This window comes from Oncorhynchus keta, chromosome 28, assembly GCF_023373465.1.
Source record: "Oncorhynchus keta strain PuntledgeMale-10-30-2019 chromosome 28, Oket_V2, whole genome shotgun sequence".
Lineage (NCBI taxonomy): Eukaryota > Metazoa > Chordata > Actinopteri > Salmoniformes > Salmonidae > Oncorhynchus > Oncorhynchus keta.
In genome coordinates this window covers 41,732,199-41,804,287 of record NC_068448.1, presented here as the reverse complement: position 1 = coordinate 41,804,287, position 72,089 = coordinate 41,732,199, and the positions used below count along the sequence as shown (strand labels likewise).

Genomic DNA, 72,089 nt, shown 5'->3' with positions numbered 1-72,089 from the left:
AGGGCAGAGACAGACACCAACCCACACAAAACATATGTTAGCAACATCATCACCCTCTACAGAATACAGAATGCATTAAATCATTCATTTGACGTTGGGAGTGATTGTGGTTGATATCAACACTGGAGCCAACCCTGTGGCCCTTCACGATCATAGTTTGACACTTTGCAAAATACAAAACATAATTTTATAGTGTTTGTTGGATGTTGTGATGGGTACACTGTAATTGTGCTTTCTCTTTTTTCCATTTACCTGTGCAGATATTGCACTTGAGGTCAAACAGGTGAGCTCTGTGGTCGGCAGTTGTGTCTTTCAGCATGCAGTTGAGGATGTCTGGCACTGAGCTGCTCTGGCTCGACTGGCTAGGTCTGGCCTTAGGGGCAGCATGGAGAGTGGTCTTCTGTTCCTGAGAAAAGAGGATCATGTCACACTCTCATTTACTAAAATGTTACACACAGATTCACACGCACAAACACACACACGAATCTAATAAAACGTATGGCACATTTGAAGATGAAACAAAACATCTAGGAATCAGTTCATCAACATGACCAAACAATACATGTTAGGTAACGCGTAAAAAGCCATGCAAGATGTGGAGGTCATGGAATATTCCACGGTAACATAATGATGCTTTGTGCAGTGCCGTCATTCTGCTACCAAACATCTGTAAATTGAATGTGTTTTTGTAAAACATTTCTGTGCAAATTCTTAAAAGTTGTCTTTGTGCATAGAGTTTTGTTTAACTTTGCAATAATTGTTTTTTGTTTGGCATACATTTTAAAGTGAATACCTTCATATTTAGTTGCGCACCCCCAGCATACAACCCAGCAGCGTTGCAGTTCTTGACACACAGCGGTGCGCCTGGGAACTACCCTGTTCAAAGGCACTTCAATCTTGTCTTGCCCATTCACACTGAATGGCACAGATACACAATCCATGTCAACTGTCTCAATGCTTAAAAATCCTCCTTTAACCTGTCTCCTCCCCTTCATCTACACTGATTGAATTGGATTTAACAAGTGACATCAATATGGGATCATAGCGTTCACCTCGATTCACCTGGTCAGTCTGTCATGGATATCAAATCAAATGTTACCAACAAGCCCTTAACCAACAATGCTTTAAGAAGTTAAGAAAGAAATTGAAAAGAAAATAGAAAATAAAAGTAACAAATAATTAAACAGCAGCAATATAATAAGTGAGGCTATATACATAGGGGGTACTGGTATAGAGTCAATGTGCGGGGGCACCGGTTAGTTGACGTAATATGTACATGTAGGTAGAGTTAAAGTGACTATGCATAGATGATAAACATAGAGTAGCAGCAGCGTAAAAGAGGGGTGTGGCTAGCCTGTTGATTAGCTGTTCAGCAGTCTTATGGCTTGGGGGTAGAAGCTGTTAAGAAGCCTTTTGGACCTCGACTTGGCACCAGTGATGTATTGAGCCATACGCACTACCCTTTGTAGTGCCATGCTTGTCGGAGGCCGAGCAGTTGCCATACCAGGCAGTGATGCAACCAGTCAGGATGCTCTCGATGGTGCAGCTGTAGAACCTTTTGAGGATCTGAGGACCCATGCCAAATCTTTTCAAATCGTCTCCTTAGGGGGAATAGGCTTTGTCGTGCCCAACTGTCTTAGTGTGTTTGGACCGTGGTAGGGATGTTGGTGATGTGGACACCATGGAACGTGAAGCTCTCAACCTGTTCCACTACAGCCTTGTCAATGAGAATGAGTTGAGCACCCCCAGCATACAACCCGGCAGCATGGTCCTCCTTTTCCTGTAGTCAACAATCATCTCCTTTGTCTTGATCTTGATCTTGTTGAGGGAGAGGTTGTTGTCCTGATACCACATGACCAGGTCTCTGACCTCCCTATAGGCGGTCTCATTGTTGTCGTGATCAGGCCTACCGCTGTTGTGTCATCGGCAAACTTGATGGTGTTGGAGTCATTCCTGGCCATGCAGTCATGAGTGAACATGGAGTACAGGAGGGGACTGAGCACGCACCCCTGAGGGGTCCCCGTGTTGAGGATCAGCATGGCAGATGTGTTGTTCCCTACCCTTATCAACTGTGGATGGCCCGTCAGGAAGTCCAGGATCCAGTTGCAGAGGGAGGTGTTTAGTCCCAGGGTCCTTAGCTTAGTGATGAGCTTTGAGGGCACTATGGTGTTGAATGCTGAGCTGTAGTCAATAAACAGCATTCTCACATAGGTGTTCCTTTTGTCCAGGTGGAAAGGGCAGTGTTGTGGATCTGTTGGGGCGGAATGCAAATTGGAGTGGGTCTCGGGTTTCTGGGATAATTGTGTTGATGTGAGCCATGGCCAGCATTTCAAATCCCTTCATGGCTACAGACTTGAGTGCTATGGGTCGGTAGTCATTTAGGCAGGTTATTTTAGTGTTCTTGGGCACAGAGACTATGGTGGTCTGCTTGAAACATGTTGGTATTACAGACTGGTATTACAGGTTGAAAATGTCAGTGAAGACACTTGCCAGTTGGCCAGAGCAAGCTGGGAGTACACGTCCTGGTAATCCATCTGGCCCTGCGGCCTTGTGAATGTTGACCTGTTTAAAGGTCTTACTCACATCGGCTACGGAGAGCGTGATCACACAATCATCCGGAACGGCTGGTGCTCTCATGCATGTCTCAGTGTTACTTTCCTCAAAGCGAGCATAGAAGTAATTTAACTCGTCTGGTAGGTTCGTGTCACTGGGCAGCTCGTAGCTGTGCTTTCCTTTGTAGTCTGTAATAGTTTGCAAGCCCTGACACATCCGACGATTCATTCTTAGTCCTGTATTGACGCTTTACCTGTTTAATGGTTTGTCAGAGCCTAGCAGGATTTATTTTTATAATTTTTTTTTCGAATTTTACCCCCTTTTCTCCCTAATTTTGTGGTATCTAATTGTTAGTAGTTACTATCTTGTCTCATCGCTACAACTCCCGTATGGGCTCAGGAGAGACGAAGGTCCAAAGCCATGCGTCCTCCAAAACACAACCCAACCAAGCCGTCCTGCTTCTTAACCTAGCGCGTATCCAACCCGGAAGCCAGCCGCACCAATGTGTTGGAGGAAACACAGTGCACCTGGCGACCTGGTTAGCGTGCACTGCGCCCGGCCCGCCACAGGAGTCGCTAGTGTGCGATGAGACAAGGATATCCCTTACCGGCCAAACCCTCCCTAATCCCGGACGACGCTAGGCCAAATGGACCTCCTGGTCGCGGCCGACTGCGACAGAGCCTGGGCTCGAACCCAGAGTCTCTGGTGGCACAGCTAGCACTGCGATGCAGTGCCCTAGACTACTGTGCCACCCTTGAGGATAGCAGGCTTTCTTATTCGCTTCCGAGTTAGAGTCTCGATCCTTGAAAACGACAGCTGTACCCTTTAGCTCAGTGCGGATGTTGCCTGTAATCCATGGCTTCTGTTTGGGGTATGTACGTACGGTCATTGTGGAAATGACGTCATCGATGCACTTATTGATGAAGCCAGTGACTCATGTGGTGTACTCCTCAATGCCATTGGAGGAATCCCGGAACATTTTCCAGTCTGTGCTAGAAAAACAGTTCTGTAGTTTAGCATCTGCTTCAACTGACCACTTTCTTATTGACCGAGACACTGTTGTTTCCTGCTTTAGTTTTTGCTTGTAAGCAGGAATCAGAAGGATAGAATTATGGTCAGATTTTCCAAATGGAGGGCGAGGGAGAGCTTTGTATGCGTCTCTGTTTGTGTAGTAAAAGTGGTCTAGAGTGTTTTTTTCCCTCTGGTTGCACATTTAACATGCTGATAGAAATGAAGTAAAACTGATTTGAGTTTCCCTGCCCTAAAGTCCCCAGCCACGAGGAGCGCTGCCTCTGGATGAGTGTTTTCCTGTTTGCTTATGACCGTATACAGCTCATTGAGTGCAGTCTTAGTGTCAGCATCGGTCTGCGGTGGTAAATCGTGGTAAATATCTTGGTAAATAGTGTGATCTACAGCTTATCATAAGATACTCTACCTCAGGCGAGCAAAACCTCAAGACTCCCTTTGATCTCGTGCACCAGCTGTTGTGTACAAATATGCATAGGCCACCTCCCCTTGTCTTACCAGAGGCCACTGTTCTATCCTGCCAAAAAAGCTTAAAACCCGGCAGCGGTATGTTTTTAAACATTTTTTTTTTAAATGTACCCCTTTTTTCCCCCAATTTCGTGGTGTCCAATTGTTGTAGTAGCTACTATCTTGTCTCATCGCTACAACTCCCGTACGGGCTCGGGGGAGAGGAAGGTTGAAAGTCATGCGTCCTCCGATACACAACCCAACTAAGCCACACTGCTTCTTAACACAGCGCGCATCCAACCCGGAAGCCAGCCGCACCAATGTGTCGGAGGAAACACCGCGCACCTGGCAACCTTGGTTAGCGTGCACTGCGCACGGCCTGCCACAGGAGTCGCTGGTGCGCGATCAGACAAGGACATCCCTACCGACCAAGCCCTCCCTAACCCGGACGACGCTAGGCCAATTGTGCATCGCCCCATGGACCCCCCCTGTCGCGGCCGGTTACGACAGAGCCTGGGCGCGAACCCAGAGTCTCTGATGGCACAGCTGGCGCTGCAGTACAGCACCCTTAACCACTACGCCACCTGGGAGGCTCGGCAGCTGTATGTTAATCATGTCGTCATTCGGCCACGACTCGGTGACACATAATATATTACAGTTTTTATTGTCCCGTTGGTAGGATATACGTGCTCGTAGTTCATCTATTTTATTATCGATTGATTGTAAATTGGCTAATAGGACCGATGGTAAAGGTAGATTACCCTCTCGGCGACAGATCCTTACAAGGCACCTGGACCGTCGTCCACAATACCTCCGTCTTTTCCTCCTGCGAATGACGGGGATGAGGGCCTTGTCGGGTGTCTGGAGTAAATCCTTCCCATCCGACTCGTTGAAGAAGAAGAATTCCTATAGGTGAGTGATCGCTGGCCTGATGTCAAGAACCTCTTTTCGGTCATAAGACACGGTGGCAGAAACTTTATGTACAAAATAAGTTACAAATAACGAGAAAAAACATACACAATAGCACAACTGGTTACGGGATCGTAAAACGGCGGCCAACTCCTTCGGCGCCATTGTAACAGATCAGAGCATAATGTTCATATTCATAAACGTTTTGTATACATACCATGTGTCTACTTGTCCTGGGGGGAAGACTGGGTAGGTCAACCTTCACTGGCTCAGGCGCTGGGTTTGGAAGTACACATGGGGCTTTGGGACTAGACTCCTGGACCTGCAAGACACATCGACAACAATCAGGGAATTAGAACACAGTACCTCAATCAACTAGTCAAGTTATGGATGATCAATACCGTTCTCAATGAAGTATGATAATGGTCTTCTTTAGTCATTTGTTTGGGAACACTTCATTTGGATAGTCCCTAGTAGATGTGCAGTAGATTTTCAATAACTGTCAACAACATTTCAACTAACTATTTACTAACCCTAAACTAAACCCTCACCCAAACCTTTATTCTAAACCTAACCAAGCAGTTGCTTATAAACAGACAGTTTTGTTGATAGTTTGGTCATCTGTAGATCATCTACATGACATGACCAAAAGTATGTGGACATATGCTTGTCAAACATCTCATTCCAAAATCCTGGGCATGAATATGGAGTTGGTCCCCGCTTTGCTGCTATAACAGGCTCTACTCTTCCGGTTAGGGTTTCCACTAGATGTTGGAACATTTCTGCGGGGACTTGCTTCCATTCAGCCAGAAGAGCATTAGTGAGGCCGGCACTGATGTTTGGCGATAAGGCCTGGCTCGCAGTTGGCATTCCAATTCATCCCAAAGGCATTTAATGGGGTTGAGGTCAGGGCTCTGTGCAGGCAAGTCAAGTTCTTCCACACTGATCTTGACAAACCATTTCTGTACGGACCCCCATGCCTCCCGTGTTATGAATTCTCCCGCCTCCCCTATTCCGGAAAACTGCAAAACCAAGACACTGCATGGGGACATTGTCATGTTGAAACAGGAAAGGGCCTTAACTACACTGTTGCCACAAAGTTGGAAGTACAGAATTGTCTAAAATGTCTTTGTATGCTGTAGCATTCAACTTTCCCTTCACTGGAACTAAGGGGCCTGGCCCAAACCATGAAAAACTGCCCCAGACCATTATTCCTTCTCCACCAAACTTTACAGTTGGCACTATGCATTCAGGCTGGTAGCGTTCTCCTGGCATCTGCCAAACCCGGATTAATCTGTCGGATTGCCAGATGGTGAAGCGTGATTCATTACTCCAGAGAACGTGTTTCCACTGCTCCAGTGTCCAATGGCGGCCTAAGATCATCATCATCTTAGGCTTGTGCGCAGCCGCTCGGCCATGGTAACCCATTTCATGAAGCTCCCGAAAGAACAGTTATTGTGCTGACGTTGCTTCCAGAGGCAGTTTGGAACACTGTAGTGAGTGTTGCAACCGAGGACAGAGGATTTTTATACGGTTCAGCAGTAAGCGGTCCCGTTCTGTGAGTTTATATGTCCTTCCACTTTGCGGCTGAGCGGTTGTTGCTCCAAGACGTTTCCACTTCACAATAACAGCACTTACAGCAGCTCTAGCAGGGCAGAAATTTTATAGACTGACTTGTTGGAAAGGTGGCATCCTATGACAGTGCCACGTTGAAAGGTACTGAGCTCTTCAGTAACGCCATTCTACTGCAAATGTTTCACTATAGAGATTGCATGGATGTGTGTAGCAACGGGTGTGGCTGAAATAGCCAAATCCACTAACTTGAAGGGGTGTCCACATACTTTTGTATATATTGTATTTGGGACTGTCCAAATGTGGTGTACCTGACTGCCATACTAAAAAAGATAAAGCTATCATAATTATAATCTACCGCTAGAGAGTCCCTTTTGCTCGGCTTAGACACCTTTGTGGCCTGCATGTCCCGCTGGCTCATCCTGGCCAGTGTGAAGGGACTGACTTCACCACGGATGACACTGTGGAACAAACCCTGGAGACCCACCCCACCACAATCAGTAAAGCGTACAACCACATAGTGATCTAGATGTCTACTTTGTGAGAAAGGGGCACATTTGTTAAATTGAATAGTGGTTTTGACAACTTATTGAATTAAATGCACTAACTGTATAGCAGATCATTTTATTATGCAACTGGAGTTGAGATTGTATTCTTATGATAAGGCGTGTGTTTTTTCTGCCATCTGTAGACCAACCTTATTTTTGGGGTCTTTAAGGTTGAACATGATGGTTCGGTACTTGTTCATGTACTCGCCTCGATGTTGGTGACCAGCTTTCCCACTTCACTCTCAGACCTCTCCAAAAGAGCTTAAGCAATGCTGCTTTGTCAATCAATGTTATCCAGTGTGTGTGTGTGTGTGTGTGTGTGTGAGAGAGAGAGAAATGCTATCCACCATCTCTATATGCTTGCAGCTTTCTATATTCACCTCTTGAACAGGATGTAAGAGAGCGTTGGATGCTCTGCCTGACCTGGTTATTGGCTGGCGGGGGGGGGGTGACAGGCTGCTTGGTGAAGGAGGTTTTGACGATCCTCAGGGCCCCTGTCTGACAGGCTGAGGTGTTTGGGACCTCAGGGGACGTAGAGAAGCTTGATTTGGGGGGGTTGGGTTGTTTGACAGGGGGCGTATCCTCAGATGGTTTCTTGGAGACACTGCCGATGTTCGTTGGTCTCTTGGTTCTTCCTTGAGCACCTCACAGAGGAGGAGCGGGCTCAGTGACGTTGTCTGAAGGAGAGCTTTGTGGAGAATGTGTCTGAGGAGCCATGGGCTCAATCTCAACCTGCCCACTGGCCCTTTTTGCTGTTATAAAATAGAATAGCCGGGGAGCTGAATCAGTGCCGATAAGTAAATATGGCATCCGGTAGCTATGACTGGAATCAAGGAAGTCAGTGTAATAAGGTAAATTTGTAAGCGTATATATAAGCGTGTTTTGAAACCAGTTAAGCATGAATAGTGCATGCATGTGATTAACCACTACCATTAAGACAGCTTCACCACCATTGACTAAGACAGCTTCAGTATTGTATTTCTTGGCCTGAGCATTCCGTGTGAATGTGTACTCTCTCTAAAAGTGAATACTGCAAGGAGAAGCAGAAATATAATAAACCCTGAGAGAAAGATTTTAAAGCCACCGTCTGATATTAAGATTTAGAGTAATGTCAACTGCTTCAATACACCCCTCAATTTAGAAGAAATAACTCAATGGGATTAGGTTTGTTCTACCTGATAATTACCCCAAAAAAAGGTAGAATGGTAGACAAATGATGTAGAGCTTTAAATTATGTTTGTAAAAAGGTAAATGTGGCTCTCACGGAATGTTGTTGCTTGAATACATGTTATTTGCGTGGGGAAATGTGATGGGGTGTATTTGCACTATTGTTTATGTTTTTGTTGATGACCCACTTATTGATGGCATGTACAGTGTGGGTTAAATGAATTCCTCAATTCATTACTAGAAATGAACAGTCCCCCTTTGTAAGCATCACAGCTAGTAAAATCCCAGGGAAGGAAATGACGGGTTTTCTTTATCAGCTAAATGTAAGTATTTTGATTGAGTAAGGCAAGGGCAGAGGGCAAGGATCTGATAACGGGAAAACAAAAATATTTAATGCTGCTAACAATGTTTAAGAACGGACTGTTCATACATCGCCCACTTAGATTGTTGTTGTTACAAATACTATGCAACATGTGAATAACACATTTACATCAAATTAACGGGGTGGGGTGGGGGGGCAGGACAAGACAAGACACCCTTAACCCAATGCTCTGCGGCTGACTGTGTGATGCGTACAAACTCTCGTGTATGTGTGTGTATTTGCGTCGGCTGTCTCAGGCAGTTGGGTGCCGGTATTGTGACAGCAAAAATATAACCTATAACCAGATTTCCATCCAACCTGTTTATGCAAGTAAAATGTTGGATAAAAATGTCATGACAGGCCTGATGGAAACAGAACATTTTCCGGTTAACTTTCCAAATGTCGATTAAAAACTAAATATGCTTGACAAAGGTGGGATCTTTTTGTGTCGGTAAAAATAAGTGAAATGTCAGTGGAACGCTTTTACAGTGCATTCGGAAAGTAATTCAGACCCCTTAACTTTTTCCCCAGTTGGTTACGTTACAGCCTTATTCGAAAATGGTTTAAATAGCTTTTTTCCCCTCATCAATATACACAAAATACTCCATAATGACAAAGCATAAAGAGGTTTTTAGAAAATTTTGCAAATGTATTTAGAATAAAAAACAGAAATATCACAATTACATAAGTATTCAGACCCTTTGCTCAGTACTTTGTTGAAGCACCTTTGGCTGTGATTACAGCATCGAGTCTTCTTGGGTATGATACTACAAGCTTGGCGCACCTGTATTTGGGGAGTTTCTCCCATTCTTCTCTGCAGATTTCGTCAAGCTCTGTCAGGTTGGATGGGGAGCATCGCTGCACAGCTATTTGATTGATAAATGGAACGAGGGAGAGCTCAGTTTTGTTGTTTTGAAAGTGTATAGGAAAGTTCTTAATAGCTAGCTAACTTTTAGTTTGGATCCCGTGACTCAGTTGACATCAGTTGCAGGGACTGCTAGTGTCTGTCCAGTGATCCTGCCGACCAAGGATGTGTCTGAGGAGCTATTTGGCGTAGCAGCTAACTAGCCTACTGTTTGTTGTTTTCAATCTTCCCTGTGACCTGCGAGGAGTAACGGAGTAACCTACATTGCTAGCTACCATGACAAAGACCAAAGCCGGTGGAAGTACCATTGAGGACAGTGGTGCCTCTCTATCACACGTGAAGGATCTTTAAAAACAAACAAAAATAGTTATACAAGCAGTAGTTAAAACAACAAGACAATTACTTCTAATGTTGTGTGCAAATACTGGTTGATTCAACTAATAAAAGAATGGACGACCTGACCAGAGAGGTCCAGGAACTGAAGAACTGTTTGCAGTTCTCCCAGCGTCAGCTCGATGAGTTGAAAGAGGAGTACAGCAAGATCAATCTGTGAGTCATTGAGAAAGGACTTTCTGTATGTGAATCCATGATAACAATGATGGAGAAATCAGATTATCTCGAGGGACAATAAAGGCTGAGCAAAATGGTTGTGGGCAGAATTTCCACATGAGACCTGGATGGAGTCAGAGGACAAAGTTAGGGAAATGATCTCTGAGAAATTAAAGATGGACCACAGGAAGATTGAGGTGGAGCGCACCCACAGGACTGGAAAACCCACCACAGGCCCAGATGACAGGCCCAGGCCGATAGTGGTCAAGTTCCTGACATTCAAGGACAAGGTAGCTGTTCTGGAAAGAGCCAAGAACTTGAGAGGAATGTACAATACCAGGCAAAAGTTTGGACACACCTACTCATTCTTTTTTTTCTTTATTTTTACAATTTTCTACATAGTAGAATAATAGTGAAGACATCACAACTATGAAATACCACATAGGGAATAATTTTTTAACCTAAAAAGTGTTAAATAAATGTAAATGTTTTATATTTTAGATTCTTCAAAGTAGACACCCTTTACCTTGATGACAGCGTTGCACACTCATGGCATTCTCTCAACCAGCTTCATGAGGTAGTCACCTGGAATGCATTTCGATTAACAGGTGTGCCTTGTTAAAAGTTCATTTGTGGAAATTCTTGCCTTCTTAATGCATTTGAGCCAATCCGTTGTGACAAGGTAGGGGTGGTATACAGAAGATAATCCTATTTGGTAAAAGATCAAGTACATATTATGGCAAGAACAGCTCAAATAAGCAAAGAGAAATGACAGTCCATTATTACTTTAAGACATGAAGGTCAGTCAATCCGGAACATTTCAAGAACTTTGAAAGTTTCTTCAAATGCAGTCGCAAAAACCATCAAGAGCTATGATGAAACTGGCTCTCATGAGGACCGCCAAGGAAAGGAAGACTGAGTTCCCTCTGCTGCAGAGGATAATTTCATTAGAGTTACCAGCCTCAGAAATTGCAGCCCAAATAAAGGTTTCACAGAGTTCAAGTAACAGACACACCTCAACATCAACTGTTCAGAGGAGACTGTGTGAATCAGGCCTTTATGGTCGAATTGCTGCAAAGAAACCACTATTAAAAGGCCATCAATAAGAAGAAGAGCCAAAAAACACAAACAATGGATATTAGACCGGTGGAAATCTGTCCATTGGTCTGATAAGTCCAAATTTGAGATTTTTGGATCCAACCACCATGTCTTTGTGAGACGCAGAGTAGGTGAACGGATGATCTCTGCCTGTGTGGTTCCCACTGTGAAGCATGGAGGAGGAGGTGTGATGGTGCTTTGCTGGTGACTGTCTGCAATTAATTTAGAATTCAAGGCACAATTAACCAGCAATGCTACCACAGCATTCTGAAGCGATACGCCATCCCATCTGGTTTGCGCTTAGTGGGACTATCATTTGTTTTTCAACAGGACAATGACCCAACACACTTCCAGGATGTGTAAGGGCTATTTGATCAAGAAGGAAAGTGATGGAGTGCTGCATCAGATGACCCGGCCTCCACAATCACCCGACCTCAACCCAATTGAGATGGTTTTGGATGAGTTGGACTACAGAGTGAAGGAAAAGCAGCCAACAAGTGCTCATCATATGTGGAAACGCCTTCAAAACTGTTGGAAAAGCATTCCAGGTGAAGCTGGTTGAGAAAACGCCAAAAGTGTGCAAAGCTGTCATCAAGGCAAAGGGTGGCTACTTTGAACAATCTCAAATATAAAATTGAATTTTAATTTATTTAACACTTGTTTTGGTTATTACATAATTCCATATGTGTTATTTAATAGTTTTGATGTCTTCACTAATATTCTACAATGTAGAAAATAGTCAACATAAATAAAGACCCTTGAATGAGTAGGTGTGTCCAAACTCTTGACTGGTACTGTATGTCTTCCTCAACGAGGACTATCCTGAAGCTGTGCGCCAGAAGAGGAAACAACTTATCCCAGTCATGAAAGCTGCCAGAGTGAACAGGGACATAGCTTACATCCGCTATGACTGGCTCATTGTCCACCCTCCCTCCCAGAAGCCTGGAAGGGTTGAGAGAGCCATGCCTATGGTTTCGTAGCTTCAACCCCGCAGCACACACACAAATTGATTATGGACTGCTGAAGGTATATTTTTTCTCTTGCTTAGTTTGCTCTTTTCAGTATTATGTCTATCTCTGATAAGGTACCCAGAAAGGGACTGAAAATAGCCCATATTAATATACTGTATGTAGCCTTAGAAATACGGTTCATGAAATCAATAATTAGCTCAAATCTGATATCAGTCATATATTACTTGATGATACAGAAGTACCAATACAAGAATGTAACATCTATAGAAGAGACAGAAATGCTTCTGGGGGAGGTGTTGATATATATATATATATATATATACACTGCTCAAAAAAATAAAGGGAACACTTAAACAACACAATGTAACTCCAAGTCAATCACACTTCTGTGAAATCAAACTGTCCACTTAGGAAGCAACACTGATTGACAATACATTTCACATGTTGTTGTGCAAATGGAATAGACAACAGGTGGAAATTATAGGCAATTAGCAAGACACCCCCAATAAAGGAGTGGTTCTGCAGGTGGTGACCACAGACCACTTCTCAGTTCCTATGCTTCCTGGCTGATGTTTTGGTCACTTTTGAATGCTGGCGGTGCTTTCACACTAGTGGTAGCATGAGACGGAGTCTACAACCCACACAAGTGGCTCAGGTAGTGCAGCTCATCCAGGATGGAACATCAATGTGAGCTGTGGCAAGAAGGTTTGCTGTGTCTGTCAGCGTAGTGTCCAGAGCATGGCGGCGCTACCAGGAGACAGGCCAGTACATCAGGAGATGTGTAGGAGGCCGTAGGAGGGCAACAACCCAGCAGCAGGACCGCTACCTCCGCCTTTGTGCAATGAGGAGCAGGAGGAGCACTGCCAGAGCCCTGCAAAATGACCTCCAGCAGGCCACAAATGTGCATGTGTCTGCTCAAACGGTCAGAAACAGACTCCATGAGGGTGGTATGAGGGCCCGACGTCCACAGGTGGGGGTTGTGCTTACAGCCCAACACCGTGCAGGACGTTTGGCAATAGCCAGAGAACACCAAGATTGGCAAATTCGCCACTGGCGCCCTGAGCTCTTCACAGATGAAAGCAGGTTCACACTGAGCACATGTGACAGACGTGACAGAGTCTGGAGACGCCGTGGAGAACGTTCTGCTGCCTGCAACATCCTCCAGCATGACCGGTTTGGCGGTGGGTCAGTCATGGTGTGGGGTGGCATTTCTTTGGGGGGCCGCACAGCCCTCCATGTGCTCGCCAGAGGTAGCCTGACTGCCATTAGGTACCGAGATGAGATCCTCAGACCCCTTGTGAGACCATATGCTGGTGCGGTTGGCCCTGGGTTCCTCCTAATGCAAGACAATGCTAGACCTCATGTGGCTGGAGTGTGTCAGCAGTTCATGCAAGAGGAAGGCATTGATGCTATGGACTGGCCCGCCCATTCCCCAGACCTGAATCCAATTGAGCACATCTGGGACATCATGTCTCGCTCCATCCACCACAGACTGTCCAGGAGTTGGCGGATGCTTTAGTCCAGGTCTGGGAGGAGATCCCTCAGGAGACCATCCGCCACCTCATCAGGAGCATGCCCAGGCGTTGTAGAGAGGTCATACAGGCATGTGGAGTCCACACACACTACTGAGCCTCATTTTGACTTGTTTTTAAAGTTGCATCAGCCTGTAGTGTGGTTTTCCACTTTCATTTTGAGTGTGACTCCAAATCCAGACCTCCATGGGTTGACAGAACAGGGCTCCGGGCAGCTGAGCGGAAATGGAGGAAAACTCGCCTCCCTGCGGACCTGGCATCCTTTCACTCCCTCCTCTCTACATTTTCCTCCTCTGTCTCTGCGGACCTGGCATCCTTTCACTCCCTCCTCTGTCTCTGCTGCTAAAGCCACTTTCTACCACTCTAAATTCCAAGCATCTGCCTCTAACCCTAGGAAGATCTTTGCCACCTTCTCCTCCTTCCTGAATCCTCCTCCCCCCCCTCCTCCCTCTCTGCAGATGACTTCGTCAACCATTTTGAAAAGAAGGTCGACGACATCCGATCCTCATTTGCTAAGTCAAACGACACCGCTGGTTCTGCTCACACTGCCCTACCCTATGCTCTGACCTCTTTCTCCCCTCTCTCTCCAGATGAAATCTCGCGTCTTGTGACGGCCGGCCGCCCAACAACCTGCCCGCTTGACCCTATCCCCTCCTCTCTTCTCCAGACCATTTCCGGAGACCTTCTCCCTTACCTCACCTCGCTCATCAACTCATCCCTGACCGCTGGCTACGTCCTTTCCGTCTTCAAGAGAGCGAGAGTTGCACCCCTTCTGAAAAAACCTACACTCGATCCCTCCGATGTCAACAACTACAGACCAGTATCCCTTCTTTCTTTTCTCTCCAAAACTCTTGAACGTGCCGTCCTTGGCCAGCTCTCCCGCTATCTCTCTCAGAATGACCTTCTTGATCCAAATCAGTCAGGTTTCAAGACTAGTCATTCAACTGAGACTGCTCTTCTCTGTATCACGGAGGCGCTCCGCACTGCTAAAGCTAACTCTCTCTCCTCTGCTCTCATCCTTCTAGACCTATCGGCTGCCTTCGATACTGTGAACCATCAGATCCTCCTCTCCACCCTCTCCGAGTTGGGCATCTCCGGCGCGGCCCACGCTTGATTGCGTCCTACCTGACAGGTCGCTCCTACCAGGTGGCGTGGCGAGAATCTGTCTCCTCACCACGCGCTCTCACCACTGGTGTCCCCCAGGGCTCTGTTCTAGGCCCTCTCCTATTCTCGCTATACACCAAGTCACTTGGCTCTGTCATCTGTCATAACCTCTTGTTGGGGGGGGACATGGTATTCTTGAAGAGGTGGGGTTTCTCCTATCATTGCTATGCAGACGACACACAATTAATCTTCTCCTTTCCCCCTTCTGATGACCAGGTGGCGAATCGCATCTCTGCATGTCTGGCAGACATATCAGTGTGGATGACGGATCACCACCTCAAGCTGAACCTCGGCAAGACGGAGCTGCTCTTCCTCCCGGGGAAGGACTGCCCGTTCCATGATCTCGCCATCACGGTTGACAACTCCATTGTGTCCTCCTCCCAGAGCGCTAAGAACCTTGGCGTGATCCTGGACCACACCCTGTCGTTCTCAACTAACATCAAGGCGGTGGCCCGTTCCTGTAGGTTCTGATTACTGCAACTCGCAGATTACTGCAACTCGCTGTTGGCTGGGCTCCCTGCCTGTGCCATTAAACCCCTACAACTCATCCAGAACGCCGCAGCCCGTCTGGTGTTCAACCTTCCCAAGTTCTCTCACGTCACCCCGCTCCTCCGCTCTCTCCACTGGCTTCCAGTTGAAGCTCGCATCCGCTACAAGACCATGGTGCTTGCCTACGGAGCTGTGAGGGGAACGGCACCTCAGTACCTCCAGGCTCTGATCAGGCCCTACACCCAAACAAGGGCACTGTGTTCATCCACCTCTGGCCTGCTCGCCTCCCTACCACTGAGGAAGTACAGTTCCCGCTCAGCCCAGTCAAAACTGTTCGCTGCTCTGGCCCCCCAATGGTGGAACAAACTCCCTCACGACGCCAGGACAGCGGAGTCAATCACCACCTTCCGGAGACACCTGAAACCCCACCTCTTTAAGGAATACCTAGGATAGGATAAAGTAATCCTTCTCACCCCCCCCTTAAAAGATTTAGATGCACTATTGTAAAGTGGCTGTTCCACTGGATGTCATAAGGTGAATGCACCAATTTGTAAGTCGCTCTGGATAAGAGCGTCTGCTAAATGACTTAAATGTAAATGTTGATAAATTTGATTTCCATTGATAAGTTTTGCGTGATTTTGTTGTCAGCACATTCAAGTATGTAAAGAAACAAGTATTTAATAAGAATATTTCATTCATTCAGATCTAGGATGTGTTATTTTAGTGTTCCCTTTATTTTTTGGAGCAGTGTATATATAAACTCAGCATAAAAATAAATGTCCTCACTCTGTCAGCTGCGTTTATTTTCAGCAAACTTAATGTGTAAATATTTGTATGAACATAACAAGACTCAACAACTGAGACATAAACTGAACAAGTTCCACAGACTTATGACTAACAGAAATTAAATAATGTGTCCCTGAACAAACGGGGGGGTCAAAATCAGATGCATTAAGTACTGCAGTGCATCTCCTCCTCACAGACTGCACCAGATTTGCTAGTTCTTGCTGTGAGATGTTACCCCACTCTTCCACCAAGGCACCTGCAAGTTCCGGTACATTTCTGGGGGGAATGGCCCTAGCCCTCACCCTCCGAACCAATAAATGACCAATAAAAAACTCTTCTTTTGGTTGGTGATGTGAAAGGTGATATATGTATCATGTTAAGATGAGAACTTCATCTTAGAATGGCAAGTATGTACATAAATGGAGGACACCAAGGTAAAGAATTGACGCTTTCAAATTTGACAACAGCATTGAAGCAAATTTGACCAAAAATGTCAAAAAGGGCAACGGGAAAACAATATATTGGGCAATATTGGGATAATCCAGATATGCTCAATGGGATTGAGGTCCAGGCTCTTCGCTGGCCATGGCAGCACACTGACAACGAGCAGTATGGCTCGTGGCATTGTCATGCTGGAGAGTCATGTCAGGATGAGCCTGCAGGAAGGGTACCACATGAGGGGGGAGGATGTCTTCCCTGTAACGCACAGCATTGAGATTGCCTGCAATGTCAACAAGCTCATTCCGATGATGCTGTGACACACCGACCCAGACCGTACAGGCCTCGGTGTAACACTCATTCCTTCGATGATAAACGATAATCCGACCATCACCCCTGGTGAGAGAAAACCGCGACTTGAAGAGCACTTTTTGCCAGTCCCGTCTGGTCCAGCAAAGGTGGGTTTGTTCCCATAGGCGACGTTGTTGCCAGTGATGTCCGGTGAGGACCTGCCTTTACAACAGGCCTTCAAAGACCTCAGTCCAGCCTCTCTCAGCCAACTGGGGACAGTCTGTGCACTAATGGAGGGATTGTGCGTTCCTGATGTAACTCGGGCAGTTGTTGTTGCCATCCTGTACCTGTGTGTGGTGTGCTGTTCAGATGTACCGATCCTGTGCAGGTGTTGTTACACATAGGTCTGCCACTGCGAGGACGATCAGCTGTCCGTCCTGTCTCCCTGTAGCGCTGTCTTGGGGTCTCACAGTATGGACATTGCAATTTATTGCCCTGGCCACATCTGCAGTCCTCATGCCTCCTTGCAGCAGGCCTAAGGCACATTCACGCAGATGAGCAGGGACCCTGGGCATCTTTCTTTTGGTGTTTTTCAGAGTCTGTAGAAAGGCCCCTTTAGTGTCCTACGTTTTCATAACTTTACCTTAATTGCCTACCGTCTGTAAGCTGTTAGTGTCTTAACGACTGTTCCACAGGTGCACGTTCATTAATTGTTTATGGTTCATTGAACAAGCATAGGAAACCATTTACAATGAAGATCTGTGAAGTTATTTGTATTTTTATTAATTCTCTTTGAAAGGCAGGGTCCTGAAAAAGGGCAGCTTCTGGATAGATATATATATATATATATATATCCAGAACCATATCCCTGTAATGCTTGGAAAAGATCTTATGCCAAGTGTAATTATTTTGGGGCGTTGCTGAAGGCCACCAAGTGCTAACAGTCAGTATCGAAATAATGTGTGTGAAATGCTTGATAGCGTATGTGATGTAAATAGAGAGGTCTACTTTTTTGGGGACCTGAATATTGACTGATTTCCATCAAGCTGTCCGCTCAAGAGGAAGCTTCTTACTGTAACCAGCGTCTGTAATCTGGTTCAGGTTATTAATCAACCTACCAGGGTGTTTACAAACACTACAGGAACAAGATCATCCACATGTATGGATCACATTTTTACTAATACGTTAGAACTCTGTATCCTTACCAATTGTATACAGTGATCACAATATAGTGGCTAATCCAGGAGAGCCAAAGTTCCAAAAGCTGGGTGTAAAATAGTGTATAAGAGATCATACAAAAGATTTTGCTGTGACTCTTATGTAGATGATGTAAAAAAATATGTGTTGGTCTGATGTGATTAACAAGGAGCATCCAGACGCTGCACTTGATGAATTTATGAAATTGCTTTGTCCAATTATTGAGAAGCATGCACCTGTTAAGAAACGAACTGAAGACGTGAACTGTTAGAACTGTTAATGCTCCAAGGATTGATGAGGAATTGAACTATTATATGGTTGAAAGAGATGGCAAAAGGAATGGCTAATAAGTCTGGTTCCACATCTAACTAGCTGGCTTACTGGAAATTGAGACATTAATGGGACTAAACTCAACAAAAAGATGGAGAAACTGTATTATGAAGCCAAGATCAATGATATAAAGAATTATGGGGGAAAAATGGGGGGGGGGGTACTTTAAATGAAATTATGGGCAGAAAGACTAATTCAACTCTATTCAACCATTTGATGTTGCGAATCATTTGAATGAAATGGCAAAGTGGGCAAATTTAGGTAGGAAAAACTAATAATGAAAGAAAAGCATTGCAAATTAGAATTTTGTAAAGTAAGTGTGGGAGTGGTGGACAATTATTTTTATCGATCAATAATAACAAACCTCCTGGCATTGACAAGTTAGATGGAAAGCTCCTGAGGATGGTGGCAGACTCTACAGCCACTCCTATCTGTCATATCTTTAATCTGAGCCTAGAGGAAAGTCTTTGTCCTCAGGCCTGGATGGAAGCCAAAGTAATTCCGCTACCCAGGAGTGGTAAAGCAGCCTTTACTGGTTATAACAGCAGACCTACAAGCTTGCTGCCAGCTCTTAGCAAAATGTTGGAAAAAGTTGTGTAAACAAATGAACAACAGACTTTCAGCATGCTTATAGAGAAGGGCACTCAATATGTACTGCACTGACACAAATGTCTGATGATTGGTTGAAAGAAATTGATAATAAAAATATTGTGGGAGCTGTTCTGTTTGATTTCAGTGCAGCCTTTGATATTATTGATAACCTGTTGTTGTAAAAACTACCAGCTGAATCTGGTAATGAATGGTGTGAGATTTAACTAGTTGAGGAGACTAAATTACTTGGCGTTACCTTAGATTGTAAACTGTCATGGTCAAAATATATACAGTGCATTTGGAAAGTATTCAGATCCCTTGACTTTTTCCACATTTTGTTACGTTACAGCCTTATCCTAAAATTGATTCAATAGTTTCTCCCTCATCAATCTACACACAATACCCCATCATGACAAAGCAAAAACAGTTTTTTAGAAATGTTTGCAAATGAATTCAAATTTTAAAAATTTAATATCGCATTTACATAAGTATTCAGACCCTTTATTCAGTACTTTGTTGATGCACCTTTGGCAGCGATTACAGCCTCAAGTCTTCTTGGGTAGGACGCTACAAGTTTGGGACACCTGTATTTGGGGAGTTTCTCTCATTCTTCTCAGCAGATCCTCTCTAGCTCTGTCAGGTTGAATGAGGAGCGTTGCTGCAAAGCTATTATCAGGTCTCTCCAGAGATGTTCAATCGGGTTCAAGTCCAAGCTCTGGCTGGGCCACTCAAGGACATTCAGAGACTTGTCCAGAAGCCACTCCTGCGTTGTCTTGGCTGTGTGATTAGGGTCGTTGTCCTGTTGGAACTTTGCTCCTTTCATCTTTCCCTCGATCCTGACTAGTCTCCCAGTCCCTGCTGCTGAAAAACATCTCCCCGGCATGATGATGTCACCACCATGCTTCACCGTAGGGATGGTGCCAGGTTTCCTCCAGACATGACGCTTGGCATTCAGAGCATTGAATCTTGTTTGTCATGGTCTGAGAGTCTTTAGGTGTATTTTGGCCAACTCCAAGCAGGCCTTCATGTGCCTTTTACTGAGGAATCTTTCCTAAAAGTTCAAACATGGTTACATTTCATTTAAACGTGTGTAATGTTCTAGGAATGTCTTCCAACTGTTTTGAAATTGGGAATGTTCACAAATAGTTCAGAAAACATTAAGAAACAACGTTCTTCTGTAAAAATGTTAGTACTTCAGCATAACGTTTCCTACAAGTTGGTTCTATTTAAACTCATGTTCTCAAATTGTTCCAAGAACGTAAAGAAACAATGTGGGAACTTCAGCTCGAGATAATATTTCCTCATGGTTCTATTTCAAGTAGTTTTCTCAAATTGTTTATAGAACGTTAAGAAACCACGTTCTTCTGTGGGAATTTCAGTACTTTAGCATGATGTTTCCTCATTCAGAGAATGTTCTAAGAATTATATACCATGACGAGATCCTGAGGCTCATTGCCGTGCCATTTATCCGCTGCCATCATTGTGCATGTTTGGGATGCTTTGGATCGACGTGTATGACAGCATGTTCCAGTTCCCGCCAATATCCAGCAACTTTACACAGCCCTTTTGTCCATGTGCAATGTTGTCCCACTCCTCTTCAATCTACAGCCTGATCAACGTTATGCGAAGGAGATGCCGTGCTGCATGAGGAAAATGGTGCCGCGCTGCATGAGGAAAATGGTGCCAATTGACTGATTTCCGTATATGAACTGTAAAATCTTTGCATGTTGCGTTTATACATGTTGCGTTGTGTATGTATTGACCAATACATTCAAGTTCGTTAAATGTGCTGAACGTTCCAAAAGCCTGCACCATTCCCAGGATGTTGTGGGATGGTTGTATGCAAAATAACCATAGGACACCAAGCTCTACGAAACATATGGTTCTGAGAATATTTTGTGCTAGCTGGGTAATTTTTGTATGGTGGTCAATGAGTATAGAATTTGGTCAACAACAAAAAAGTTGCGAATTTGCTATGCGAGGCATATTTGATTGAATAGAAGTTTTGTAATATTTAGTTTGTTATACGAATGCACTGATATAAAATTGGGCGCACTTGGCATTTCGGCAACTTAAAAAAATAAAAAGCTTTGTATCAGAGGTGTGCCTGTTGTTCACACACATATTTGCCCTCTCGTTGTCTAGAATGGTCCCACCTGGTCTCATCCTGCCTGCTTCCATCATAGACAGTACAGTGCTTGCATCTTTGAGGACATGTATTTCCATTGCTAGAGCGGTTACTTGTCAATTATAATAGATCATCTTTGGTTACATGCATCATAAAAGAAAGGGCAAGGGATAGCAACGGGCGGCTCCAGGGAGGGGCTTGACAGTGCTGAAGCCTCCTCAAAAATAGGCCTGGCACCTCCAAGAGACATGCACACCATAGATTGGTGTTTGCGAAGGGGTGCTTTCAAACTGCCCCAGTGAAAAATTCCTAGTGACACCACTGGACATGACAGATTTGTTCCATACAGATAGTGTGTATTCCAACTTCCTAATTCATCTTCTGTCATTACAAAGCAGAGGTACACAAAACTAGTACTAGGGGCGGCAGCGTAGCCTAGTGGTTGCGAGTTCAAACCCCCGAGCTGACAAGGTACAAATCTGTCGTTCTGCCCCTGAACAGGCAGTTAACCCACTGTTCCCAGGCCATCATTGAAAATAAGAATGTGTTCCCTTATCATAAGAAACTGGAACTTGGATTTTCAGGTGTTTGGTGGCTAACCAATGACACAAATGGATCAATGAAGTGCCAAGGAGACACGACAAGTACGACCGCCAGCATGGTAGACCCCCGTCATGGAGGGACACGCGGTACATTCATTTCTCTTTCCCTCAGCCATGTAGCCCCCTTTTATGATCACTGATATTGAAGCCTGCCTGTATATACTGGAAAGTATATTATGGGTCCCGCCATGAGGTCTGGAACATTATGGCACAGGCACACTTGAATTGTCCTTCAACTACAGTGGTCGCTGGTTCAAGCGCCTCTTTAGCTGTTCTCGCTTCAATCTCTACATTGATGGAAAAATGTAAATGACCCCTGGATTCTTTGTTACTCCAGGGCTGTTGTTCAAATCAAATCAAATTTTATTTGTCACATACACATGGTTAGCAGATGTTAATGCGAGTGTAGCGAAATGCTTGTGCTTCTAGTTCCGACAATGCAGTAATAACCAACAAGTAATCTAGCTAACAAGTCCAAAACTACTACCTTATAGACACAAGTGTAAGGGGATAAAGAATATGTACATAAAGATATATGAATGAGTGATGGTACAGAGCGGCATAGGCAAGATACAGTAGATGGTATTGAGTTACAGTGTCCCCTTGTGTGTGTGTGTGTGTGTGTGTGTGTGTGTGTGTGTGTGTGTGTGTGTGTGTGTGTGTGTGTGTGTGTGTGTGTGTGTGTGTGTGTGTGTGTGTGTGTGTGTGTGTGTGTGTAGGATGCTCCTTAACAGAGGAAGAGCCTCCCTGTATGTTAGCACACAGTGACATCTGCTTGTTCGCCACAAGTTTCCCCAGAGGTTCAGAAGTCGATGCAAATTTGCGGCAACAGTCAGCCAAAAAACTAATTTGCGTGTGAAAATAGTGGTAGGTTATCCAAAAGATTTACCACAACTGCTTGCCAGAAGCCTGTTTTTTTCCGGTAAGGGTGTGTTGAGATTCTAAACGGATCCTGCCGTGACCCTACTATTTAGGATAATCTAGATAAGGTCACTTCCAATCCACCCAATGTTGATCAAGGCAAAAATGATGACATACAGATGAATCGTACAGATGACAATTTATGCACTTTATCAGACTTTCATATGATAATAAGTCAGATTGAGGTTAAAGTGTGTCTAGTGTGCATTTGGGAGAAGTAGGTCTTCCTTTAAGGCATCTGTTAAGATAGTTGCTTTTACAATCAGCTGTACGCTTAATTCTTAAAAAGTAACATTAGCAAGTGAATGAAACTGCAACCTTGCAGCAATCAAGTGACTTGGATATACAGGCCATAATGAACAATTAAACTAATTACGACCAGGGCATTAATTGTGTGTAGTTTTATCATCTCTTCTGGACTTTTACAGCATCTGTTATGTCTACGGCAGAAAAACACTATCCGAAAATGAAATGAGGACGTAATGTAACGAAATGAGGAATAAACATCTTCTCGTCACAGTCATTGAAGTATTAGTATTGGAGATATTTAGATGACACTTGCTCGGGGGTACGTGAATGTGCTAGATTCTCAGCATAGCAGAACACCAGACACACAAAGTAGGAGTGCACTGTTGAAAAGCTATTCTAATGTCTGGCCAGTAGAGGGTGCTTGTGTTTAACAATTTTAACAAGAAGAGAAGATAAAATGGCAGATATATATATATATATACACACACAAAAGTATGTGGAAAACCCTTCATATTTGTGGATTCGGGCTATTTCAGCCAGACCCGTTGCTGCCAGGTGTATAAAATCAAGCACACAGCCATGCAATCTCCATACACAAACATTGGCAGTAGTACCGCCTTACTGAAGAGCTCAGTGACTTTTCAATCGTTATAGGATGCCACCTTCTCAACTAGTCAGTTCTGAAAATGTCTACCTTTCGAGAGCTACAACGGTCAACTGTAAGTTTTTATTTCACCTTTATTTAACCAGGTAGGCTAGTTGAGAACAAGTTCTCATTTGCAACTGCGACCTGGCCAAGATAAAGCATAGCAGTGTGAACAGACAACACAGAGTTACACATGGAGTAAACAATTAACAAGTCAATAACACAGTAGAAAAAAAATACAAAAATAAAAGAGAGTCTATATACATTGTGTGCAAAAGGCATGAGGAGGTAGGCGAATAATTACAATTTTGCAGATTAACACTGGAGTGATAAATGATCAGATGGTCATGTACAGGTAGAGATATTGGTGTGCAAAAGAGCAGAAAAGTAAATAAATATAAACAGTATGGGGAACAGGTAGGTAAAATTGGGTGGGCTATTTACCGATAGACTATGTACAGCTGCAGCGATTGGTTGGCTGCTCAGATAGCAGATGTTTGAAGTTGGTGAGGGAGATAAAAGTCTCCAACTTCAGCGATTTTTGCAATTCGTTCCAGTCACAGGCAGCAGAGAACTGGAACGAAAGGGGGCCAAATGAGGTGTTGGCTTTAGGGATGATCAGTGAGATCCACCTGCTGGAGTGCGTGCTAAGTGCTGTTATTGTGAAGAAGAAATATCTAGGAGCAACAACTGCTCAGCCACGAAGTGGTAGGCCCACACAAACTCACAGAACGGGACCACCAAGTGCTGAAGCGTGTAGCACGTAAAAATCGTCTGTCCTCGGTTGCAACACTCACTAAAGAGTTCCAGACTGCCTCTGGAATCAACGTCAATACAAGAACTGTTAGTCGGGAGCTTCATGAAATTAGTTTCCATGGCCGAGCAGCCGCACACAAGCCTAAGATCACCATGTGCAATGCCAACGTGGAAACACCATGCGCAATGCCAACGTGGAAACATCTGGAGTGATGAATCACGCTTCACCATCTGGCAGTCCGACAGACTAATCTGGGTTTTGCAGATGCCAGGAGAACGCTGCCTATCCCAATGCATAGTGCCAACTGTAAAGTTTGGTGGTGGAGAAATAATGGTCTGGACATTTTTTTATGGTATGGGCTAGGCCCCTTAGTTCCAGTGAAAGGAAATCTTAATGCTACAGCATACAATAACATTCTAGATTATTCTCTGCATCCAACTTTGTGGCAACAGTTTGGGGAAGGCCCTTTCCTGTTTCAGCGTGACAATGCCCCTGTGCACAAAGCAAGGTCCATACAGAAATGTATTGTTGGGATTGGTGTGGAAGAACTTGACTGGCCTGCACAGAGCCCTGAACTCAAGCCCAAGGAACACCTTCGGGATGAATTGGAACGCCGACTGCGAGCCAGGCCTAATCGCCCAACATCTGTGCCTGACCTCACTAATGGGCTTGTGGCTGAATGGAAGAAAATCCCCGCAGCAATGTTCCAACATCTAATGGAAAACCTTCCCAGAAGAGTGGTGGCTGTTATAGCAGCAAAGGGGGGACCAACTTCATATTAATGCCCAAGATTTTGGAATGAGATGTTTGACTGATACCTTTGGTCATGTTTATTTATAACTGTGTAACAGAAAGCAGATTGTGGAAAAAAATACCCATAATGCCTAGCTACACCTATCCAGTTCCTTCAGATCTGCCAACAGATCACATTGAAAGGGTATTAGCAATGAGGTTGCTTTCCTCAGATGCAAGTGTCCGATGTGTTCAGGACTTTTAATTGCCAAAAATAAAAAAAACGTAACAACAGAAAAACTCAAAGGAAACTGAAATGAAATGCATGTCTGTTGTGTGGCAGATCCTTCGATGGTATAGAATAATGCTTGTGTACTTCACCAGGTTACTAAATGTGTAACTGGTAATTATCGTTGTTCCATGTGTGAACTGACACTAACTAAACAACTTACTGTACTCCACTCTCTCTCTCTCACACACACACACACACAACCATTGCATTTCACTGAAGCCCATGCATGTGCAGGATTCAAACAGATGTTCATTGATGCACGTTATCCCAGGTACCTATAAACTATAACCCAACGGGAAAGCAAAGGAGCAACTGTCATTTTGTGAGTGATAAGTGATTTCCAAAAAGGAATTATTGGAAGTATTTTACAACTCCTGCTGATCTGTCAGGCATTTCAGTATTGAGCACGTCAGTGGAATTGGCCAGCTAGGTACTTCAGTCTTCTTCATTGAAATGAATCAATGTGTCCTGTGGGAAATCCTTCCTGGCATCTGGTCATCCTCTCAGGGCCTCCATGCTGCAGCTGAAAAACTGCTCTGTAATCTCTCCCGTGTCCCTGTTTGCATGGACTCCTCTTTCCCTCTGGTTTGAGTGTCTTAAATGTAGAGTATGTCTGTGTCTGTGTGTGTGTGTGTGTGTGTGTGTGTGTGTGTGTGTGTGTGTGTGTGTGTGTGTGTGTGTGTGTGTGTGTGTGTGTGTGTGTGTGTGTGTGTGTGTGTTTTTGAATGACACTCCAGGTTGTTGAAGATCAAAATTATTCATTACAAAACACACACAGGGCCAAAAAAGGCAAATACAATAAAAAAGGTTACCCTTTTGAATTGTTTGAGTTTGTGTTTCATCAACAAATGATAGGTGCTGCAATATTATGAAATTTGTTTTGCTAAATGTACTAACTAGAACCTGTCAGTTGCTGGCGAGTGTAAGAAGTCAGAAATGTGTTGGGAAATCTGATAGACCATTTAACACTGCAGAACATGAGTACTCTTCTGAATACTAAATCTGAAGTGGCATGGGTAAAGGGGTAGCATTTTACCAGAGGGCAAAGCAGAGGACCCTTGAAGACCGAGTGCCTCTGTGGACATTAGTGAAAAGGACCAAACTCTCAATTTCCTTGGCAGGGTGGAAAGGTTCAAACTCACTGAGGGGGAAACTGTGCGCAAGAATGTATCTAGAGACCCTATCATGCATATCCAGGTGACAACCAAATCAAGGCCAAATTCAACAGCACTGAACACGTCAATGGTCTGGTATGGAAAAGGTGCAAAAGTGAACATAAGCACTGGCTGGGACTGCCTTTGTTGTACACAATTACTATTACCATTACAGAAAGCTTTCCACCATTACTTCCAGATGCTGGATGCTGCTCTACTGCCCCATTCCCGCCCTTGCTGCTTTACCCTACCCATCGATGCCGCGGCATTCGCCCGACCTACTGGTGTGTCCCATCATGCTGTGTCAGCAATGTCTATACCCTAAAACGTACGGTTTTTATGGACAACTATCTGGCCAAAAGGTCCTTAACTGTATGTGTCTCGCAGATACGGAAAACAGTCTATCCCTACTTGAAATTCTCTGAACAACATACGAGTACAATGTATGTAACCTCTACCTGGTACAACCAGAGGAGAATGGGCCTCCCCTCAGTCTGGTTAACCTCGAGGGTTATATTATTTCCCCCCTTGCTGCTGTGGTTCTGCTTGTCCTTTGGGTTCTAGGCCAGGTTACTGCCAAGCACTTTGTGACAACTTGACATTAAAAAAGGCTCTCTGGGGATGTAGCAAAAAAGTTGCCAACTATGGTAGCTTTCTTTCAACCACACGTATAAGCTACAAATGTACCCTTTACGAAAAGATGCTTCTGAAAACAAATCCCATGTCTGGATAGATAGTGAAGTCTCTGGTGCTCAGGTGAATATCATCATCCTTTCCTTTGATGAATAGCTGAAGCTTTATTTTCAAACAGCAAAGACAGCCTTGTAGACGTGGTTTATAGTGAAGCAATGGAGCTGAAGAAGCTAGTCATGTGACGATGAGCTCGATCTTGCATGTAAAGACTAATGCATCTCAATAGTCTAGAATGGCTTCCTCCCTCCTCGTCCACTCTCCTTCATGACCACTAGTCTGATTGTACAGTGTGTCTGTGTGTGTTGGCGTCCCGTGTGTATATATGGCACTGCAGGTCGTTGAAGATAAAAAATATTAAAAAATCAATACAAAAATGGACAAAAGTGCAGGTGCGTGGCACTCGTCCTCTCTCCTCCATGAGCACTGATATGAAAACACAGGTTATATGACAGCCACAGGAGGAGGTTGGTGGCAATCCTGGGCCTCTTCTACATTGCTCTATAAATCTAATCATAAGCTAGACTGGATGGTTCCGTATATTCCTCTGTATACTCCCCGGTACTCCCCCATTGCACAGAGAGTTCAAACCAGTTCCACCAAAAACTCTACCGCTCTGGTTTGAGAGGCAGAAAATGTGTTATTGCCCACATCTGATCTGTGTCGCCTGTGTTTTTCATCCATGGTTGAATTAATCTATTTCCCATATCAGGCACTACTGGATGACTTGAGAGGCCTTTGTGTTTGGACACAGTGAGCAAACATTAATTTTCTTTTACCCCTAGCACAAGGTGCACCTCTGTAATGATCGTGCTGTTTTAATCAGGATTATCTTGGCAAAGGAGAAATACTCACCAACAGGAATGTAAACAAATTTGTGCACAAAATTTGGAAAATGCATATGAAACATATCTGGGATTTTTTTTATTTCAGCTCATGAAACATGGGTCCAATACTTCAAATGTTGCTTTTATATTTTTGTTCAAAGTATTGTGAATCGTAATAATGTAGCTAATCATGTAAGAGTATGTAAATGTAAATGTAATCAGAATTTTTAACAGGCAAAAATGACCTAAAACTAATGTTATGCAAGGTAGATGTAAATTCTTCATGGGTAGTTAGCTAGCTAACAATTATTTATGGCTATCTGGCCAGTTAACCCTATTGACCTATTATGGGCTTGCGATCGACGCACACTAGTGGCTTTGTAGGCAGGTAAACATGCCAAAATTAACATAGCATGTATTTATTAACCTATTAAGATTACAATATTGTAGTCAGGCAACATATGAAATGTGAATAGGTAACATTTCATTCTGAATTTTGAGTGTATTTTAATGGCCGGCAGTTATTTCATGAAATTTTGCGTAATTATTTATGTTGTTGCGTCATATTCTTTACATACTTTCCGTTGAAGTTTGCGTCAATGCATGCTTCAAAATATGTACAAATTGAGTACGCATTCGAGAAGTGCCCTCCGTGCGTTGTTTCGCATTCTTTGATTTGGACTCATACTCCGACCCTCCAATGCTCCAATTTGTAGTCCAGAGAGGACATATGAATAAAAAATGATTCCCTCGTTATGTCAAGATCACAACTTATTTATCTCATGATCACGACATAGCAAAAATGGTTTTGTCCGAGATCACAAGATAAACTCTATAAATAGGAGTGGACGTATTGATGATAGATTGACAGAGTCGGCAAAGCCCACGGTGGATCAGTGCATATGTATTTATTTATTCCACCTTTATTTACCAGGTCGTCCAGTTGAGAACAAGTTCTTTACAACTTACAACTGCGACCTGGCCAAGATAAAGCAAAGCAGTGTGACACAAACAACACAGAGTTACACATGGGATAAACACACGTACAGTCAATAACACATTATACAAATCTATATACAGTGTGTGCAAATGTAGATTAGGGAGGTAAGGAAATAAATAGGCCATAGTGGCGAAATAATTACAATTTAGCAATTAAACCTGGAGTGATAGATGTGCAGAAGATGAATATGCAAGTAGAGATACTGGGGTGCAAAGGAGCAACAACAACTAAAATAACAATATGGGGATGAGGTAGTTGGGTGGGCTATTTACAGGTGGGCTGTGTACAGGTGCAATGATCTGTGAGCTGCTCTGACAGCTGATGCTTAAAGTTAGTGAGGGAGATGTGAGTCTCCAGCTTCAGTGATTTTTGCAATTCATTCCAGTCATTGGCAGCAGAGAACTGGAAGGAAAGGCAGCCAAAGGAGGAGTTGGCTTTGGGGATGACCAGTGAAATATACCTGCTGGAGCGCATGCTACGACCTGGAGCCAGTGGGTTTGGCAACGAATATGAAGCAAGGGCCAGCCAATGAGAACATACAGGTCGCAGTGGTGGGTAGTATATGGGGCTTTGATGACAAAACGGATGGCACTGTGATAGACTACATCCAATTTTCTGAGTAGAGTGTTGGATGTGTTTTTTAAATGACATCGCCAAAGTCAAGGATCAGCAGGATAGTCAGTTTTACGAGGGTATGTTTGGCAGCATGAGTGAAGGATGCTTTGTTGCGAAATAGGAAGCCGATTGTAGATTTAATTTTGGATTGGAGATGCTTAATGTGAGTCTGGAAGGAGAGTTTGCGCTCTAACCAGACACCTAGGTATTTGCAGTTGCCCACATATTCTAAGACAGAACCGTCCAGAGTAGTGATGCTCGACGGGCGGCGGGTGTGGGCAGCGATCGGTTGAAGAGCATGCATTTAGTTTAACTTGCATTTAAAACCTGTCTGGGATAGGCGTTCCGCTAGCGACCCACCTCGACAACATCCGGTGAAATTGCAGAGCGCCAAATTCAAAATACAGAAATAGTCAAAGGAGTGGTTTCGTAAGAAGCATTTCAAGGTCCTGGAGTGGCCTAGCCAGTCTCCAGATCTCAACCCCATCGGAAATCTTTGGAGGGAGTTGAAAGTCTGTGATGCCCAGCAACAGCCCCAAAACATCACTGCTCTAGAGTAGATCTGCATGGAGGAATGGTCCAAAAAAAAAATAATAATAATATATATATATATATAGGGTATTTTTTTCCCTCATTTTGTCTGTCATAGTTGAAGTGTACCTATGATGAAAATTACAGGCCTCTCTCATCTTTTTAAGTGGGAGAACTTGCACAATTGGTGGCTGACTAAATACATTTTTGCCCCATTGTATATAGGGGATACAAACATCCCAGCTCTGCAGATGTTGCTGTGAATAGACAGAATTATGAGATCATTTGTTTTGGTACTGACCATACGTAGCTTGTTTTTGGTCGCAGGTCCAGGATTGGCTGAAGATTTGCAACATTTACCTGGAGCCAACTCTGCAAATAGCACTGCTGGGTGATTTGTAAACACATAGGCAATTAATCAATATAATAATAATACTCTTGGCAAAAATGTGTATCTTTAATTTACAATCTGTATAAATTACGAGAACAGAAAGTTTCATAACTTTTGTGAAACATCACAGCACAGTTGAAAAATATACGGTGCCAGGACAACAACCTTTCCCTCAACGTGATCAAGACTGAGGAGATGATTTTGGACTAAAGGAAAAGGAGGACCGAGCACGCCCCATTCTCATCGACCGGGCTGTATTGGAGCAGGTTGAGAGCTTCAAATTCCTTGGTGTCCATGTCACCAACAAACTAACATGGTCCAAGCACACCAAGACAGTCGTGAAGAGGGAATGACAAAACTTATTCCCCCTCAGGAGACTGAAAAGATTTGGCATGGGTCCTCAGATCCTCAAAAGGTTCTACAGCTGCACCATCGAGAGCATCCTGACTGGTTGCATCACTGCCTGGTATTGAAACTGCTCGGCCTCCGACTGCAAGGCACTACAGAGGGTAGTGCGTACGGCCCAGTACATCACTGGGGCCAAGCTTCCTGCCATCCAGGAATTCTATACCAGGTGTTAGAGGAAGGCCCAAAAAATAGTCAAACACTACAGACACCCTAGTTATAGATTGTTCTATCTGCTAACGCACGGCCAGCGGAGCGCCAAATCTAGGTCTAAACAGCTTCTACCCACAAGCCATAAGACTACTGAACAGCTAATCAAATGGCTACCCAGACGACTTGCATTGCTCTCCTTTTTTACACTGCTGCTACTCTCTGTTATTATCTATGCATAACTCACTTTAATAACTCTACCCACATGTATATATTTTCTCAATTACCTCGACTAACCAGTGCCCCCGCACATTGACTCTGTACTGGTACCCCCTGTATATAGCCTCGCTCTTGTTATTTTACTGCTGTTCTTTAATTATTTAGGTGTTTTCTTAAAACTGCATTGTTGGTTCAGGGCTTGTAAGTAGAAATTTCACTGTAAGGTGTTGTATTTGGAGCGTTTGACAAATAAAATGTCATTTGAAACAGAAATAAAAAATGGATGGAGTTAAGAGATAGATTGGCCGGGTTGAGTGGAGCTTGAAGGGTGGGATTAAACATGTAAAATAATGTAAATTATACTGTGTCAGTAAAATGTATATAGGTTCAGAACTTATGTGAAACACCAGTTACTGACACTGGACAGAGGAACTCTGACTAGAAGACCAGCCTTCCAGAGTTTCCTCTTCACTGTTAACGTTGAGACTGGTGTTTTGTAGGTACTATTTAATGAAGCTGCCAGTTGAGGACTTGAGGAGTCTGTTTCTCAAACTAACACTAACGTACTTGTCCTCTTGCTCAGTTGTGCACCGGGGCCTCCCACTCCTTTTTCTATTCTGGTTAGAGCCAGTTTGCCCTGTTCTGTGAAGGGAGTAGTACACAGCGTTGTACGAAATCTTCAGGTTCTTGGCAATTTCTCACATGGAATAGCCTTCATTTCTCAGAACAAGAATAGACTGACGAGTTCCAGAAGAAAGTTATTTGTTTCTGGCCATTCTGAGCCTGTAATTGAACACACAAATGCTGAAAAGGGTTTTCTAATGATCAATTAGCCCTTTAAAATGATACACTTGGATTAGCTAACACAATGCGCCTTTGGAACACAGGAGTGATGGTTGCTGATAATGGGCCTCTGTACGCCAATGTCAATTTTCCATTAAAAGAATCCAGCTACAAGTCATTTACAACAATGTCTACACTGTATTTCTGATCAATTTGATTTTAAAATTGACATTTCTAAGTGACCCCAAACTTTTGAACAGTAGTGTATATATTTTTTCAATCTACACACAATACCCCATAATGACAAAGCGAAACCAGGTTTTTAGAAAATATTCAAAGTTTATTAAAAATAAAAAAACAGAAATACCTTATTTACATAAGTATTCATACCCTTTGCTATGTGACTGGAAATTGAGCTCAGGTGCATCCTGTTTCCATTGAGCATCCTTGAGATGTTTCTAGAACTTGATTGAAGTTCACCTGGGGTAAATTCAATTGACTGGACATGATTTGAAAAAGCACACCTGTCTACATAAGGTCCCACAGTTGACAGTGCATGTCAGAGCAAAAACCAAGTAGGAATTGTCCGTAGAGCTCCGAGACAGGATTGTGTTGAGGCACATATCTGAGGAAGGGTACCAAAAAAGAAAGAAAGCAAAGTTAACTGAACTAAATGTCTATCGCCCTGTAGCACTCACTTCTGTCATCATGAAGTGCTTTGAGAGACTGGTCAAGGATCATATAACATAACCATATAACCACTTACCCGACACCCTAGACCCACTTCAATTTGCTTACCACCCCAATAGAGCCACAGACGATTCAATCGCCATCACACTTCACAATCCCATCTGGACAAGAGGAATACCTACTTAAGAATGCTGTTCATTGACTATAGCTTAGCATTCAACACCAAAGTACCCTTCATGCTTATCATTAAGCTCGAGACCTGGGTCTGAACACCGCCCTGTGCAACTCGGTCCTGGACTTCCTGACGGGCCGCCCCAGGTGGTGAAGGTAGGAAACAACACCTCCACTTTGCTGATCCTATACACAGGGGCCCAACAAGGGTGCATGCTCAGCCCCTTCCTGTACTCCCTGTTCACCCATGACTGCGTGGCCACGCAAGCCTCCAACACAATCATCAAGTTTGTAGATGACAACAGTAGTACGCCTGATTACCAACAATTACCAAGACATCCTACAGGGAGGAGGTGAGGGCCCTGGGAGTGAGGTGCCAGAACAATAACCTCAACAAAACAAATTAGCTGATCGTGGACTTCAGGAAACAGCAGAGGGAGCACCCCCCTACCCACATCAAAGGGACCTCAGTGGAGAATCACTGACACATCACTGACAAACTGAAATGGATCACCCACACAGACAGTGTGGTGAAGATGGTGCAACAGCGCCTCTTCAATCTCAGGAGGCTGAAGAAATTTGGCTTGGCATCTAAAACCCTCAAGCTTTTAGAGATGCACAATTGAGTGCATCCTGTCGGGCTGTATCACCGCCTGGGCTCTCCAGAAGGTGGTGAGGTCTGCCCAACGCATCACCGGGGGCAAACGACCTGCCCTCCAGGACACCTACACCACAGAAAGGCCAAAAAGATAATCAAGGACAACAACCACCCAAGCCACTGCCTGTTCACCCCGCTATCATTTAGAAGGCGAGGTCAGTGCAGGTGCATCAAAGTTGGGACCTTGAGACTGAAAAACAGAATCCATCTCAAGGCCATCAGACTGTTAAATAACCATCACTAGCACATTAGAGACTGCTGCCCTATATACATAGACTTGAAATCAAAGGCCACTTTCATAATGTTTACATATTTTGCATTACTCATCTCATATGTACACACTGGATTCTATTCTACTGTATTTTAGTCTATGCCGCTCTGACATTGCTTGTCCAAATATTGATATATTCTTAATTCCATTCCAGATGTGTATTGTGAAATTGTTAGATATTACATCACTGTTGGAGCTAGAAACACAAGCATTTCCCTACACCCGCAACAACATCTGCTAAACGTGTATGTGACCAATAACATTTTATTTGATTAGAAGGGCCTTGGTAAGGGAGGTGACCAAGAACCCAATGGTCACTCTGACAGAGCTATAGAGTTCCTCTGTGGAGACGGGAGAACCTTCCAGAAGGACAACCATCTCTACAGCACTCCACCAATCAGGCCTTTATGGTAGCGGCCAGATGGAAGCAACTTCTCATTAAAAAAGGCACATGACAGCCAGCTTGGAGTCTGCCAAAAGGCACCTAAAAGACAAACAAGATTCTCTGGTCTGATGAAACCAAGATTGATCTCCTTGGCCTGAATGCCAAGGGTCACGTCTGGAGGAAATCTGGCACCATCCATTCAGTGAAGGATGTTGGCAGCATCATGTTTTACAGGATGTTTTTCAGTAGCAGGGCCTGGGAAACTAGTCAGGATTGAGGAAAACATGAACCGAGCAAAGTACAGAGTGATCCTTGATGAAAATCTGCTCCAGAGCTCTCAGGACCTCAGACTGGGGCGAATGTTCACCTTCCAGCAGGACAATGACCCTAAGTATACAGCCAAGACAACGCAGGATAGCTTCAGGAGAAGTCTCTCAATGTCCTCGACTGGCCCAGCCAGAGCCCGGACTCGAACCCAATCGAACATCTCTGGAGAGACCTGAAAATAGCTGTGCAGCTACGCTCCCCCGCCAACCTGACAGAGTTTGAGAGGATCTGCACAGAATAATGTGAGAAACTCCCCAAATACAGGTGTCCCAAGCTTGTAGCATCATACCCAAGAAGACAAGGCTGTAATCGCTGCCAAAGGGGCTTCAACAAAGTACTGAGTAAAGGGTCTGAATACTTAAGTAAATGTGATTTCATTATTTATTTTTAGCAAAAATCTCTAAAAACCTGTTTCCTTTTCATTAAGGGGGATTGTGTGTAGTTTGGGGGGGGGGGCTATTTTATCAATTTTAGAATAAGGCTGTAACATAACAAAATGTGGAAAAAGTCAAGGGGTCTGAATACTTTCCAAATGCACTGTATATGTTGCTAATATCTAGGTAGTTAGCTAGCTATATAGCTTCTTTGCAAAAAAACTAGCCTTGTACTCATGGCACAAATACCTGACTGCTACTAGGGTAGTTCTGTACAAGACAAGTCCAAATTCATAATACAAATATTAGTTCAATAAAATATGGAACAGTAAATTAATGGGATCACGGTAGCTAATAGATGTCAGCAATGGTGTCAGCTGGAGGTGACTTGCAGGATGCTAATTAGAATTTTCTACAAATTGTAAAATAGAGCCTAATATATTGATAAGTCACTTTGTCTGAAAGATTTACACTTATCAAAACATCACGCCAGGCTAAGCCTAAAATTGAAGATGCACTATGCAGAAATCTCTCCACCATTTCCTGGTTGATATGTTATTAGTTTGCCTAATTTCAGTTTGTGACAAAACAAGCAAGTTTCATGTAGAGAATAATTTACCATCTAAACCATTGTGAAATGCATTTTTCATAAGCAAAATATTGTATTTTCAGCTGTTGGACACTGGTGTTCAAAACCACAAATAAAAAAAATACAAGAACAAAACATAAGCACTGGAAGCATAGAAATAGCACACATGGAACAGCGTTTCTTAGACTTGCTTTGAATGAGAATGACAGATATTTAACTCACAATTCTATGCGAATTTGGAAACATATTGCAGCTATAAATGGTGAAAAAACGATTGGAAGCATTTCAGTGTTTGACGGGTATTATTACACGACCACTGCGGGGCTTAATTTACATATTTTTTTAGATTTGGTTCTAAAAAAAAGAACACAATATAAACTAGCTTGCTGGCCAAGCGGAGTATATAGTTGGTGTTATTATGGATAGGAGTATAACAAAAAAGTGAAGGTGGCATAAAAGTGAAGGGGGCATATTTATCTACCATACCAACCATCCAGTATTAATACAAAACCAAAAAGAACACATTTGGATACTCATTTACTTTCCATAACGTATACTAGCTATAGTAGCGGTAGCTAGCTTACTGACCTATGTACAGTCCAGGGTCAAGCAGCCATACCGCGTGACTTTTTTAAAGTGTAAATTAATTTGGCTACTTTGCATCTATAAACTGTTGTTGTAAGATACCATTTCATACGTTCATCTAACGATAATTGTTTTAAACAATACCTTTCTGGTTATCCAGCTGTGTCCTATCATAAGACGAAGCCTACACAACCTTCCATTTTGTCTTCTCCTCCACCGTGTTTTGTTCTCGCTCTTGCGGTTGAAATAAAACTGTCGCGAGAGGTTTGATTTACACTGGATATATGACGCACGGTGCTCGCGAGGTCAATTGATGGCGCAAGTGTGAGAGGTAAAATGTTTTTATTCTCACATATTTCAGTGATACTTCTATATAAACCCTACCTGGAGAGCAGATGCAACTTGTGACAAACACTTTTTGCAAGAGGCTCAAGAGTATAGCTAAATCCGTCTTCTCTGCTCAAACAGTACCAAGAAGTCCTAATTCTCCTTCCATTTGCCCTTAAATGCCACAATCCCGTACTTTGAATTTGAGCACACCAACAAGTTACTACATTTACTACATTAAACCAAAGCTTGTCATGTCTACTTAGCCAAACCAGTTCCCAGTAGTCCACCAGGTGGCAACAAAGCCCACTTATGCCAATAAAATACTTTTAAAAAACATTGGTCAGACCTGTTTAATTATTTTCTTAAAGACATTAACAATCCATTTACTATATGTACAATATGTAAACAAGATAATATATGACAAACAAAGGGGTAAATAAACATGCTCAGAATAATATACAGTCAGTCACTTTTGCTGTTTCCTTTACCCTCCAAAAACACTATCATGGTCGAAAGTAATTCTGGAGTAGGCTTACATTGCTAACGAATAACCAAACCATCGAAGGTTGATGAGACAAATAGTTCTGACAGAATCTGAACAGGTGACATTCATATAAAGTCTTACAATGCATTTAAATAAAAACGATTTCCAGAGCTGAGCCATTTCAAAACATTTGGAAAGTGATTTTCATTCACAAACAGTATTTAAAAAAAAAATCTCATATGCTTGTCAGAGCACTATAAATATTGTCCATGTGTCTTATTACAAAAACTTTGTACAGTTTTAACCTTTATAGTTTTTATACATCACAGTTTATTAAAATCTATGTATACACTGAGGAACTACGATATATAATGAGTATGAAACAATAAGGTAACACAGGGGGTGATTACCAACTTAATGCTATCCCTTTGAATGAAATGTCTGTGTATACTGTTCATGGATTTTCAAATACACCCTTGTCAACTCCTTACAAAATGATGAAACTTTTAAACCGCATTGACAATGTAGAATAATTTACATTTTAGATTGTTTGGGTGTCCCAAACAGGGCTGGCACAGTAACGTGCTCGGTTTCACTTCTGGTGGCAAATAACTATAAAGACTTGTGGTATATTTTAAAGAGCAGCATCACAGGTTTCAAGTTTAAGATTGTTGTAAGAACACACAAAACATTGATGTCTGATCTTTTGATGTACTTTCCTGTAGATAACTAGCGTTAGGATAGATGGTAAGAGGGATATACAAATAGGATGAAAAGAGGAAAGAGTGAAAATGTATACAGACTGAAGTTTGATATCCAGATGAACTAGTCACAAGGACAAGGTAAGTGAATCCTCCAGTCTAGCACATAGACTTTGAGGAGGATGAAGGATGGCTTAAAACATCGGATCACGAGGCAGACGTTGAACAAAACAAGGGACAGGGGATGAGTCAGCTGAATCACAGAGGTGCAGGCCTTTATGCAAGGAGTGTTCTTGGTGTTTTAAAGCCCTAAGCCTGGCTAGGAGAAGGTGAGGGTGTCTGTTGGTTTTGATACCTCTGTGGTCTTTCATACGGAGATTCTCTGGACATTCCCAGATTAGTTGGTCGCAAAAAGGCTTGGTTTATTGGATCTGTCTCTTTGCAACAGATACATACATTTTACAGACTGCAGGATTGTAGAGTATAAAATGTGTGTGTGTGTGTGTGTGCAGTGTAGTGGTTAGGGCACAGTAGCACTGGCACTGTCCTTGCTCTTGTCTACACAGCAGGTAGGAGAGGGGCCTTTGTCTGTGGCAGCAGATCCTGTACCAGAAGGGGCCTGGGCACTGGAGGAGTGACCTGGTGGTTTGGCTGAAGGGTCAGAAGTAGACTCCGCCTCTGGTTCCTGCTGAGAAGCTGTTGCTGTCGGAACAGAGGGAGGCAGACATGAAACATACGTTCAGATGGTAAAATAAAATACAGAGAGAGAGCTAAAGAGAGTGTGTAATGTGTATGGCATGTTGGTGCCTGAAGTTTTAGTGCACAGGCACTTCCTTCTATGCATTCGTGCAAATTACGTTGATTGTGTATGTATACCTGACTGTGTGCAGGACTTCATGTGTTCTGGCCAGTGGGCTTGCTGGCAGGGGTAGTCACAGTAGCTGGTGTTCCAGCAGCAGTAGAATATGGCCTCCTTCCTGCAGTTGGCACACCACTGCTTTTTCTTGGTGTCATCCACCGCCTGCTGTTTCTCCACCTCCATCTGCTTCTTCACCTCCGCCACCAGACGCTCCCTCTCCTGCTCCAGACTCTGCCTCATCTCCGCCATAGTCAGTTCTACACGACACACAAAGACGTTTAGAAGACGTACTAATATAATTCACATTATATTGAAAAGAATGAATTATTAATATGAATGTAACATGCATTGAAATGTATACGATGCATGTTTTATGACGACAGCACAGGAATTTAATGAGTATATTATACATACAGCTATAATGCACACACTTGCATTATTAAGATGTCAGAAAACACAGATATGAAGTCCATCTCATACACACACGAATTGGCTTACAGAGACTGGTTGGCTGAAGTGCGTTTTGATTCTGTACGATCAGATTAAGAGCAACAATGACAAGAACCTGCCATGTGGGGAATCGTAGGTGGCTTTCAGCTAGTTTTATCTTGTTGTTGATACCATGTCTTGTTTTGAGGTGCTTTGACTGACTTCATGTCAATGCTAATATGGCTCAAATTTACTAGCCAGCTAACCAACCAACAACTAACAATGTACAGTACCGGCCCGCCACGAGGAATCGCTAGAGCAAGGAAATCCCATCTGGCCAAACCCTCCCCTAACCCGGACGACGCTGGGCCAATTATGGCCACTTAATTGGTCTCCCGGTCATGGCCAGCTGTGACACAGCCTGGGATCGAACCCAGGTCTGTAGTGACGCCTCAAGCACTGCGATTCTGCGCCTTAGACCGCTGCATCACTCGGGATGCCCCAACCTTGTCTGTTTTGCCCCATAGTTGCGTACACAACGCTTTTGTTGCTAAACAACCAACCAGTCTATCGGCAAACATATATATATATATATATATATAAATAATGATACCAACCTAAAAGAGGTGCATATTTTTAAGGAACAAGTGGAACAAACCAAGATTGTGCTTCATCTCTGAAAGCTCTTGCTGATGTAGCCACTGAAGTTTCTCAATCTCTATCCTCAGCCGCCGGATCTGTGCAAAAATATTCAACAGTTGTCACAAAGCAGTGAGACAGGGGGGAGAGAGGTTTACCTATTTTATGGACTCAACCAAAAGTCTGTTCACCGTAGCCCTCACCTCTGCGATTGTGTTTCCTGAAGTGCTTTTGGAAAGGTCGTTGTAGATTTCTGTCATTGTTCCTTTAATCGTTTCCATCATCTGAAAAGTTCCGGTGAGATTATTACAACTCACAGACTGATATCAGACAGGTACATTTCCAGATCAATAAAACACACATATCATCTGTGAATCTATAAACTTTCCCCTGTAAAGTATATTCATTCTGTGTGAGGCAGGCATATAGCATCTTGCTGACTCACTTTGTTGGTGTACTTTGCTATGTCAGCTGCCACATCTGCTGAGGCTGTGGGGATCTGAAAGTCTCCTGCCAGGTAAGAGGAGGAGGAGGAGGAGGCACCAGAGGTGACCAAGGTGACTGATGAGGTGGAGGTCTGGGGACCATCTTTCTGTTGTACGGCTGCAAAACACAGAAGAGGGGAAAGGAATGAAAAGAAACATTCAATAGCTCATATTAACTAAGATGATATGAATGTGTGTATAGAATTTGGGGAGTTGTGAGTCTCGATGTACCTTTTGCTGCTTGTCTGGTCTGGTAGCGCATACTGGAAGATCCCGGCAACTGCTGCTGTGACTGGAGCTGCTGTGGGCTGCGTGTCTGTGCCTGGGTCTGCGTCGGCGCCTGGACCGGAACAGGAGGCTGTGTTTGTGTTGGCGTAGACGGCTGCTCCTCCTGCTGCTGCTGCCGCTGCACCTTCTGCATGTGCCACTTCTGGGACGACGTCTGGAACTTGTTGGCCGGGTTCCACACCACCGTACGCTGCACTGCCTGAGCCGTCTCTTTGGGCAGCAGAGGGCGCTGTTTCTTCACTGCCAAGGCGACCGCGGCGGAGGAGAGGGTGGGGGCGGAGGTGGGGGCTGGAGAGTGGGTGGTGCTGAGGGCCGTGTTGGGCTGACCAGAGCCTGTGCTGGAGGACAGGTTGAGTGGAGGGTTGACGAGTGGCTGACTGGGGTCTTTGAGGTTGGACAAAGTGGCAGAGGCTGGAGAGGGTGCCACCGAGGCAGGGAATTTGCCTGGTCAGAGAAGAAATTACACTGATTAAATAACAGAACAATCACGCGTTTTCCTCCTTTCTGCTGAGCCTTTAGGCCTCAGTCTCTTACAACTGTCTGATACAAAGCAACTAGGGTGCACAAATCAAATGAAACAAGACAATAACTGAACCCTCACCTTCCAGCTTGGTGCCAAGGGGCTCCTTCGTGGCCTTGGCGACTACAGCCCCTGGCTCCCTCCTGGCCTTACGGTCGCGACCCCCCTGCTCATCCCCCAGGTCAATAACCAGCTCCCTCTCTGAGTCGGAGTCCTGGTCTGGGCCAGCAAGGGTCCGGGGTGCGCCTGCCCTCCCCTCCTCTGGGGCCTTGGGCATGTCTGTGGGGGGCTGAGTCTGGGGCGTCCTGGGCTTCTCCTGGGAGTCTCTCTCTGGGCCATTGATGCCCTGTCTGTCTTTGAGCAGGGCTTCAGAGTTTTTTTTATCCCTGGTCTCTGTGACTGCCTCCTTGTCCTCTCCCTGTGTGCTTGCCTTGGGCCTCTTCCTTGACTCCCTCTCTGCTTTGTCCTTGTCGTCATGGGCGGCGCTCTTCTGTCTGTGCTCCTCATCGCTAAGGTACTCGCTGTCGCTGGAGTCAGACTTTTCGGAATCCTCTGAGTCACTGTGTTCCACACCCTTATACACGTCCTCAGAGATCCCATCAATGCCTGCACAAGGACAAAAAACAATACATAGTGTTTTTCTTTATTTTTACATTGTAGAATAATAGTGAAGACATCAAACCTATGAAATAACACATATGGAATCAAATGAGTATTGAATAAATTATATTTATAAATATATTTCATATTTTAGATTCTTCAAAGTAGCCACCCTTTCCCTTGATGACAGCTTTGCACACTCTTGGCATTCTCTCAACTAGCTTAATGAGGTAGTCACCTGGAATACATTTCAATTAACAGTTGTGCCTTGTTAAAAGTTCATTTCTGGAATTTCTCTGCTTCTTATTGCGTTTGAGCCAATCAGTTGTGATGTGACAAGGTTGGGGTGGTATACAGAAGATAGCCCTATTTGGTAAAAGACCAAGTACATATTATGGCAAGAACAGATCTAATAGCAAAGAGAAATGACAGTCCATCATTACTTTAAGACATGAAGGTCAGTCAATCCTTAAAACATTTCAAGAACATTGAAAGTTTCTTCAAGTGCAGTCACAAAAACCATCAAAAACCAAACTGGCTCTCATGAGGACAGCCACGGGAAAGGAAAACCCAGAGTTACCTATGCTGCAGAGGATAAGTTCATTAGAGTTACCAGCCTCAGAAATTGGAGCCCAAATAAATGCTTCACAGAATTCACCTAACAGACATCTCAAAAACTGTTCAGAGGAGACTGCATGAGTCAGGCCTTCATGGTCGAATTTCTGCAAAGAAACCCCTATTAAAAGGACACCAATAAGAAGAAAAAAAGACTTGATTGGGCCAAGAAACACGAGCAATGGACATTAGACTGGTGGAAATCTGTCCTTTGGTCTGATGAGCCCAAATCTGTGATTTTTGGTTCCAACCGCCATGTCTTTGTGAGAAGCAGAGTAGTTGAATGGATGATCTATGCATGTGTGGTTCTCACCATGAAGCATGGAGGAGGTGGTGTGATGTGCTTTGCTGGTGACACTGCCTGTGATTGATTTAGTTTTCAAGGCACACTTAACCAGCATGGCTACCATAGCATTCTGAAGCCTGTTTTCAACAGGACAATGACCCAACACACCTCCAGGTTGTGTAAGGGCTATTTGACCAAGAAGGAGAGTAATGGAGTGCAGATGACCTGGCCTCCACAATCACCCAACCTCAACCCAATTGAGATAGTTTGGGATGAGTTGGACTGCAAAGTTAAGGAAAAGAAGCCAACAATTGCTCAGCATATGTGGGAACTCTTTAAAGACTGTTGGCAAGGCATTCCAGTTGAAGCTGGTTGAGAAAATGCCAAGAGTGTGCAAAGCTGTCATCAAGGCAAAGGGTAGCTATTTTGAAGAATCTCAAATATAAAATATATTTTGATTAACACTTTTTTTGGTTGCTACATGATTTCATATGTTATTTTATAGTTTTGATGTCTTCACTATTATTCTACAATGTAATAAATAGTCAAAATAAAGAAAAAGCCTTGAATGAGTAGTTGTGTCCAAACTTTTAACTGGTACTGTATATGTATCATATGTCATGAGCGTATCATTTATAGGCCTTGAGACACAATTCATGAATGGTTTGTGAGTGTACCTAGTTGGGCCTTGCAGCTCTCGATGGTCTTGTCCAGGCTCCTGATTGGTCTCTTGGGGGTGGTGGTGAGGAGTGATGACCCCTGTTGTTGTTGTTGTTGTTGCTGCTGCTGCTGTACTGCCTCACTGAGCTCCTTCAGGTCCATCTCAGCCTTCACACGATCTGTGGCAAATGACACTCGAACTCAACACACAACCGAAACATAACCCCTAACCGAACACACAGCACAAGACAAGGTGCTACAGGAGGAGGAGGAGAGGTTAGATGGGACACACCCAGGTTGAGGTTGAGGATGCTGCCTGTGCCAGGGGCCCTCTCCTGCTTGGGCACCAGACCAGGGGAGAATGGCTTGGGGCTGCCCGTCAAGCTGCCTGCATGGCCCATCTTCACTGACGCAGGGGACGCTGTGGCCAGAACACAACACTTTAACCGCCACACATGTTTTGACTGTGACTATTCTGTAGATAATACCCCTGTGTTAGTTAGTCGTATGACGTGTTAGAGTCAGGAGCATGTTAATTACCGGTGTAGTCCATAGACTCCTCCCCAGCACTGTAGTGGAATGGGGGGTTCCTGGGCCCTCTCTCCATCCCATCCTGCTCCACGTCAGACCCCGTGTGTACAGAGGAGTTGGTGCTCATGGGAGAGCGAGGCATGTCTGTCAGAGAGATCCTCCGCCCCATCCCGCTCGACAGAGAGCTCTTGCCCAGGAGCATCTTGGGAGACGCGGTCATGTCGAAGTTGAAGCGCATCTTGTCGGGTTTCTCCATCTTCACGGCCCCTGCCCCGGGGTTGGCTGGATCCAGCAGCATCTGGAGCTGGTTGTTGGGCGTGAAGGGGGTGCGGAAGGGGGCGTAGTTAAACACACCAAACTTCTTGCGGATGTTCTCCACGTAGACCTCCATCTCCTGCATGGCGCTGTTGAAGATGCTCTTGGTCTTCTTCACAGAGAAAGGAATCTCCTTGGACATGAGGTAGCAGTTGTTGATGGGAACCCACGCCCTACGAGATAAAAAAAAAAAAACAGAAAGACTTGTTAAGGAGTAGGATAAGTATAGAACCATGACTCACTTCAGAGGAGTCCAAGTAAAAAACAATGAAAAGTCCCTTCCCATCCTCTACTTTCATCCAACGGCAAGGCTCACCTGTCATGCTGTCCGAAGAAGCGTGCGTCCACCTGTCCGTCTTTCTCCCGCAGTGCTTTGGCTGGCCAGAAGGGGAAGCCCTTCAGCTTGGCCCACACCAAGGGGTGGGTATGACCCTAAGAGGGGAGGCACACCAGGGGAAAGGTCCGATAAGACAGCAGAAAAACAGACAGTGGAATAAGATTCGCAAAGACATTCCTGTGCTCTAAAGAGTGTTTTTTGAGATTTGAAATATGACATTTAGGCTAGTCTACATTTGTCTTCGGGACAAACCTAATTGTGACCCAAAGTCACATAGTATGTGGAAGGACAAAAAGTTACATTTAAATCTATTAAAAATGTTCATTGCAAAAGAAGGTGAGGAAACGTTTGTCTTACACATGGCTCGCAAAACCAGTTGTCCCGCTTTTGGCACGAGGACAGGTAGCACTCTGGACAGACCTCGATTTCGTTCATCTGAAACAGACAGCAGTTTCCACATCACTGAAATGGCCATTTTACACATGGAAGGGAGAAAACAAAACACAACCCAGGCTGGCATTTCAGTCATCGTGTAAAAATGACTCACTTCATGTTCACAGATCTTCACAACGACCTTTGCTGTTGCTGTTAGTTTGTGATTACCTGCAACAATACCGAAAGACAGAAAAACAACTTGGCTTTCTCCAAAACAAGTATCAGTACAGAAAGGAAACTGTGTTAATTAAGCAGGTGTTTGTGACCTACCACCATTGTAGATGATGCAGTTGTGCAATATCCATTTCATGTCAGCCAAGAAGGCTTCCGTGCAGCCATACATTTTCTTTTTCATATTCTACAAATATAGCAGAGAAAAATGTACATTATTAGAAAACACCATTTCGACTTCAGTTGAATTCACTTATGGCATGTAGTCGCTCTAGATAAAAGCGCCTGCGAAATGACAAATGGGAATGTAAGGGTACCTTCTCCAGTGTTGCGAGGTCCATAGCATGGAATATGTACTCGGCATAGTCAGGGTGCTGCTCCAGAGACACAGGCTTCCAGAAGGGCTCAGTCTGCCCAGAGAGGAAACAGTCACAGGCATCAGTTCTCATAAACACACCATTCAACCTAAAGCCCTCTCTGGCTCACAGTGGGCACCTGGAATATGTCAAAAGAACTATCAATGTCAATGAACAACTCGGTACTGGTAGTCCCTGTATATAGCCATGTTATTTTTTACTAGCTATTGTTATTCGTTATTCACTGTCTACTTATTCCTTGTGTCACTATTTCAACAACCAAAAAAAATGTATCTTTAACTCTGCATTGATGGAAAAGGACACGTAAAGTAAGCATTTCACTGTTAGTCTACGCCGGTTGTTCACAAAGAATGTGACAAATAAACTGTGATTTAAAAACGTGTTTTGAACTTACCCCTGGCTGTTTCATCTTCTGGAGGGCAAACTTCAGCAGGTATGAGAGCTGATCTATCGTTAGCATGGTCATGGCTTTGCTCTGTGTCTCTATGCACTCTGCTACTGTGATTTTCTAGAAACATTTTAAAAAGTCAGGGCAAAGTGACAAACAGTAGCTAGTAAAAAACCAAAAGGGATACTGGGCTAACCCACAACCACTCACAGCAGTCTGCTGGGCTGGCTATTAACTCTGCATCTGTGTTATGATTTATAGGAGACAGAAGTACTAGTCCTCATAGCAGCGAAATCCATCTAGAGAGGGAAGATATAGATCCTGCCCACTTTATGTTTGCCCTCCAAACAGGCTTGGGCTCGATTCCATTTAAATTCGAGACTTAAAATATGCCATGTGTATTATCCTTATTATAGAATAATATACTATGAAAGTGACGTGTCATTTTCCAGGAAGAAGCCTTGGAGTTGTTGAACTTTTGTAGGCTTTTTGAATGGTTTTCAATGGGGAAACACGTAGCGCAACACGTAGCACAAATATTATTTTATACACATCTTAAAATGACTGCGTTTTCACGAATTTGATGATATCATCGTCAGGCCCAGTCAAATGATTATAGGGAACTGACCCCGGAAGTATGGGTATAAGGATTTTTACATTATTTACTTGAAATTAAGAATTGAAATTGAACCAAGCCTGCCTCCAACCCCATCACCTGACACCAAAAGAGCAAGCGGATATTAAGCTAGTGGTAAAGGGAAAAATGTACCCGGAACACGCCCACACAACATGCGCACGTATGTACACCTACACACCCACGGCACACACACAAGCGAGTACCTCACACTCTGGACAGAACCAGTCGCCCTCGGGCTCTGCTGGCAGTTTGAGGCACTTGGCATGGTACACCCTCGGGCAGAGCTCACAGCAGAGCACCTGGCCCTCGCGGTGGCACAGCCAGCAGTAGAAGTCATTCCTGCCGTCCTGCGGTACAACATCAACAGGGTCTGTGGTGAGTGATGGCTGCTTCACATAGTAAAAGGGACCATGTCTTAGCTCTGACTGAAATGCGGCAAGAGAAACAGGGGGCGGGTTTCAAAACACACGCAGAAAACAAACACAAAAGGTGCAGTGCAACAGAACACAGAGAGAAATACACAGTGGCAAGTAAGGCAGGATAATAAGCAAGCAGGCACCAAAACACAAGACCGTTTTGGTTGGTCTCGTCAATATCAATGCAGGTCTATCTATAAGATAGTCATGTCATTGTTCTTTATCTATAACAGAAGTTTGTGTTTCTGTCATCTGTTTATGTCATCACAGACTAAGTGCAATTTGATTGACTTTACCAGGTGGACCAATAATCAGTCTTGTGTTGGATATCATGATTGACACTTCATTAACCCACATCAGCCAATCAGTGAACAAGACAATACTAGTCAGCAAATATCTATGTCACTGTTCAGAACATGCAACTTTTTCCATCTGTCAGCGGAACTGAATTCAAAGGTTTTGGCTTGGGGTTTAATTGTGTCATGAATGTAAAACAAAGCATTCACAACAAATGGGAATAAATGTGCAAAAATATAAAATATCTGGCAAGCATACAATAATATGCATTAATATCTATCCTTTCCAAAAAGGCTGTTTAGGTTTAGAAAAGTAATTAAGTTATTACACTCTATAAACTGTTGTGATTACCAATCATCACAGCAATTATTTTAACATTTAATCATCAATACATGATACACAATCATGTATGTTTTTGATATGAACTAATGCATTGTTAGAACATACAGCAGTGGCTTTCATTTAAACCTGGGGGCATAATATGTTGTGCACAGACGCTAGGGCTGTGCGATAACACCTAAAACTCATCTAAATGTTTTCTAACTTATGGGCGATTCACAAAATATACATCTAGATTTCATTTTAATGTTTTCTCAAAATAAGCTTTGTTGTACAATTTTAAAATGGTCAAATTCACTGCAAAACAGCCATCAATAATCTATTGAATTCAGAGCTTGTGAAATTATACCACGGCTGAATATATTCCTTCCACAACCATAAGACCCAGTTTTAATTGTATTAAAATTGTTAATAAATCACTGATCTGGCTTTCAGGTCTGTCTAGAAAAACGCCATTTTTGTTTCAAATTGAAAATCAGAACCATGCATAATGCACATTCACTAATAATGTAGCAGGCATTGTAGAAAATTAACACCGGTCTCATGAACAAACTCTCAAGTACAAGCCCACGTGCTAGTGAGTAGGCAGCAAATAGTTATATTTCAAGTTTAGCCAACTTGGATCAAGGTATAATTTCACAAGCTCTGAATTCAGCTAAAAAGACAAAACATTTGAATTGTTATGAACCCAAGCTTCTGTCCGTCTCAAACTGTTTGAACAGCATGAGTGGCCCTACCTTATTTCTCAGAATGAGAACAAGATGCCAATTCCTTATTGCACATTTATAAAAACAGACTAAATGGCTAAATGGCTAGTATAACAATCTTTATTTGACTAAAATGTTGCTAGCGATATGTGGTACCATAATGCGTGCGCGACAAACTGAGCATTCATTTTCCAGAATGAATGTTCAGTGGTACATCCGTTTTAGTAGTGTCTGACTGCTCGAAATGTGAGGAGTTGAAACAAACAGTGTATGGTTCGAAAGGTTAACTTCTCCTCCATTAGAGTAAAATAATGTCTTGATGTGTTTCGGTGTCCATATAACCGATTCTGTTGGACCAAAGCGCTCGAGAGTGGCGCAGCGGTCTAAGGCACTGCATCTCAGTGCTAGAAGCGTCACTACAGACCCTGGTTCGATTCTAGGCTGTATCACAACCAGCTGTGATTGGGAGTCCCATAGGGCGGGGCACAATTGGCCCAGCGTCGACCGGGTTAGGGTTTGGCCGGGGTAGGCCGTCATTGTAACTAAGATTTTGTTGTTAACTGACTTGCCAAGTTAAGTAAAGGTTCAATAAAAAATACAAATAGCGAGTTGAAACCGTTTGTCAGAGTGGAAGAAGTGATCTCTCACCTTTGTTGTTGTGGGTGGTAGGGGAGGAGCTTGGGAGAAAGAGGCAAAGCGAGAGGCTTGTCGAAATCTGTCCAAAATAAGCCCAATGCGTTTCTATGCGCTTATTTTGAACCTAACTTGTCGCCTGCCTTCCTACCTTTGGGACAACGACTCCCATTGTTAGGGCAGAGACATGAGCATCTCGTTATTATATACAGATTTCTGGTGTAAATGGGAAGGTGTACAGCACAGAAGGACCAAATGAGACGAGACCAAAAAGACAGCAAGCAGACATAAAACGCTCATAAAAATATATCGCCCAGCCCTCACACGCACACGCACACACACACACACACACACACACACACACACACACACACACACACACCTGGTCTTTGTTGTTGCTATGGATGGCTCCAGGTTTCTTCTTCTTCTTCAGGGGGCTGGGGGAGGTGTCTGAGGGGGAGTGGCCATTGGAGGAGTGGGTGGGGCTGGACACCTTCCTCTTCTGAGCCACCAGCGCCCGCTCTGCTGACCCAGGGTCAGACACTAGTGGCCGAAGTAGAGGGAAAACCAGGTCACCATACATAAAATACGGAACAAGAGTAGCAGCTTATTAATGGGTTCCACGTTGCGTCACGATATTGTTTTGATTGTTCGTTTTAGGACTGCTGCCAAACTGAGCATTCTATTCAATGCGTCCTCATTGGGCACCGATGAAGATTTGGTCTAAAGTGCATTACTGTGTCTAAAGGTGGCAAATAATTAGTTGGAAAACCTTTTGTCGTTATTTTGAGGTAGCCAGATTGACTTTAGATGCAGTATAACGTTAGCTAGCTAGCTAAGATTGAAGGGAGACACAGATTTTATCTAGCTAACGTTAGCATTGCTCGTTCATTTGACAAACTTTGCTTGCTAAGGACAACATTGCCATCTGTCTAAAGTAAATTGACAACATGATGATGGCAAAGTTGATTCCTACTAAATATGTGCCTACTTTAGCAATGTCATCGTATTCTCAAGCCCCTATATGTGTAATTTAGAACTTTTGCTCATTAATATGGCTGCAGCATCTGTAGAATGTTGATAGCAATGGCAACGACGCGAACGAGTGACGGAGGGGCAACTCATGAATATGAGGCTTAGAAGGAGAGACTAGACGCCTGGCATGAAAGACTAGAGAGGCAGAGACACTCCCAGTCACAGGCCAGTCTACACAACAATGACCGGCTCCATCGTCTTCAGTACTACTCAACTAATCTTTCCTCCGACGGGGATAAGAGTCATTGTGAAGGTCAAAGGCAGTGTAAAGCCTAGACCTTTCTTTTGTTAGCAGAACCCCATCACTGAGAGACAAAATACAGTAGTGCTTGCCCAGGGATACCGATCAGATAAGAGATTTTGGCCACCAAACCTTACTGCTTGGTTTCCCAATCTGGCAACGAATTTCATATGATAAGTTAACATCTTATCATCCTTGCTACGCCAACCACATTTCAAGGGAAGTGTGGTCGAGGGCCTGTGACAAGTGTTCACACTCAATCCCTGAGGCAGTGTTGCTCCATTACAGTGATCTGATATTAACTCAATGGCAGAATGGTTGCTCAGTGTAGCTCAAAGATCCACAACAAACATGTTTAAATGTAAGATCAATACTAAAAGAAGAATACGAGAATAAGCGGTCTTCTCAAAACACAGTAACATTTGTACGCAAAGGCCTTGTTCTTACCTTTGGATCGCACGGACGCATCCATCCCCTCTACCCCCTCGGACTCGGTCTTTACCTCCTCCTCAGCCAGACTGCACAGAGCGAGGGCACAGAGACAAAAAGAAAAGGGAGAGTCAGTCACAAACGGTGTTCACGAACGGAATCCTGCCACACAGTAAACAAGTGGAACACCACCTAAGGCAGGACCCCCAGAGGACAAAGTCACCAGAGTTCCAGCAGGTTTCCACTGCGGTTTCCTCATGCCTGCTTTAATGAGAAACAGCAATAGGTTAACAGTGTTAGGCCACCAAATCTAAGGTGCAACCGACGGGTCACAAAACTTACTTGGACCTCAGAACCACGGCCTTCATGATCATCACAGAAGACATCCTATGAGTGTCTATAATCATTGGTCAACACAGTCAGATAAACTTAGGTGTTTGTGTTCCATGGGGTGCCACTGGAGAGGATCTCCATGGCAACAAGTCCTCTTGATTCAGCTGGGCGACAACTTGTGCTTCAGCGCAACAAACAAGGCCAACCAAACAGAGAGTAGGCTGTGTGCTCCTGTCCTCCAGGAGACAACGGAGAGACATGGGCTTCAGTCCTGATGAGGGCCATGAATTGATGAGTTTGTTTGCATCTCACTTTGCCCACCTACCTACATTCCAAGACGCTCTTTCTGTACAGTGCAAGTTCAATCAAAAGCGGAATGCCTTGAAAACAATGATTCCCGAAAACACAAACAATTTGCATAGGCTATGCCACGCAAGGATTTGTACCTTCAAAATGGACGGTGAATCACAGAAAATTGCCTCAGACAGTCATGGATGAGAGAGTGTAAAGTGAAGGTGCTTCTTGGTAGCCACTCAAACCCCAGCTCTAACAACAGGTGTCCCTAAAGGCTGTTTAGCCTATTCCTAGAAACCCACTGCACCAGATCACTTTAGTAAGCTTTACGGAGTCAACCTTGGTCTTATTAGCTAACTACAGGTTTTTACCTGTTACATTGGTCTGTTAACTAGCCCAAATATCGTGTTCTGAACAGCCCAAACAATAAATCAGATTTCCACAGCAAATCATATCAATATATAAAAACATATTTAAAAAAAATAGAGCTTCTTTCATTCAAAGAAACGCCCAAATCAAAGCCTGTAGCTTTCTGTGTCTCTGGTTCCGCTCTCATCTCATTTCCTCTCAGGAAGAAAGAGGAGGAGAAGAAAGGGGGGTCCACGGTAATGAATGGAGTTCTTTGAGAGTTCAGCCCCTCCTTTGTCAGTGCCACTGAGGGCCTCGTTCCAAGGATGTCGTCCCATTCATCGCCCTCTTAAAGAAAATCCTCCTCGGGAATGGACCCACCACAGGACACACGCTGAACCAGTTCAGGCTCTTAGCCCTGGTGGCTCCTGGTGGAGGTGGATGGGGCAGTGGGCAAAGAACGTCTAGGTACAGGTAGCCTAACAGGCAAATATCCAGCACTGGCTAGATAGAAAAACAGCCTTTGGACAAGGTTCAAGAAGTGGCCACGTGGGAAAGTTTTGAATGAGATTAGAGTTTATCTATTCTTAGGAATCCACATCCATCACAGTCATTGATCTGAAAGGAAAAAAAGGACTGAGTAGAAAAAGGAGGCAGCACAATGCCCCAGAGCTGAGGGCAACCATTGATGAGCCTAAACATGACTACCACTGTAAAAGGGGCCATTAACTAAATCTACTAAACCAATAGTGCCACCCTCCATTAACACAATGTAAACCTTGATGTCCTGCTCGTCAAACCAAGTCCATGACATTGATCATTCATAAACCCAACGGAGGAAAAGTCTTAATCAATGATCACCAGGTTAAATCACCACTATCAAAACGACTGTAGCATAAAATAATCCCTAATGTCATTTGGATAATGAAAGAAGATGAAGTAGACACAAAAAGGAAGAAAATTACAAATAATCCAGCATATGAACCTTTTCTTGTTTAGACACGCTGCTGACAGATAACCCCCTCCGGGGCCTTGCTGTTCTGGACACAGAGAGCGAACAAACAAAACGAGGCCCACATGAAAGAGAGCTAATGTTAGCCAACTCTCTGTGCTACGTGTGCTAGCAGCGAGAGCACTGTGGGATGACAGAGTACTGTTAGCATGCAGCCCAGCAGTGAACCAAGGTTTACACTCTTTTATTCACTCACAAATAGGCTCACCGGGCAGCCAGCGTGACATAATAACCACCTGATCCTGTAGCTTCTGACTAGGCAGATAGTTTCTCTCTCTCAACTGGTCATCCTATGTTCTTCCAGAGGGCATTTCAGACCAGGAGCAGTATTCCAGAAACATGCCAGAACAGATAGCAGAAAAATCTTCAGGATCTGGGAATATTCCAGATGAGCAAAATTCAGGATAACATTGATAAACACCCACCCTCCGCAAGGAGGAATGCCTGATAGAAGAAAAAACACACACACACACACACTGACTCTGTGCCTTGAGATTCCACTGGCTCCTCAGAGAGACAGTCGAGCAGAGGCAGAGCAGGGTTCTCTCGTCACAGAAAATGGAGGCCACAGCCGGCTCCCCTCCCCCCTCTCACACATCCCCCACACAGACCGAGGCACCAGTCACAGGCACTGCCCCCCTACACACACACACACACAGGAGGACCAGGGGATCCGTGGAGATTACAGTTCAACATCCAAACATCAAAACACAGTTAAGCCGAACCACGTTTTATTCAGGGTACAGAGGGAGGGAGACATAGATGAGGGACAGATGGAGAGAGAGAGATAGATAGAAGATAAATCCAGCTAATTGGAGATCATTCTTATCCATTTTACCCCCCGCCCGTCTTCAGTCTTGCTTTCACTGAACGCACTGCCGTCGAAGAATAATTAGGCTTAATAATAAGAGGGGGGTAAGACACTATGAGAGTAAAGACAGATCTGACAAACCTATGCTGTATCCCTGAGGAGAATACACTGTTTTGGTCTCATGCAACACAGTGGTGTCTCATGTGAGCGAGGGTCTGGGTTCCTGATCAAAACCTGCTAGCCTGCTCTGTAAGTGGTGCCATAAAAGCAGGGTGGTTTTGTTGTATGCTTTGAGTTGGTAATATGTCCTTGAATCCACTGAGAACCAGTATTGTTGATAGAGAAACAACCTGGCACCCTCTTCAACCTGCAGCCCCTGTCCTCCAGAGAGAAGACTGACTCTGAGAGACATAACAAGATACAAACAATACCATCATGGTTAAATGTACTGTTCGCTCAAGACAATATAAAACAACTAGTTTTAGGTAGTCGTGCAGAAATAGGTGCCAGGCTTTTGCCTGCTTTTTCATACTATAAGATTCCTTATACACATGATTCAATTTTGTCTGAATTTCTTAACCGAATAACATGTTCTTCAACAGAGATAATTGAAGTGTGGTAGCATACCTTGTGATAGATATAGCACAGAATATGCAAGAAAATCATTCAGCCTGGTTTTTACATTGGGCTGGAGGGGATGAAACAAAGATGGCGGTGGAATTTTCCAGAAGGCCCCTGCTCTCCCTGTGCTGCTGCTCTCACAGCGATTTTCAAGCTTTAACCTCGGCTGCTGCTGTAATTGGCTGGAGGGTCTGCAGGGCGGGACAGGATTGGTCGGCTGTTCTATGCCACATGGCTCCCTGTGTGCAGGCTTCCCTCTTCCTTAAAAACATTTTCTGCTGCAATGCAGAGATTCCCCCTGCATTAAAACGGTGTAATTTCCCCTCGGTTTAAAAGGTTGTCTGTTTTGAGTGTGACTGAGTGAACCGGGTAGAGGCTTTAGAAGAGGGATGAGTTGTTCTTTGTGGTTGAGAGGCAGTAAATCACAATTTACGAGCAATGTTGCCTCAGCAACCCCCAGCAACCCCAGACGATCGTCTAAAGATAACCTGTCACCAGATTACTAACATACCCACTAACATAACACTAACGGAGCACGGCATGAATTTATACATGTCTCCAAACTCACCTAAATGTCAATGACTGTAATATGAAGCATGCTTTGTGTAGAGCTATACCAAGATGGTTGACAGTAAGGAATGTAGAACCCCCCCCTAATTTAGGTTTGACACTGAAGGTTAGGCTTTTGCTCATAATTTTTTCAAAGTGAACCGTGCATTTTAAAATCTGCCGTGGCATGGTAACTTATTACACATTTAGAACCTGTGAATTACTTTCTGATTCATGCAAGGAATCACTGTTAGGCACTATTTGGAAACAATTATTATTAATTGTGATGAATTATTTGAACTAAGAACCATAAAGTAATTTCCAATTTAAACACCAGTGGAAACAGTACTGTAAAATAAAGTACTACCAAAAAAGATTTGTGTGAATTGAGAGCCAGCTATGCAGTTTCACTTACCTATTTACAAAGGAGATACGATTCCCTTGAACCAAGTATTACAGAAACGTCAAACCAGGCATTTAAATGAAGCAGCAGATCAATGGTGTTTTTGTCTCTACAGCTATAAATAGGTGAGCGAGGCCCGAGCGGTGCCAAGGAGGGGAAGAGAAAACAAGCACGCAAATACGGACAAATATGAGTCGAGCTGAAGACAAACACAACAACACGCATACGAAATACACACAATCAACAATCGCAAAAAAAAATGAAGTGCTTCTCTGGTAGTTTATATCTGTGATGACAAGAGCAGAGCTTCACACAAAATGGCCACTGTTTGAGGGGCACAGAGCAGAGGAAACAGCTTTACAAGGATGAGTGCTACAGAGTCAACGTAGCACAGGCCTGTAAACTTGAGGCTTTGGGCCTCCCTTATATCCCAATGAGCTTCAAAACAACTAGCCTATTAATGTGTAGAGGAAGAATCAAATAAATGTTCAATTGACAGGCTGAAATTCAAGAATTCCCCTCAGACAACCCATTTTTGGTTGGGACAATGAATGAACTCTGAGGACCCTGTGTGAGTTCTGATACGGGTGAGACTGGAGAGGCATTTAGCCTCATGCGGCAGGCATTCACTGCCCTGTTTGTACCTGCATCAATTGGTGAAGAATTATGACCATATGTGCAGAGAAAATCATTACATTAACTGAATCATTACATCCACCCCCCCCCACACCTCTAACACTGGTTGTAAGCAACCAGTGTCCAGTTATCCATCAGCCCCTTCCTAAAGACCCCCCTCTAACAGGCACATCTGTTGCCCTCACGTCCATGCCCTCTGGCCTGGCATGACACACTAGATCACAAAAACAGAGACAATCTGCTTAAAAAAGATACTTAACACCCCCCCTCAACCACACTAACCCTTCTTCTGCAACCCATCCCCCGTCATCTCTGACTCTGCCATGACACACAACTAGGCTGGCGCAGCAGAGGGGAGAAAAGAGAGTGCACACTCTCACTCTCTTTAGCATTGTAAAAAAACAACAACTAAAAAGCCAAGGAAAACAAGGATTTGCCATGGCCCATTGCATGGTAGTCTAGATGTCTTGGGCACACGTGACCCTGCTACACAGAGAGAGAGAGCAGGGGTGAGTCCTTATCCAACCCCCCCACCTCAGCTCTCTGTGGAGCAGGGGCCTTGCGAGGCCTAACCCGCCCACAAAGCTCCCCTACTCCTTTGGGAAAGCAATCTGTGATTTTCAGGTATTCACATTTAGATTTGCACAACAGTCACACAACAGAGTAGAAGGAGAAAGGAATGTTGTAATTAGAGTTGAAATAAAGACAGGGCTTACCTCTGTGGATGCATGGCTGCCTGACACACTGTTATGTCAACACTTATAAAACATGGAGGACACTCTCAGCCCGGGAAGGCTCCTCTCTTCAGGCAAGGCGATCAGGCCCGTCTGATGGTAGCCAGGCCCTGACTGGCCCCTTTCTCACAAGCGAGATGTAAGGCCGCATCCGATTGGCCGAAGCATTTCCTGAGTAATTATCTTTGTTCAGCGCAGGCAGGAGCAGCTCTGAGTGCGGGAGAGACAGGGAGAGAAAAAAAGAGAGAAAGCTAGGCCCCAATTACAAAATAACACATTTAACTGCATTTCAGTGACCTAAAGAACACATATAACAATGTAATACCGTTACCTAAGGTTGCATCTGATGCACGTTGTGTTATTTTCATGGATAATATATTAGAAATGTCAGCATGTAGAAAATGAAAAAAGGACAACAGGGCTGCTCTGCTGTAGCCTCCATTTTTGTAGAGAAGGCCTTTGTCTAAACCCCTCCCTCCTCCTCAACTGTCTTCAGGCGAGCGAGAGAGGGCACACAGTTCTTCACCAAAACAACTACAACCAAGGCTAGAAGAAATTACACACCATTTAGAATGTAGACCAGGGAATCTGTCCATATAACATTAGTGGAATTAAAAATAACTAAATGGTAAATCCATATTATATTAAAAAAAATGGATTAACATAAAAGGAAACAGGTTACAAATATTCTGTAATAAATATAAATGAATTCAATACAAAAGGCTATATATGGGCTTGTTCCAAAATAAAAGTATAGCTGTTATGTACACTATTTCATATGACGGGAGACAATGATCTGCTAAAAGCTTTTAAAAAAATGTTGGTGGAAAAATAATACTTTCATAATTAATAAATCATCAGGCCAAAAAGCATTATTTTAAAGTACAGGCCAAATAGACTAAAAAAAACATGCAAAGTGGGCCTCCTCAAAATGAAAGGCCCATATTGTTTTTGCTAAAATTAAGTTTTGAAAATAAATATATAAAATACCAATAAAAATGGCTAATTTTGGGTCTGTGTGTACGTTTGTTGTAGGGATGTCCCAGCTGTGGAATATTCTAGTTTATGGATGGTTATTGTTTTGGAGTATTCTATAAGGCCTAATCCATAACATATAGGCAGGCCTAGGCTAGTTCATTTCTGGTCCTACAATTGAGGTTGGAAAGGGTGCATAATACATGACAAAAGTTGGGGAAAGGGATGGCATTTTGTAATGCCAGACCCAAGAAGGTTAGTGTGTGCATGTAGGTGTGTTCCAAGAAACCTACCGCTTGCATCATGTGCTTTGTGATATCATCAATAATTCACTATACCTAGGTTATCGTTTGTGATCTCAGACAGGAGTTTGTCAATTAGAGTAGGTTTTAAATAGCCAACCAGGCCACACTCATAACACAGAGGTTACAAGCAATGGTAACACTCTGTGCTTGTAACTTTGATTACCATTCACTGTGCCCTCGCCATTTCCCCCATTCCTTGCCACAGGGACCGGATTATGAATAGAAAAGTGATTATATCTATACAAAGGAAATGTTGTTGTGAGCACAGGATGTGTGCTTGGTGGAGAAGTGGGGCTTGAAGAACACAGAGGTCATTGATTTTATAACAAACACATGTGCAATGCTGTCCTCTAGTGAATACATGGAGAAAAGCGACAGTCAGGCTATTTTAAATGCAGTTTCAGGCACCCCTATCCCTTTTTTATTTTATTTAACCTCTCAAGTCAGTTAAGAACACATCCTTATTTACAATGAACAGTGGGTTAACTGCATTGTTCAGGGGCAGAACAACAGATGTTTACCGTGTCAGCTCGGGGATTCGATCTGGCAAACTTCCGGTTACTAGTCCAATGCTCTAACCACTAGGCTACCTGCCGCCCCAGAACCCTCACTCTTCACGCCTGCCTGATGTCACCTTATGAACGTGTCACTGGTCAAGTGCTAAACGTTACTTTAGTCGCCTTGCCTAATTTGACAGCTGTCTAGCCTAGATAGATAAGACGTATGCTCCTCTGAACAATTCATGCTCTATGTTGCCTAAAAGGACAACTGTTTGGCCAGATGGTTATAGCTGTGAGCCCTTTGCTACGTGCTCTTTTTGGGAATCTAGGCCAGCTTACAGTGCTTCTACACCTGCATTGCTTGCTGTTTGGGGTTTTAGGGGTTTTAGGCTGGGTTTCTGTACAGCACTTTGAGATATCAGCTGATGTACAAAGGGCTATATCAATAAATGTGATTTGATTTGATACAGTGAACACTTGTTTGACAAATTTGTATGGCAAATGTTGTTGAAAGGGCTAGGCCTACTTTGATTAGTTTTCAATCAGCTCATACTCCTGGTCCCTTGACCATTGTGTAATGTTCATGGAACAGTTAGGAGTTAGCTAGGTTTAAAAAGTGAAGTGTACAGAAAAAGTCATCCATCACTGTACTCCCACTACAGGGACATGTAGACATTGAGATATCTGATTTCTGGCATTTGTACAATTGATTATGGCGAAGCCAAATCATGCCATAACAACTCATATCGACATGGTTTGACAACCTATTCTAAAATAAATATGTTGCACAACGTTGTTATTCTTGAATGTGAGGGCTGGGGTCAGGAGGTCAGGCATGGCTGAATAAGTGACAGGCCAGGGTGAAAGGCATTAAGAGTAGGGTGAGACTATATTATTGCTAGCTAGGTTGTTTCCTTTTGTCTATATACAGTACTTAAATATACTTTACACTTGCAAAGTGTCGCTAACTATATCAAACTGGATTTACCACAACTGTCGTTCAACTGCGTTCAGTGTGCTCTGCCGGATAGCAAGTTAGCCTAACGCGTTACTGTACCTAGCTAGCTAATAACAACAGTTTCCCGGTTCACATTGACAAATGTGCCGATTTTAAAACGCTTTATGTTACTTAAACTAAATGAATAAATTGTCTTTCACGTAAAACAATCAATACGTACCCGGAAATGAAGACAGCTATAGAACAATATTTATGACTGGACAGAATGAAAAATGGCTTGGAGGTAACGTTTTCCCCACATAGTCTCTAAACATTCTGTACAGTCTTTGGTATCCGCTTCGTTGCTTCAACATTGGAAAATCTCCTTCTCAAAAGCCATTGGATGAAAAGCCAAAGGTTCCTCCCCTCTGACCTTCTCATATGCAAAGGGATTTTGATAAGGAGCAGAGGAGCGAGGAGTATGCAATCATAGAATTAGGAATTAGATGACTTACTATATACACATAATAATTACATGATTAAAAACGTAGTGTAATAGGATATATATGAATGCAATATAGACCTTCCTCCCCATGACTTGGGATAGGACACCTCCTCCATCAATTCCCTTGCACGTCATTTGTTCAGCCTAGTCAATCATGAGTTCAATGAGGCGGGATTTTCTAGCTACGTCCTATGGGCGGTTCATGTGTAGGAACTGGGTCAGTGCTATCCGAATCCTTTGGACTTTCCTACCCTAAACTTAATTTTACATTTCAAATTCAATGGAGTGGTGACGTCCCAAGGATCCCGGATAACACGGACCGTAAGAACAGCCGGGAGGAAGCGTTTGAATACCTTTCTCGTCCTAGCACAAGTGTCAAACTCATTCCACGGAGTGTCTCGCTGCGTGTTTTCACTTGACCCTTGTATTTGATTGATGAATTAAGTTCACAAATGAGTGAATTACTCCCCTCACCTGGTTGTCTAGGTCTTCATTGAAAAGAAAAACCAAAAACCCGCAGACACCCCGCCTTCCGCGGAATTAGTTTAACACACCCTATTCTAACAACAGAATATTATGTCGTTATGTCAAAGTAGTGGGGTTGATTTGAAGGCTTGATTATGCGCTGTTCCGCGCGAGACGACCTTTCATGGTTGCCAGGTTCTGCACAAAATGTATTGCCCAATGACGACTCAAAACCTGCACAAAAGCCCTGAAATTAGCCCAATTATTATTATTTTTTCACAGCAAGAGGAGTTGTATACACAGCAAGAAGAGTTGTATACAATAAACCCTTTTTCCATAACGTTATCGAGCCATTTAAGAAGGAATATCATAGTAACTTGTAACAACTTTAGAAGCAAATTTTCTCAAAATAATACTTATTGCAAGCTATGACATGATGTAATAAAGGAATTTGAATATGTGACACGTGAAAAGATCACTCTCCCATATTAAAACCCCTACAGGATCGCTGTCCCTATACCCGGACGGCTGATGTGTAAACGGGTGGTAATGTGACTAGAATGATGTTGTAAGTAACAGCAACTTTCCAGGACATAGACATGTCTTATATGGGCAGAAATCTGAAATGATTGTTAATCAAACTGCCTTGTCCAATTTACAGTGGCTATTACAGTGAAAAAATGCCATGCTATTGTTTGAGGAGAGTGCAAAACAACAAAAAACTTTTATCACGGAACTGGTTTGATACATTCACCTCTGAAACTAAATAATGTACTTACACTTACTGTGAGCTAAGCCCAAGATGGCATAGCAGTCAGACGTCCTTTGTCCTCGTCTTGTCGTGTCCCGTATATATATATATATATATATATTTACACCTTTCTTCTCATATCTTTTATATATTTTATTTTCCAAAAACTCAACTTCAAAACATTCTCCTGCAACCTGCCTCACCAATTTAAAAATATATATATTATTTACCTCAAATCTGAAATCCACAATAGAAGCTAGCCAGAAGCTAGCCAGAAGCTAACCAAAAGCTAGCCAAAAGCTAGCCAGTTTACTGGCTAACGTTAGTATTCAGCTAACCACGGATTGTGGTCATCAGCTATCCTTTAGCTCGAAAATCTATCGGCAGTTTTGTACAACGTGACTCAGACCAGAACATACCGGACCTATTTTTCTCTCCATATCCCCGGATTTCAACCGCAAGCTCTGGACATTTTACACCTGGATCTCGCAGCTAGCTAGCTGCTATACGTTTGACTATTGGCTTACGTCGATCCCGGAGCAAACATAAATTATTCCGGAGCTATCCAGCTGAAGAGTTCCATCAGCCACTCCTGGGCTACAATCACCTATCCGGACCCGTTTTACTGCCAATGCGGAGCCCCACCTGGCCTTCACGACTGGACTACCGACGTTATCTGCCCGAGAGAGTTATCCAACTGGCCCCTCTGTCACGACGTTACCTGAACGCCCATCTGAGGCCCACTATTTGTTAGCTGTCTTATCGACTGCTATCTGAATATGTCTACCGGACAATTTTTCTTGGGTCACTATAACTATATCTATTTTGCCAATTGGATTGATCCCCTCTACCACACGGAACGCCACTAATCTACCGACGGAAACGCACGAGGTGGCTAAAAACAGACCATCATATGCTAGCTTACTACAGATGGCCCGGCTAGCTGTCTGAATCGCTGTGACCCCAACTAACCTCACTACTTACTGGACCCTTATGATCACTCGACTAAGCATGCCTCTCCTTAATGTCAATATGCCTCGTCCTTTGCTGTTCTGGTTAGTGTTTATTGGCTTCTTTCACTGTAGAGCCCTTAGCCCTGCTCACTATACCTTATCCAACCTTTCAGTTCCCCCACCCACACATGCGATGACATCGCCTGGTTTCAATGATGTTTCTAGAGACAATATCTCTCTCATCAACACTCAATACCTAGGTTTACCTCCACTGTATTCACATCCTACCATACCTTTGTCTGTACATTATACCTTGAAGCTATTTTATCGCCCCCAGAAACCTCCTTTTACTCTCTTTTCCAGACGTTGTAGATGACCAATTCTCATAGTTTTTAGCCGTACCCTTATCCTACTCCTCCTCTGTTCCTCTGGTGATGTAGAGGTGAATCCAGGCCCTGCAGTGCCTAGCTCCAGTCCTATTCCCCAGGCGCTCTCTTTTGATGACTTCTGTAACCTTAATAGTCTTGGTTTCATGCATGTTAACATTAGAGGCCTCCTCCCTAAGTGTGTTATATTCACTGCTTTAGCACACTCTGTCAACCCGGATTTTCTAGCCGTGTCTGAATCCTGGCTTAGGAAGACCACCGAAAATTCTGACATTTTCATCCCTAACTACAACATTGTCAGACAAGATAGAATGGCCAAAGGGGGCGGTGTTGCAATCGACTGTTGCCGCCTGCTATAGACCACCCTCTGCCCCCAGCTATGCTCTGGACACCATATGTAAACTGATTGCCCCCCAACTATCTTCAGAGCTCGTGCTGCTAGGTGACCTAAACTGCAACATGCTTAACACCCCAGCCATCCTACAATCTAAGCTTGATGCCCTCAATCTCGCACAAATTATCAATGAACCTACCAGGTACCACCCCAATGCCGTAAACACGGGCACCATCATAGATATCATCCTAACCAACTTGCCCTCTAAATACACCTCTGTGGTTTTCAACGAAGATCTCAGCGATCACTGCCTCATTGCCTGCATCCATAATGGGTCAGCGGTCAAACGGCTTCCACTCATCAATGTCAAACGCTCCCTGAAACACTTCAGCGAGCAGGCCTTTCTAATCCACCTGGCCGGGGTATCCTGGAAGGATATTGATCTCATCCCGTCAGTAGAGGATGCCTGGTTATTTTTTTTCTTCCTCACCATCTTAAATAAGCATGCCCCATTCAAGAAATTCAGAACCAGGAACAGATATAGCCTTTGGTTCTCTCCAGACCTGACTGCCCTTAAACACAAAAACATCCTATGGCGTTCTGCATTAGCATCGAACAGCCCCCGTGATATGCATCTTTTCAGGGAAGCTAGAAACCAATATACACAGGCAGTTAGAAAAGCCAAGGCTAGCTTTTTCAAGCAGAAATTTGCTTCCTGCAACACAAACTCGAAAAAGTTCTGGGACACTGTAAAGTCCATGGAGAATAAGAACACCTCCCCCAGCTGCCCACTGCACTGAAGATAGGAAACACTGTCACCACCGATAAATCCACTATAATTGAGAATTTCAATAAGCATTTTTCTACGGCTGGCCATGCTTTCCACCTGGCTACCCCTACCCTGGTCAACAGCACTGCATCCCCCACAGCAACTCGCCCAAGCCTTCCCCATTTCTCCTTCTCCCAATCTATGCAATCTGGTTTCAGGGCTGGTTATGGGTGCACCTCAGCCACGCTCAAGGTCCTAAACGATATCTTAACCGCCATCGATAAGAAACAGTACTGTGCAGCCGTATTCATTGACCTGGCCAAGGCTTTCGACTCTGTCAATCACCACATCCTCATCGGCAGACTTGACAGCCTTGGTTTCTCAAATGATTGCCTCGCCTGGTTCACCAACTACTTTTCCGATAGAGTTCAGTGTGTCAAATCCGGGCCTCTGACAGTCTCTATGGGAGTGCCACAAGGTTCAATTCTTGGACCGACTCTCTTCTCTGTATACATCAATGATATTGCCTTTGCTGCTGGTGAGTCTCTGATCCACCTCTACGCAGACGACACCATTCTGTATACTTCTGGCCCTTCTTTGGACACTGTGTTAACAACCCTCCAGGCGAGCTTCAATGCCATACATCTCTCCTTCCGTGGCTTCCAATTGCTCTTAAATACAAGTAAAACTAAATGCATGCTTTTCAACCGATCGCTGCCTGCACCTGCCCACCTGTCCAACATCACTACTCTGGACGGCTCTGACTTAGAATATGTGGACAACTACAAATACCTAGGTGTCTGGTTAGACTGTAAACTCTCCTTCCAGACTCACATCAAACATCTCCAATCCAAAGTTAAATCTAGAATTGGCTTCCTATTTCGCAACAAAGCATCCTTCACTCATGCTGCCAAACATACCCTTGTAAAACTGACCATCCTACCAATCCTCGACTTCGGCGATGTCATTTACAAAATAGCCTCCAACACCCTACTCAATAAATTGGATGCAGTCTATCACAGTGCCATCCGTTTTGTCACCAAAACCCCATATACTACCCACCACTGCGACCTGTACACGCTCGTTGGCTGGCCCACGCTTCATACTCGTCGCCAAACCCACTGGCTCCAGGTCATCTACAAGACCCTGCTAGGTAAAGTCCCCCCTTATCTCAGCTCGCTGGTCACCATAGCAGCACCCACCTGTAGCACGCACTCCAGCAGGTAGATCTCTCTGGTCACCCCCAAAACCAAATCTTCCTTTGGCCGCCTCTCCTTCCAGTTCTCTGCTGCCAATGACTGGAACGAACTACAAAAACCTCTGAAACTGGAAACACTTATCTCCCTCACTAGCTTTAAGCACCAGCTGTCAGAACAGCTCACAGATTACTGCACCTGTACATAGCCAATCTATATTTTAGCCCAAACAACTACCCCTTTCCCTAGTGTATTTATTTATTTATTTTGCACCCCATTATTTCTATCTCCACTTTGCACATTCTTCCACTGCAAATCAACCATTGCAGTGTTTTACTTGCTATGTTGTATTTACTTCACCACCATGTCCTTTTTTTGCCTTTACCTCCCTTATCTCACCTTACTTGCTCACATTGTATATATACTTATTTTTCTACTGTATTATTGACTGTATGTTTGTTTTACTCCATGTGTAACTCTGTGTTGTTGTATGTGTCGAACTGCTTTGCTTGATCTTGGCCAGGTCGCAATTGTAATGAGAACTTGTTCTCAACTTGCCTACCTGGTTAAATAAAGGTGAAATTATTATAATAATTTTTTAAATTCAGTAATCTTGGTCAGATTTGTCATCCTGAGGTTCCCAGAGATAAAATGTAGCATAGTTTTGTTTTATAAAATCAATTTTTATATTAAAATGTAGGAACTGGGTTCTACAGTTTGAACCCCTGCTGTCTCTGGTAACACACCCACCCAACCCGGCCATCTAGATGTGTGAATGTTAGTGTATAAGCTAATGATCCATCATGTGTGACATTCCTGGGAGTGTAAACTTAAATTTTGTATTACCATATAATTTTTGTATGTTCTCTATAGTTATGTACCTAAAATGTATCAATTGACCAATTCGGCAGGTTTGGGCAGACTTGAAACAAGATACAAAATAGTGTGCAGTATTGCAATGCTTCACTGGATCAATCTGAAACTTTGCACACACACTGCTACCATCTAGTGGCCAAAATCTAAATTGTGCCTAAGCTGCAATATTATATTATGTCCTTTCTTTTGCATTTCAAAGATGATGGAGGAAAAAATAGAAAATGCTTTTTTTGTTTGTATTATCTTTTACTCTCTTTTACCAGATCGAATGTGTTATATTATCCTACATTACTTTCACATTTCCACAAACAAAGTGTCTCCTTTCAAATGGTATCAAGAATATGCATATCCTTGCTTCAGGTCCTGAGCAACAGGCAGTTGGATTTTAGTATGTCATTTTAGGTCAAAATTGAAAAAAAGAGTCTGATCCTTAAGAGGTTTTTAAACTCACCAGATTATTTTCCATCAATGGATGTCAATTTAACTCGCTTCACTGCTATGATTGAGTGATAAGGCATAAGGTGGTATGTTCTTATGCATGATGGGGCTGTCCTTAGCATGACGCAACACGGAGTGCCTCGATACAGCCGTTAGTCGTGGTATATTGGCCATATACCACAACCCACTGGGGTTATTATCAACTGGTTGCTAACGTAATTAGAACAGTAAAAAGTCATATTTTGTCATACCTGTGGTATATGGTCTGATATACCATGGCTTTCAGCCAATCAGCATCCAGGGCTCGAACAAGGTTTATTATTGTAATTATAAACTGGGAGGTTCGAGCCCTGAATGCTGATTGGCTGACAGCTGTATACCACGGGTATATCAAAACATGTATTTTTACTGCTCTAATTAAGTTTGTAACCAGTTTAAAATAACAATAAGGCACTGATATATGGCCAATATACCACGGCTAAGGCCAATGATTTATGATTGAAATCTGGGTTTATGATTCTAATAAAATTGTACCATAGTTTGCTTAGATAAATGATAGCCTGATAGGCCTATATCTCATTTCAGATGGTCTACAGAAGCCTAGACAAGATGTCAGCAAAATGACCCCAAAACTGTTGACACATGACATTTAGCCTAATGTCAGTTTCATTGAGGACTTTCCCCATAAAAATTACCACGCGAGGCAGCCCCAACGGCAGCCCCTGAGATCCAAGAAATGAGCATGCATAAAGCACTTCCCTTTATACCGTTTTATTCTTAAGCGGCAGGTAGTCGCTAGGCGCAGTAGCGGCAGGTAGCCACTAGGCGCAGTAGAGGTAGGTAGCTACTAGGCGCAGTAGCGACAGGTAGCCACTAAGCGCAGTAGTGGCAGGTAGCCGCTAGGCGCAGTAGCGGCAGGTAGCCACTAGGTGGCAGGTAGCCGCTAGGCGCAGTAGTGGCAGGTAGCCACTAGGTGGCAGGTAGCCGCTAGGCGCAGTAGTGGCAGGTAGCCACTAGGCGCAGTAGTGGCAGGTAGCCACTAGGCGTAGTAGCGGTAGGTAGCCACTAGGCGTAGTAGCGGTAGGTAGCCACTAGGCGCAGTAGCGGCAGGTAGCCACTAGGCGCAGTAGTGGCAGGAAGGCACTTAGTGGCAGGCAGCCACTAGGCGGCAGACGACTCGGCGGCATAGCCTAATGGTTAGAGCGTTGGGCCAGTAACCAAAAGGTTGACAAGGCAAAAATCTGTCATTCTGCACCTGAACAAGGCAGTTAACCAACTGTTCCCTGGTAGGCCATCATTGTAAATCAGAATTTGTTCTTAACTGACTTGCCTAGTTAAATGTTTAAATGTTTAATACAATTAAGCAGTCAACATTAGAATACAGTTTAAACCACCTCAGAGTGGATTTATGTAATGCTCTGGTGTGCCCAAAGTCATTTTTCAGTGCTTTGTCTCCATTATTTATTGATGTGCATCAGTTCTAGAGTATTTTATATGTTTTATGGAAAAAGGTTTGTAAATAAGTGTCTATATAAGGACAATCTAAATAGCCTACCTACAACTGGTAAAAAATAAATGGTCACAACTCCCACTGCTGCTCTCTCTCCTCTCGCTCACATGACTCAAGCCAATAACTGTAGAGCTCTCTCAACACACACACCCACCCCTCTCCACCACTCGCTCACTCATTTCAATTTAATTCAAGTGGCTTTATTGGCATGGGAAACATGTGTTAACATTGCCAAAGCAAGTGAATTAGATAATATACAAAAGTGAACTAAACAATAAAAATTAACAGTAAACATTACTCACAGAAGTTCCAAAAGAATAAAGATGTTACAAATGTCATATTATGTATATATACAGTGTTGTAACAATGTACAAATGGTTAAAGTACAAAAGGGAAAATAAATAAGCATAAATATGGGTTGCATTTACAATGGTGTTTGACCTTCACTGGTTGACCTTTTCTTGTAGCAACAGGTCACAAATTGTGCTGCTGTGATGGCACACTATGGTATTTCACCCAGTAGATATGGGAGTTTATCAAAATCGGGTTTGTTTTCAAATTATTTGTGGATCTGTGTAATCTGAGGGAAATATGTGTCTCTAATATGGTCATACATTGGGCAGGAGGTTAAGAAGTGCAGCTCAGTTTCCACCTCATTTTGTGGGCAGTGTGCACATAGCCTGTCTACTCTTGAGAGCCAGGTCTGCCTACGGCGGCCCTTCTCAATAGCAAGGCTATGCTCACTGAGTCTGTATATAGTCAAAGCTTTCCTTAGGGTTGGGTCAGTCACAGTGGTCAGGTATTCTGCCACTGTGTACTCTCTTAACCTTGTGACCCAGCCAAATAGCATTCTAGTTTGCTCTGTTTTTTTTGTTAATTCTTTCCAATGTATCAAGTAATTATCTTTTTGTTTCCTCGTGATTTGATTGGGTCTAGTTGTGTTGCTGTCCTGGGGCTCTGTGTGGTGTGTTTGTGAACAGAGCCTCAGGACCAGCTTGCTTAGGGAACTCTTCTCCAGGTTAATCTCTCTGTAGGTGATGGCTTTGTTCTGGAAGGTTTGGGAATCACTTCCTTTTAGGTGTTTGTAGAATTAACGTCTCTTTTCTGGATTTTGATAATTAGCAGGTATCGGCCTAATTCTGCTCTGCGTGCATTATTTAGTATTCTACTTTGTACCGGAGGACATTTTTGCAGATTTCTGCATGCAGAGTCTCAATTTGGTGTTTGTCCCATTTTGAGAATTCTTGGTTGGTGAGCGGACCCCAGACCCCACAACCGTAAAGGGCAATGTGTCTTTTAACTGATTCAAGTATTTTTAGCCGGATCCTAATTGGTATGTTGAATTTTATGTTCCTTTTGATGGCATAGAATGCCCTTCTTGCCTTGTCTCTCAGATCGTTCACAGCTGTGTGGAAGTTACCTGTGGCGCTGATGTTTAGGCCAAGGTATGTATAGTTTTTTGTGTGCTCTAGGGCAACGGTGTCTAGATGGAATTTGTATTTGTGGTCCTGGCAACTGCACCTTTTTTGGAACACCATTATTTTGGTCTTACTGAGATTTACTGTCAGGGCCCAGGTCTGGAAGAATCTGTGCAGAATATCTAGGTGATGTTGTAGGCCCTCCTTGGTTGGTGACAGAAGCACCAGATCATCAGATCACTCACTCAGCAACAGCCTGTCTCACTGCCTGACAGTCAGGAGCAGGTCACAGTGAAATATGTATATATTAAGAAAAATGCATTGGTGGCCGCAGTGCAACTTAGAAATAGCCCAAAAGACCGAGACCAATACATTTACATCCACGTCATCGTTTTCAAAGTATCCCAATGCAGGAATACTACGAACATGGCAACACTGCGACAGTTAGACCCGATTACGTGTTTCTCCTACACATGAGTTTAGCTAGGCAACATCGCCATGACATCGCCTACAAGTCTGAGGGGGATTTCTATTGAATAAGTAGTTTTAGCCCATCTTCATACTGTACTGTCTTTGATATTATGCTGGCATGATGTGTGTCCTTCTGTAGCTCAGTTGGTAGAGCATGGCGCTTGTAACGCCAGGGTAGTGGGTTCAATTCCCGGGACCACCCATACGTAGAATGTATGCACACATGACTAAGTCGCTTTGGATAAAAGCGTCAGCTAAATGGCATATATTATTATTATTATTATTATTATTATTGGCAGCATGATTACGGATTTCTTTCTTCAAAATAAGAGTCCCCTGCAAAGACATGCTAAACTTCCAGAATATAGATTGTTTTTAGCATTCTAGAGCCACTGTTTTTTACAGCATTTACAACCCCCTTTGAAAAACTAAGTGGATAATTTAACGTACTTTTATTTTGAATATTGTATTATTTATACCAGCATTTCTTTCAAAAGTTTACACCAAGAATGGTATGTTGAAAAGCTATTGTGTCTGCTATATTTAAAGAAATGAACTATAAAGTACTTAAGTAAAATACTTGAAAGTACTACTTAAGTTAGGTAATGGTGCCGGAGAAGGTGGCTGCCGTTTTACTATCCCGTAACCAGTTGTGCTATTGTGTGTGTTTTCTCGCATTATTTGTAACTTATTTTGTACATAATGTTTCTGCCCCGTGTCTTATAGGGTTGCCAACTGTCCCGTGTTAGCCGGGATATTAGGCTAAAATGTATTTGTCCCATACGGGACCTCCCTTGTCCTGTATATTCATCCAATCACAGTATAGAGTAAATGCGCCAATTCCTGCAAAGTAGTTCCTGTTGTTGTTCGGTCGGTATGGCATATCAAGGAAATATGGATAAACCTGCAAAAAAGAAAATACTGTGCAGCTACAAACAATAGGAAGCAACAAAAATATGAGGGTTAAACCCATCAGTGGTGTATGGTGGAAATTACAAGCCTATGTTATAATACTTTTATTTCATCAAATGGTTGTTTTATGCAACAGAAAATATGGTTCTTATAACTCCCTATTGTGTCTGTGTAAACTGAAAGTGGGCCTCTGAGAGATAACACTGACGGGAGATTTACGATGTCTTTGGGATTACCACATTCCAGAGCATGAGTTAATGTTTGTGTTCTATGTGGTACCAGGGAGACATGGCTCCCGTATGGAGTTGGGGGGCCTGACACTGGTCTCTACACAATGAAAACTGTTGACACATAACTAGAAGTATCTTTCATACAAATCTGTGTGTTATGTAGACTGAAGGAGGATGGACATTGCTATAGAATGCTGTGGCTCAAACCAGCTCGTTGAGTTCTCAGTGATCACCTCCAGGGGTGATTACCGACCAGCTCCATTACTGCAGTAATTAAATAATAAAGTTGGATTGTTTTGAAGAAATCTTAAGTCTCTCCTTTTGATTCCAATAATTCCACCACAGGTGTGTCGACGAAAACTTTCTGTACTTTATGCTGTCGGGAATTCTCAACTGGCCATGTGTGGTGGGGGGAGAGAATTACCTAACTCAGCATGCATCCACAGAAATGCGCAAGAAGGCCGCGCTAGCTAAAGGTGCTAGCAATATCGGTGCATTCTTCGTGACGTCTACTGAGGAAAATGACAAAATCGCGGCAAGTGAAGCCTTGTATGTGTCCCACACGGTTACACAGGGACTCGGCTACAACGGCGCCGACTGCCTTGTTAAGCTCAACAACAACTACTGGGTGTGTTTTTGACCAACTCGCAAAAAAGCTGGAGGAAACAACGCTCTGCGTCACAGATGTTTATGAGGAAGTCCAAAAGTTCCAAATGAAGATGCTTTAGTGGAAACAGGACAGCTTTTTTGGATACCAGATCAAGCAGCTGGTGGACAAACAATTGTCAGCACAAAGGTCCAAGCAGCAACAGGACTTTGTGAAGTTCTATGACACTGTCATTACATACATTGACAAGTGGTTTGATTTCTCACCAGAAAATGTAATGGTGAAACTGAAACCGATTGGCCTCTATGAGGAGCTCTCCTTCACTGACCTGGAGCAGGTGGTTGCCCTCAAAATGACAGAGATGGTTAGTATGGACCAACTCTACGAAGAGTGTTGTGTTAGCCGGGTGGAAATACAGAAAGCCAGACAGGATGCCACAAAATCCACCAGTGAGAAGTGGGTGGCAGTTTCCCAAAACCTTGGGAAAGCCAACTTGAATCAGCATGTTCAGGATTGTCTCATTTGTCCTCAGTGTGCCAGGCTCAAATGCCTTTGTCGAGAATATTTTCTCTCTGATGACCATTAAATGGTCAGACTCCAGAAACAGATGCAACACAGAGGCTCTGTGACAGAGCTGATCAAAAATAAACTTCAAATATCTGTGAACTGTGGCTATGCAAAAGGACAAAGTACGGCTCGAATCAGTCAAGAGCAGCAAAAAATATCCATAGAAAAAGTAGACTAGGTGAGTGACTCATGCCCCTCTTTTCCTCTATTGCAATTGAAAAGTTTTTTTTGTTTATCTTGCTGTAAAGGTCCATTTATTTTGAAGTTTATTAACATATTTTGTAACGTTCGTCGTCTTCCTCTGATGAGGAGTAAAAGAGGTCGGACCAATTTGCAGCGTGTTAAGTGTCCATTTTAATAAGATAAACTGAACATGACAAAAATACAAAATAACAAAGTGAAACAAACGAAAGAGTCCCGTGTGGTAACAAACACTGACACAGAAAATAATCACCCACAACTCAAAAGTGAAACCAGGCTACCTAAATATGGTTCTCAATCAGGGACAACGATAAACAGCTGCCTCCGATTCAGAACCATACCAGGCCAAACACAGAAATCCCAAAACATAGAAAAAGGAACATAGACAACCCACCCAACTCACGCCCTGACCATACTAAAATAAAGACATAATAAAATAACTAAGGTCAGAACGTGACATACGTTTACATAATGATACAGTTTTATTAAAGCTATAAACCAAATGGAATGTAAAAATGTTTTGCCTTTCCAATTGAAAAAGAATATGAATATACACTGTATATTCAATCATTCACACAACACCATACCCACACCACAGTAGCACCGTGCAGTCGCACACCACCTTTTGTTCCTTATTTGGTAGTGAGAAAGTTGGCAACCCTAGTGTCTTATGACCCGAAAAGAGCTTCTAGATATCAGGATAACCGATTACTCACCCTGTACTGGAGGAATACTTTTTCTTTAACGAGTCGGACGGGAAGGATTTACTTCAGACGCCCGACAAGGCCCTCATCCCCGTCAATCGCAGGAGAAAGAAACTGAGATATTGGGA

The 72,089-nt window shown here is 43.5% G+C and overlaps 1 protein-coding gene across 6 annotated transcripts; it reads right to left on the bottom strand.

The window, feature by feature from the left end:
* Positions 1-36,688: 36,688 nt before the first annotated feature.
* LOC118361378 (protein kinase C-binding protein 1-like) lies at positions 36,689-59,046 on the bottom strand. Of its 6 annotated transcripts, none has more exons than XM_035741260.2 (21): positions 58,910-59,046; positions 55,934-56,161; positions 50,229-50,299; positions 48,888-49,048; positions 46,317-46,538; positions 45,483-45,596; positions 45,029-45,121; positions 44,811-44,898; positions 44,653-44,708; positions 44,463-44,540; positions 44,085-44,200; positions 43,463-43,941; positions 43,215-43,343; positions 42,940-43,101; positions 40,843-41,367; positions 40,185-40,685; positions 39,914-40,071; positions 39,672-39,752; positions 39,488-39,566; positions 38,418-38,657; positions 36,689-38,243 (listed from the first exon to the last, which is right to left on the bottom strand). In XM_035741260.2, the coding sequence occupies exons 2-21, from the start codon at positions 55,945-55,947 to the stop codon at positions 38,062-38,064; spliced, it is 3,549 nt and encodes a 1,182-aa protein (XP_035597153.1). In that variant the 5' UTR covers positions 55,948-56,161; positions 58,910-59,046; the 3' UTR covers positions 36,689-38,061. The 6 variants fall into 6 exon arrangements, with proteins under 6 accessions (XP_035597153.1, XP_035597154.1, XP_052339055.1 ...); XM_035741261.2 differs by lacking the exon at positions 58,910-59,046 and adding an exon at positions 56,283-56,409; XM_052483095.1 differs by lacking the exon at positions 58,910-59,046 and adding an exon at positions 56,283-56,409 and having other exon boundaries at positions 46,317-46,460.
* Between the last annotated feature and the right edge of the window lie 13,043 nt (positions 59,047-72,089).

Excerpts from the sequence above, each read along its gene's own strand:
- LOC118361378 (XM_052483093.1), bottom strand. The coding sequence starts at position 50,584 with ATGATCATGAAGGCCGTGGTTCTGAGGTCCAA. Across the intron at positions 39,567-39,671 it reads CAGGAAACACAATCGCAGAG|ATCCGGCGGCTGAGGATAGA; the intron begins GTGAGGGCTACG and ends ATTTTTGCACAG. Across the intron at positions 38,244-38,417 it reads GAAGTCCTGCACACAGTCAG|CAACAGCTTCTCAGCAGGAA; the intron begins GTATACATACAC and ends CTGTTCCGACAG.